The 72,089-nt window shown below is 42.6% G+C and overlaps 1 protein-coding gene and 1 long non-coding RNA gene across 2 annotated transcripts; one reads left to right on the top strand and one right to left on the bottom strand.

The window, feature by feature from the left end:
- Positions 1-813: 813 nt before the first annotated feature.
- Positions 814-12,533, bottom strand: AMIGO2 (adhesion molecule with Ig like domain 2). The gene is made up of 2 exons (XM_067564149.1): positions 12,108-12,533; positions 814-4,800 (listed from the first exon to the last, which is right to left on the bottom strand). The coding sequence occupies exon 2, from the start codon at positions 4,725-4,727 to the stop codon at positions 3,162-3,164; it is 1,566 nt and encodes a 521-aa protein (XP_067420250.1). The 5' UTR covers positions 4,728-4,800; positions 12,108-12,533; the 3' UTR covers positions 814-3,161.
- Positions 12,534-43,145: 30,612 nt separating this feature from the next.
- LOC137163650 (uncharacterized) lies at positions 43,146-44,047 on the top strand. Its single transcript, XR_010922760.1, has 2 exons — positions 43,146-43,663; positions 43,763-44,047. It is a non-coding gene; the product is annotated as an uncharacterized lncRNA (long non-coding RNA).
- The last annotated feature ends 28,042 nt before the right edge of the window (positions 44,048-72,089 follow it).

Here is a 72,089-nt window from a genome sequence, read left to right as displayed (position 1 = left end):
GATATAATTTGTTTGTGCAATGCCATATTCAATAAGTACAGCCTTTTTCTAGCAATACTCAGTTACCAAAAATTGCCCAAATACTTACAAATCAGATACTCTACCTTTACCTCTGGTTTTCCCCTTCTGTCTTATCATTTTGTATTCAATCCTCTGTTTCAGTCACTATGCTCCTCCTTGTATAGCACAGAGTATGTCCATGTACATATGGCATATTATGACTAAATCATGTGGCTTACTTCGATCTTCTTTCTAATAAAAAAATCCTCAAGCAACAGACAGCTTCTTAAAGGGTCACATCGTCCTCATTAAGGTCAATGACAAAACTACCATTAACTTCAATGGAAACAGGATTGGTCCCATAATTATTTACAACTAGATACTATATGTAGCGCTACTGATTTTGCTTTCAAGTACAGATAAAGTATTAAAAAAATACAGATATCAGATGTACAGAAAGGACACTACAAGCCTTATCTTAGACATGAGCAATTTTTAATGTTATGTAGTTCAAAGTAAAAACCTATAGATATTTCATATTTACAACCTCATTATTCAGTCTCTACAATAGAATTTAAATCTTCATGTATCTGTTTGCTTCTTTGAACATCTGAAACCAAAATCATTCACAGCTTTCCAATTCCTCCTCTTTTCCTCCTACAACACTGTTTCACATTTTTTATTTGTTTTATAGATAGGATGTATCTAATTGTTTGACAGCCACCTAATTTTTTTCCATTGCAAATCAGCTGTGTTATTTTTGGCTATCATTGATTTTTTTGGCCCATCTAGTGTAAACAGGTGCCACTCCAGTGAAGCCATAAAAGTAGTAAATTATTATTAAAATTAGAGCTAATGGAACAAAGTTCAACCACTTACATCATTTGACCCCTTGATTCTAATTTTGATCATTCTTTACCATTTAGTGTACTCTTTGAAGATGCAGTGGGCCAGCATCTGTCAAACTTACATAGTATAGTCCCATAACTCTGAAGAGAACTGTTGATTTCAATGAGACTCCTCAGAGTTAGGTACTACTCAGGATGAGGAAGGATGGCAAAGTCTAGCCCAATTAAAATGTAAGTAAACTAGAAAAGAATGAATGTTAAAACCCTGTGTACGTTTTATATTGTTATTTTAAGGACTACAGTACAGTGTACTACCTAGTAATTAACTCCAAATTGTTTTGGGAAACAAGCTGTATGAAAGACGAGAGGTTCAAAATAAGGGCCGTATCCTGTGAGCTAATGACTAAGGCTGTGTCTACACTGCTGTGCCAGAGTATGATTGCAGCTCATGTAGACATAACCAAGTTAGCTATGATCTAGCTAACTCAGGTACCAAGAGCTGTGAGCCTGGGTAATTACTCATGTGGTTAACCTGCACTGAAGCGCATGTGGAAAGGTAGCTCAGATATGTCTACACACGCAACAATCACACACCATGATGGCAGTGTAGATGTGCCCAATGAGTTGACGGCCCAAATGTAATAGATGATCTTTAAAAGCAAATTTCCTGATAATACACAGCAAAAAAAGCAACCCAAAATTAGACAAAGGGGAGGAAAAATCCCCTGCTAAACAGTGGGCCCAGTCTTGCTCTCAATGATGTCAATGGAAGTTTTGTCACTGATCTCAAAGGGAGTTGAACTGCTTGAGTAAACAATGCAGGCCAGGATCCCAAAAACACAATACATGACTAATCTGCTCACCTTACTTTCATGAGCAATCCCATGAATTTAATTATAAGAAAAGTGAACAGGATTCCCTCTCTTCCCCGATTTAGTTAAATGTAACAGGTAAATGGATTTTCAATGCCTGGCAATAAAAATTACTGCCCAAAATGATTAAGATACGATACAAACACTCTGGAATATTCTGGCTTGTGTAACTTCATTTATTCCTTTACATACTGAATGCTTAGAGGATGGAAAGAGGTTTGATAAGGGCTGTTTATAAGCTTTGGAGGCACGTTGACTGCAGTTCTGTTCCCTGACATTCAAATTTACACCCAGCTCTAGATATTTAAGACACTGATTCTTATAAGCACACATGGAAAAGACAGTATCATCTACCACAAACATGTTCCTCCACAGCTGATATCTAGAACACACACGGCATAGTGTTCCCCCGCCTTCACATTAACATTTTGGGTAGGTCTTCACTGCAAAGTTAACTTGGGTGATCTATGCCCAGGTCTGAGCCTAGCCCAGGAGTGGGCAGCCACACTCCAAAGCCATGCCCGAGTTACTGGGTACATCTACACCAAAAACAAAAAACAAACAAACAAACCCGAGGCAGTGAGTCTCAGAGTCCGGGTCCACTGAGTTGGGCTTGCGGGGGCTCAGGCTATGAGGCTAAAAGTAGCAATGTAGACATTCCACCAGGGGTGGAGCCTGGGTTCTGAGACCCAGCGAGAGGGGAAGAGTCTTGGAGCCTGGGCTCCCAGTTTGAGTGGGAGTGTCTACACTGTGCCCATTGTTCTTTTTAGCCCCATAACACAAGCCCGAATCAGCTGACCTGTGCTCAGACTCACTGCCGTGGGTTTTTTTTTTTTTGAAGTGTAGACGTACTCACTGTTTCCTCATTGGTGCTGCACTCACCTGTTCATGTCACTAGGACGGGTGTGGGAATATCCCATGGTTCTGTGTGCTGTAGTAAGATGAGCTGCTGCTCTGTGATTCTTCCCTAGTGAATTGCGAGAGAACTTGTCTGTCCTTCTGCACACACTTGTGGGGAGGCATTAGTGGACTGCCAGCACTCGAGTGGGGTTTAGCCTGAGTCCTCATTGCGAAGTGGGTGGGTTACTAGCCTCAGTGAAAGCACATTTTGTTTTTAGCCTGCAGCCCCAGATAAGCCACCTAGCCTGGGCTGATGGCACCACTACACTCAGGTGAGAGGTTCTTGTGTACACAGGAGGAGGGTTGGAGCAACAGCCAGGTAAGAGCCTGATTTAACTCTGCAGTGAAGATATACGCTTTGATGCTAACCTGCGTGCTGTTGCTGCATGTTCTCTCATTCACAGAAAGAGTAAGTTGACCTGTTCTTGAAAACTACTGATGCTGCATTTTTTGCCACGCTTTATTTATATTTTCCAGATGGATGCTACAGGCAAGGGTAGTGTTGAGAGTTGAACTGCACAATAGAAATACAGGCAGCAAACTAAGATGATGGCATGAAAGGCGTATCTGAGAACACCGAGTTGACAGAATCAGAGTCCGATTTTGTTCGGGTAGTTTTCAAGATGCTCTCTGCTATGATAGTCTCTTTGGGAAACAGTCTCACTTTCCCATTCTGCGCCTGTTTTGGCTCATTCACAGGCTCAAGGAACACCACTCTTTTACCACTGCTGGATTTCTTCTCATCAGCTGGAGGATCCTGAGTGGGAGTGGAGTTTAGGATGGATGAATGGGCACTGCTTTGGGGCAGCTTCCTTTTTCTTCTTCTTGTCTTACACTGACAAGGACATGGGGTCAGATAGAGATAAAGCAGTACTAAAATAATACTGGCTACACAGGCAGCAAGGGTGGTGAAAGCAGTGTTAAATGCTTCATGAGCATGGGATCTGTTCACTGTGAAATTGCTTACATTAATTCTAACCTCTATGGTTTCATTTAACAATCTTCTCTTATTTATTGCAATGCATGAATACAGCCCAGAATCCTCCAGCTGCGGATTTATTATCTCCAGACTTCCATTATGAAACACCTTAAAATTGTCAGTCCCCTTATCTGGCTCCAATAATCTATTGTATGGGCTAACCCAGATGAAATGTGTGCCCGCGTCACTAATTTTGCTGTCACAATGTACAATCAGCCTTTCTCCGACTTGAGCCTCATGAATAAACCCAAAGGCATGGAATGACACATTGATGGTGCTTTCAGAGCAATTCAGAAAGTTGTCATGCAATAAAGGCAGTTTATTGGAACCTTTTGGGTCAGATCGTAATACACAGGCATACTCATTTTTGAAATCCACCACCGAGTTGAAGTGTCTGTGATACCAAAATATTAGCATGGAGTATAGAGTACAGTCACAGTAAAACGGGTTGCCATGAACATAAATTCCACTGAGTTGTTTGGCCGGCACTAAACTTACACGTTGAATGGGTATTGACTGGATGTGGTTATAGGAAATGTCTAATAATACGAGTTCTGAAAGCTTGTGTTTTCCAACATACAAGTCCAATGGGAAGTGTGATAGTGAGTTACAGCATAAGTACAGCTTCTGCAATTTGTATAATCCTCCAAACGCAGCAGAATCTATCTGTGTTATCTGATTGTTGTACAGCAAGAGGACTTCCAGTACTCTCAGCTCTTGAAATAAAGGGCTTCCCAGCGTCTTCAGGTTGTTGGATGACAAATCTAGGTACTTTAAATTTGGAGTTGTGGAAAAACTTCCAGAGATAATACTGCTAATACTATTATGATTAATTATTAAAGTGTTCAGTTTGTCAAAAAGCACTGGGACCCATTCAGGTTCCAAAAATCCAATTCTGTTATAACTCAGATCCAGTCTTTTTATGAATCTGAAGAGAGTTCCTGGCACCCTAGAGAGGTTCTTATTGGTGCAGCTTACAATGTCACTAGCACAGATGCAGGCTGTAGGACACAGGCCAGAGGCACTACTGCATACATTTATTGTGAAGACCAAAAGGCATAGCAGTCCTTTGCAGTTCAGTTTAAGAATACCAAGTTGAGTAGAAATTGTCTGGCAGCTTAAAGACATTATGGCTCTCTCTTAGCCGTCTCCCAGTTCTCCTTGCCACAGGTTATACATGTAGTTAGCTTTGCACTAATCACTGTTAAAAGAGGAATACAGAATGTTAACATTTAAACAGAGGTTGTGAATCTTAGTTTCCTATGCAGACCTTCTGAACAAATGCAGTTTTTAGTGACTGAATCCTTCCCACTTTTAGATTTCATATCCATTTCTTCTTAGGCCAAGATTTGTCAATTTTTTTGCATCGCAGTTAGATTTTGAACTCACCTGCAAATTCTCATGTTACAAACCTATCATTTTTCCCTCTCCCTTCAAAAAATACAACCTGTCCTCAGTCCCTAGCTCAGGGCATGCAGTTTCTGACAGCTGAGAGAGAATATTGTCAGAAATGGCAAAGTGAGTATGCAATTTCTGAAGGATTTCAGTCATTCATGAGAAATTGCATCCCCTACCTGTTCTCAGTCCTGGTCCAGGGATGCAGCTTCTCATGCAAGAAAAAGAAATGGCTTGCTCCATACCAGCACTTTTTTCTTTTCTAGTGGGGAGTAATTTGACGGGTGTTTCTTCCCAATCAGAAAATGTCACCCATTTCCAAACAAAGGATTTTCTAATCCACTATTTAGCTTTAAATGGCTAGAGAATTCTATTGGTTGTTGTTTTAATAAGTTACTGCAGACGGTGCCAGGAGCAACACCTGTAGTTAAGATTGCCCAATACTTTCCATTATAAGAACCTGTTTTCACTTTGCCAAATTAACCGTTCAGGCTGAAATCTTCCATGTGAGATGTCTGCCTCAGGTTACTTAAAAAAAAAAAAAAAAAAAAAAAATGGTTCAGTTGTTTCTCAGAATTTTTTTTGGGGGAAAAAAATAAGATGTTTTGCTCATGTTAAAAAGAAGCCCTTGCTACTATTTTATAGAAAAGTTCTATAGCATCCATGCTTGGGAGCAGAAACATGAAATTGGGGAGGGGAAGTCACCCTACTGCCAAGGAGATGCCTTATGCCATCTCCATGAAAATGCACCCCAAGTTCGGCCAAACTGTAACCCCTTGAACATATGCAAATGGAGATTTTTTTTCAGTACAGATGTGCTAGAGTTTAGCAGCTAACTTATTCCAAGATTCTGTCTGCACTGAGTATGCTGCCTCCTCTCACAGCTGGCAACCAGACCAGTGCATGTACAGTATCCCCACATAGCAACTCCACCCCTTGCTGCAGGATCTGAGCAGGACTTCCTCAGCAACTGCTGCTGCAGGCCACAAGAACTGAGAGCAGGGAGGCTATCCTCAGTGTTCCCCTTCTGGCACCACCAGGCAGCATGGAGGCAAAGGAGCAAGCTGCCTGCCTTGAAGATGGAGGAGTAAGGAAGGGGGGAGATGAGGGGAAAAAGACACAGGGCAAGGAGAAAGAAACTCAGGGGGAAGAGGGATTAGGAACCTGATGGGGGTGGAGGGTTACAAACAGGAGTGGGGGTGGGGTGGGAGAAGATGGGGGTGGGGAATGAAGGGAAGGGAGAGAGGGGGAAAGAACAGGAGCCATGGTGGGAGCACAGGAAAGGTTAGGAGTGGGAGGAAATATGGGCAGGAGCAAAGAAGACCACAGAAAGGGGGAGAAGAGCAGGAGAGAGGAGAGCAGAAGAGAAGGGGGAAGAAGGGCAAGAGCCATGGAGGGGCAGCATAAGTGGGGGAGCTAAGCTGGAGCTAAGGAGCAGGGAGACAAGGGACAACAGCAGGAGTGAGAATGGGAGCGGGGCAGGAGCAAGGCAGGGGAGCTGGGCTTGCGCTGGGAGAGGTAGCAGCAGGGGAAAGGACAGGGATAGGAACTAGGCAGGGGGCAATTGGAGCAGAGGAGAGGGGCAGAAGAGTCTCTAAGCAACCTACAGAGCTTGGAATTTAACCCATTATTTCTGAGTCTCAATATTCCTTTGCTGTCTGGCAAATAGCTGTGAAATGCACTGACTCTGTCTCTGGCTGTCACCCCCCCACCTCCCTCTCCCCTGAGGCAGGTACACATAGAAAATAATAGCTTTCTACCACTACTGTTACTCCGTTAGCTCAAGTGGTAGACGTCTGCTCTGCGTATCTAAAGATCCCTGCCCTGCTGGTGAGCCATGCGGGGAGAGGCATCAATGGTTCCACAGGGTAAAATTTTTGTTTCTATTTTAAAAAATTTGAAACCTTATTAAAGTACATCCCAAAAAACTACCTTAAAAGAACGTTAAGGTTGTAAGGCAAGCACTTAAAAGCTAGGAAAAAGCAGAAGTAATGTTGCCTGTGCAATCTCAGTTTAGACACCTCATTCATATGCATGATGATAAGGTGTTTAGTTACATGATCACATACTCCCCCTCCCGCCCCCCCCCCCCCCCCCACACACACACAAGACCCCACCTCATTCATTACACAAAATGGAGTGAGTGAATCAGGACGGTGCTGTGACAGAGGCGGTTGCCTGCAGGAACCCTGCCTCATTTGTTGCAGAAGTTGGTATGTATGTAGTGAGTAATGCAATGGAGTGCAGGAAGAGAAAGGATGGCCTCGTGGTTAAGGCAGTTAAATGTTGTCCTGGAAAGTTAAGTTTCTATCCCTGCCTGTGCCACAGAGGACCTATGGGATGCCAGGCAAATTATGTAAACAAAATTTTGGTTTACAGGTGGCCACCGTGTGTTCCTCATTTTCTGGATACCCAGGTGGGGTCTGAGTTGCAGAAGTGCTGAGCGCTCAAAACTGCACTGAGGTCAGTGGGAGCTCTGCTCTGGATATATCAACTATTAGAGAATACTGAGTATCTGGAAAATTAAGCCCCAGGCTTCTCACATTGAACATCCAAAATCAATGGACACTTTTGGCTTTATTCCAGTTCCTATATGTAAAACGGAGATGATAATACAACCCTCAGGTCAGGGGGGTGTTATGAAGATAGTTCTTTACTAACACTAAGGAATTTAAGACACTATAACCAGAGCAGCATACAAAAGCCCATGAGGAAATAAATAAATAATTTTGTATTCGATACAGGGTGTGGAGTAAATAGCGCATGAAGCCACACATTGAATGATGAGGATAAAAAGGAATATTCAGTAGTTGCTCATTCAGTGAGCACCTTCCTGAACGTGCATCCTAGGAGTCAGGGATGCTGTAGAAAAATAGTACGTGATCCTGTAATTAAAGACTGTAAGGCTGCAATGGATTGCATTTCCTAACTTTTGAGTGGTTGGCTTTGCAGCCTTTGTAGTCTTAACACTCTTTTAACATAGTGGGCTTTTGTTTTGTTTTTTTAAGTGTAATACCGCTGGAGAATACTACTTTTACAAATTTCCATCTGGAATAAAACTGGAATCCCTGAAATATTTTAAGTTGGATGCAATTTATTCTGTTTGGGAAGGGTGAACAATAAGCCACATGGGCTTCTGTGATGCTTCTCACCCTATCCACTGCTGTCTCACAAGACAATTTTAATTTCAGTGCTAAGATATTTTATAAATGATATTGTATGTGGAAAATATCAGCTAATATTTGTCAGACAATAGACTATTTGTAACATAACTGTTTCGTGATAAACTTGGATACGTAGTTTAGTAGGAAAAAATTAACATTTTTTTATTTATGGTCAAAATGAAGAATGCATGTGGACTTGCATTTGAGGATAACCAATATGTGGTGTTAAAGTGTCTTGTGTTTATCTTTTGAGTTTGTTGATTTAAAATATAGTATTTATAGAGAAGGTGGCTGTGTTCTGATAAAATACACAATTCTGTGTACTTGATAGGAATTAGGGGCCATATTGTCAGCAGGCCTGGACAGCGCCTTTCATTTCAATAGAGCTATTTACAGCAGCTAAGGATCTGGTTCAGTCTTAGATTTTTGGTCTGGTTGTCACACTTAGCACAGTGGGGTTCCAATTATGATTGGAGCTTTTAGCACTACTGTAATTCTAAATTAATAATTACACACAAAAATTACAGGCAAGGAACATTATGATGGTTTCAGAGTTAAGCACCCAAAAGTTAGAAAATGCCAGCATTAAAGTTGCCTGTCCCAGTCTTTCCTTCCTCCGGCTCCCAGTCCTAGTCTCCTTGCCCTAGCCCACCCCATCCCACTTCCACCCCTCTCAGCTCCTCATACTATCAGTCTCTCTCTCTCTCTCTCCCACCCCACCACAGGCCTCCAGTCGTCATCTACCCCCACCCATGTTCCCTTTCTTTATTGGCTCCCAATCCCAACCTCCCTCCCCTGGCTCCTCGTCAGAGTTTGACTCCCAGCCTAATCCCATCTGTACCAATATTAAAGTACAATACTATCTGAAATGAAATGTTGATGGGAAGGCCATAGTACTAACATTAGGTTCTTCGTTGTATTTCTTTTTGAATTAAATTTAATTAGCCTTTTCTCACAACCAAGATAATGATTTGATTGTTGAAAATAGACATGTATTATTTTTAAATAAGCCTACTTGTATGAAGTACAAATATTATTTAAAAATCCTAACTTTATGGATCCTGCATGTGCATATGGCTAGAGCCGTCAATGAGGAATAGTCCCTTTAGAGTAGCAAAAATATTTAGAACCCAGTCTTTCCAAAGGTTCCACGTTGGTCCTCGTGAAGAATCAAGCCCCAAATGTTTTGACTAATCTTAGCAAATTGATCATTCTTTACATAGGGCTCCAGTCATGTGTAATGTCACATACACTTGCATTCACAGAGGATATTAGTAATGGGAAACTTCTGTGGTTTATGCCAGCCACCTCCTAGCTCCCCTTTCTCCAGGTCCATGCCTTTCGTAGAGCGCTGTAGGTAACTCTTTGTTTGTTTGTTTCCTTCAAACTAATGGCATTGATACGATTTTTTTTTTTTTTTTTTTTTAAAACAAGATCCTGTTTGAATGTGTTTAACCTTTTGGGGCAGGAAAGACACTCACTGATTCAGATCTCCAGTGAGCAGATGCAGTCAGCAGTTCTGGATTATCCAGGCATCATATGCACCAGGGCGAATGACATGATGGGGAGGTGAGAGGAGACTGTTACTGAACTACAGCAGGCTGGTGCCTACTGGGTTACATGCTTGAACTGGATCGGATCCAGTTGCTGGATCCATAAAGGTTGCAAAATCATCTTTGCATTAAGCTGATCCTGGAGTCAGCTTGGTGACCAGTTCAGCCTCCAATGCAGCCTCCAGCCTGCACCTAATTGCAAGACCTGGTGGCAGAGAGCCAGCTGTGGCCATAGTGATGCAAAGCAGAAGCTTTGTCTTCATTGCTTTAAAAAAAAAAAAAAAAAAAAAAGCTTGTGTAAATAACATGCATGAGCTATCCCGCTGTATGACAAGGGAGACTTTAGTTCTACTTCAAAGTAGCCAGCGAGGTCAGCACTAGGGTTGATCTCACCTAGTTTACCGCACAGCAAAACTAAAGTGCCTTGTCACCACTGTACAGAGGGACAGCTCGCATGCATTAGTTACTCCACGGCACAAATATGCCTTTTTAGCGAAGACAAGGCTTTAGTGTGGCTGAAGATCTGACCCATTAAGATCTTATTGGAGTTAGACGAGGGATGAATTTGGCCCAATATTCTTACCCAGAGTGCCACCCCATGCATGGAAACAGATCACAAGGGGACTGTAGGTAAAGCCATCTTTTCCTCATCTTTATGCATACTGCTTGGGGCGTTGCTTGAGTCTGAGAGTTTCCCCAAAGTTTTTTCTGCTAAAGATAGTTCATGTAAACCAAATGAGCTAACTGCCTGAGAGATGGGTAAACAGCAGGGTGGGGGTGCCAGAGAGCCTAGATTGGGTTAGGTACAGCAACATCAGCAATTTTATGTATAGGAAGTTATCTTTGCAGCTCTTCTCACTTTATGTGAGTGCAAAAAATGCTGAGACACAGCGTAAACCATGGAAAGTAGTTTTAGGAATCCTCTTTTACTCAAGGTTGCCTGTAATACAGACCTTGCTACTATAATTGCCAAGCAAATCATCAGATTAATGGATGCCTTTCCCTGTGGTAAACTGTGGCCCACTGGCAGTGGTGTCAGATTTCTGTCAATCTCTGAGCAGTGACATTTTCTGCAAAATATAGCCCAGTTTAGGATTCTCAGTGTCTCCACAGCCTTTTTTGATCATTTAAACGAAACTTCATGGAACATGTTCATTTTTTATTCAAACATGTTTTTAAGAAACCCCCCCCCTTCCTTTATTTTTTTTTTTTAATTGCAGTGGTCTTTTATGTGGTGTCTCCTTAACATTCTCCTACAGCTAAACTTTACTGTGTAACCAAGCTCTAAGGTTGCTCCAGGGAAGGGGATTGAGAGACTGGGAAGGGTGATTTGAACTGACAGGATCCTGCTCTGTGATAGGCTCTGTTTACAATATGAAAAATGCATAGATTAAGGATTATCAAAATAGCATTGTTTAAATTTCCTTGTTCATTGTCACTTCTGTTACTTAAAGGGCCAAAGCATAGTAATGTTTAATATAAAATCCCTCCTAAAATATTTACCGTAGAGGAGTTTGGGTAGAAAATGGTTACCCTCATGCACATTGAAGTTTTATCATTAATATACCTTATAAAGCTAACATATCCCTAGGAGCACATACACAGGTGGTGGCTTCAAACCTCATTGAAGAGTTAGGAGGGATCACCACAGTTTAGATTTAAGAAGGCCCCTAATGTTGACATTTTTTTCACTCCGCAGGGAATAACCCTCACTTTCTCCTCTCCTAGCTTTTGACCTTCCTTCTCCTTATTCATTTTTCTCACTTTGCAGTGATGCTTAAACCTACCACAATTTAAGGTGTCTCTCCCCTCCTTTCCTTCCATCTCTACCTTATTATATACCCTTTCTCTTCCTGATTAGAGACCCCAGAGGGGCAATGGGGAAACCAAACTGGGGCCTGTGTATGGTCCCCCTGAAGCCCTGCTGCCCACTTTGCCCCCCATGTCTGTGCTGCTTCTTCCCCGATATTTACTCCTCTTCTCCATCCCCCTCCCCTCATATTCGCGTCTCTGTGCCGTCCTCCGAGTCTTTTCTCCCTACCCCGCCCCACTGTTGCCCCTCTGTCCCCCCCCGTTCATACTCCTCGCTTTGCTCGGGGCGCGGACTCCGCCGGCAGGCGAGGACAGCGCCTCCTCGTTAGCGTGCAGGCTCACGGCTCCGGGGCGTGCTCCTGAACAGGGAGCGAACCCAGGCGCCGCTCCGGGGCCGCCTGCTAACTCCGGCGGAGCCCGCCAGGAGCAATGCACCCCGCTCAACGCCGCCTCTGCCCGGCCTCCCAGCTAGCTCCCCATGCCTAGCAAGGCACAGCCACGGGGGCCCGAAAGGTCCCGTTTACCCTGCAACAAAGCGGGGGTGGCATCGTTAAAGATCCGCCAGAGCACTTGATTCGGATTACCTGGGGTTCCAGGCAGCCGCCTGGGAAGGAGCAGCAGCCGCTCGTTCATTGCCGGGGGCAGGGCGGAGCAGGAGCCGTGGGAAGCGCTGTTGGCCCTCGCCCTGCGGCGTTGTCCAGCCCGGCATGCTCTGTGCCCCGAGCCTGCTGCAACTTTGAGGCCGGGGGGAGCCGGGCGCTCTGGCCGCCCCGTAGCGAGTCCCTCTTCGCTTCGCAGCGGGCGCCCGCGTTCATCTGCGCCGCAAGGACGAACGAATGCGGAGCCAGCCGCCTCCTCCGCCTCCCAGCAGCGGGATTGGTTAGAGCAGCTGCGGGGGAGGCAGGGGGGTGCTCCGCCGTGGTAGCCCCTGGCGGCTGGGCGGGAGGAGGCAGGGATGGGGGATGCCCGCGGGGGCCGCTGGCTGGAGCGGCGCGGCTTTGGCTGAAGTGGCAGCGAGCAGCTTGGCGGTGCTGTGCTGGGCTTTTTATTCTCGCTTCCCCTCCTCCCTCGTCTCGGACCAATCCGGATCCCGATCCCACTGAAGTCAAGAGCGACGCTCCGAATCCAGCACTTGGATTCCATGGGAGGCGCGGCGGGATCGGTTCGCGGGGGCGGAGGGAGCGGGGCTACAGCTGGGCGGGGGCCGTGATGGATCAGGCCGGGGGGCGGGGGCTGAACCGCAGTAGCGGGACGGGACAGGACAGGACGGAGCTCCGGGCGCTGGGATTTCACGCCGGTGACGTTTCCAGTCCGGAGCGAAGTTGCAGTGTGAACGGACGAAGGCGCGTTGTGTCCGTCTAGTGCACCGACCCCAGCGCCAGGCTGGGAGGTGGCGGAGCGGCGCTGGGGACCAGGAGTGCCGAGGCGAGCAGGGGAGGAACCAGGTTTATAGCGGGGGGTGCTGCTGAAGGAAACCAGGCCCGTGGTGTTTGTTACTTCAACCAGGGGGCGCGTGCGGCAGCAGCACCCCTACTTCCAGCTCCTCCCCCCCCCCCAAGGGTGTGTGGGGAAGGGAGTGACTGGGCCCGTTTAGACACGGACAGCGCCCGATCCTGCAGCCCAGAAACTAATCTGGGGGGGAGGAGGGGGAGACGTCGCGGGGCACCGCCTTGCGCGCACGCCAAGGAGGTCCTGGCAGCTCCCGTCCCTCCCTCCTGTCCTGCTGGCTCGCTGGGTACAGCTAGACCGTGACCCGTCTCCTCCTCGTTCCCTCGCTACACGACCGTCAGCCCAGCCGCTCACAATCCCCCGAGGCAGCCGACCGGCGACAGGCTGCGGCGCTGCTAGCTGGAGGCTGGGGAGCGGTGGTGGGGCTCGCTTCTCTGGCTCACTCTATCTCTGTCTGAGTCTGTCACAGAATAAAGAGCCAAAGGGGAAGCACCAGGAACGGCAGGTACCTGCGTTCATGCTGCATTCTGTTGGCCAGGGTTGATCTCCAAGCTCAGGCTGCACCATGTGCGCAGGCAGGGTTGTCCCCAGACTCTGGGGATAACTTCACTGAAGCCACAAGCAGCAGGACAAGGCAGCTAGGGTGACCAGCTAGTACAAGTGTGAAAAATCGGGACAGAGTGTTGTATATAGGATGCTATATATAGGGTGTTGGGGAGGAGTCAACATGGCTTTTGTAAAGGGAAATCATGCCTCGCCAATCTATTAGAATTCTTTGATGATGTCAACAAACAAGGGGACAGAGTGATCCAGTGGATATAATATAATCGGTCTCTCAGAAAGCCTTTGACAAGGCCCCTCACCAAAGACTCCTTAGCAAAGTAAATAGTCATGGATCAGTAACTGACTAAAAGATAGGAAATAAAAGGTAGGAATTAATGGTCATGTTTTCACACTGGAGAGAGGTAAATGGTGGGGTCCCCCAAGGATCTATACTGGTATCAGTTCTGTTCAACGTATTCATAAATGATCTAGAAAAAGGGGTAAACAGTGAGGTGGCAAAGTTTGCAGATGATACAAAATCACTCAAGACAGCTAAGTCCAAAGCAGACTGCTAAGAGTCATAAAGGATTCTCACAGAACTGGGTGACTGGAGGAGAAAATGGCAGATGAAATTCAATGTTGATAAATTCAAAGTAATGCACACTGGAAAACATAATCCCAGCTCTACATACAAATGATGGGGATCTAAATTAGCTGTCACCATTCAAAAAAAGAGATGGAGTCATCGTGGATATTTTCCTGAAAACAACTATTCAATGGACAGCAGCGGTCAATAAAGCTAACAGAATGTTAGGAACCAGGAAGAAAGGGATAGATGATAAAACAGAAAATATCACTATATAAATCCATGACACACCCACATCCGAAATACTGTGTGCAGTTCTGGTTGCCCCATCTCAAAAAAGATATGTTGAAATTGGAAAAAGTACAGAGAAGGGTAACAAAAATGACAAGGACTAGGAAATAGCTTCAGTATGAGGAGAGATTAAAAAGACTGGGACAGTTGAATTTAGAAAAAGGATGGCTAAGGGGTGAGTGTGACTGAATGCACTCCTGTATTCACAACCTACAAACTATTGTAATAATCTGTACAAAATATGCCTTGTAAATATTTCAAAACTAATAATGCATGGTCAATAATATCATGCTAAAACGTATGTAGCAACATTATATATGAAGTTATGAACATAAGCTGAAATCAACAAGTCTGGGGAATGATTAACCTGTTTCTCAAAGACAAAGTACAAGTTGATACCCCAGCCAGCTGTCATCAAAATTGATGGGCCATCACCTATCAAGTGGCCATTATTTGGCAATGAAGGAGGGGCAGGAACAAACACATCTGATCATAGCAAACAACAGCATGAAACCTCTCCCTCACCAGACTCCATGTGTCCTTGCTCTCAGCTGGAAATTTATCTAGGGGTCACTCAGGAAAATGCATTTTAAAGGGTGACTGAACTATACAAGTGAGGGGCAAAATCACTCCAAGGAATCTTTCCCTACCCCCTCTCTCTCTTTGCACCTAAGAAGACAAAAGAAACAGCTGTTGTACTTTGGGAGCAGATCCTGACCTGAGAGTTTGGTCAGCAATATACTGAAAACATGGTAAGGGACTTCACTTTGAACTAAGTCTAGTTTGTCAAACTTAGGAAGTGTTTTATCTTTTTCTTATAATCCTTCCTGACTTCATGCCTCATTACTTGTGCTCACTTAAAATCTCTCTCTTTGTAAGTAAATAAACTAGTTTTATTCTTTAATTAGAACTAATCCAATGTTGTGAATTGTTTGGGTAACTCCATTTATGGAAGCAGGTTAAGGTTGTATGCTGATCCCTTAAAGGGGCATTGGACCTAATATATCTGAAGTGTCCAGGAGAGGGCTGGACAGTGCAGGATAAACATCTTTGGGGGGAAATCCGGGACTGAGAGTATGTTGGGGTCATCCTGCAAGTGGTAACCAAAGCTGCTGGAAGCCAGAATATAGCTGATGTTTGATGACAGCTGCTGGGGTCAGAGTTGCTAAACCAGGGCTGTGGCTATACACAGACACTCAGGGTGTGACCTGCAGGCTGTTTGGCTGTTTGAGAGAAGTCCAGGTTGGGAGCTACAGCAGCAAAACATTGTGAGACACCGTAGGTTGCAGGGCAGGTGGTGACATGGCACCTTGCTGGTCTGGATTGTACGCTGGACTGTCATAGCAGGCATTGATAGAAATCTATCAAATCATGAATGGTGTGAAAAAAGTGAATAAAGGGTGTTATTTATCTCTTTACGTAACCCAAGAACCAGGGATCACCCAATGAAATTAGTAGGCAGCAGTTTTAAAACAAACAAAAGGAAGTACTTCTGCACAAAACACACAGTCAGCCTGTGGAACTCATTGTCAGGGGTTGTTGTGAAGGACAAACGTAACTGGGTTCAAAAAAAAATTAGGTAACTTCATGGAGAATAGATCCATCAATGGTTGCTAGCCAAGATGGCCAGGGATGCCATACTCTGGGTGTCCCTAAACCTCTGACTGCCAGAAGCTAGGAGTGGACAACAGGGGATGGATCACTCAATAAATTGCCCTCTTCTGGTCACGCCCTCTGAAGCATTTGGCACTGGCCTCTGTCAGAAGACAGGATATTGGGGTAGATGGACCATTGGTCTGACCCAATATGGCCATTCTTAAGTTCTTATGATTTGAATGAAATCTGATAAATGAATCTAGTGTCCACTTTGGTATGTGTGCAGGCCGGCTAATGCCCATTTGACATTCCTCACACCCTTCCCCCTTTATAAGTTACCACTAGGAGGCAGATTTTAGCAGGCCCCTCTCGGTGCTCTGCTGCTGCTGACAGTGCTTGCCCATAACTGTTGATGAGTCTGTAAAAGAAATGAGATAAAAATGTGCGCTGAGTTCTAAGGTGTCCTGTGTGTAGGGAGAGTATTTTAGCAGCTATAAACACTACATCAGGGGAAACTGCATTCCTGCCACACTCCTTGGCCCCTTAAAAAGGAGGCAGGAAATCCAAACTGTGGTCAGGATCTTGGGAGGAGAGATGGAGGGAAAGGGTACTAAAACACTTTGAACATCCTTTTGCTTGTTCCACAAAAAGATGGAGGCAATTTCATCTCTCCGGTAACTCCACTGGAGCCTTAAATTACACCAGGAATGAGTCTGGCTGACTGTGTGAAAATAATCCTTAGTTGTGAACATGCTTTTCTGATTCTTGGCTTTCATGAGGACCCACCACCATGGGTGTATGGACAGAGAGAGGCAAGGTTTTATTTAAATGCTGTAAATAACAAAAAAACGGACATATGTCAAAATGAAGAAATATGCCCCAGGATTGTGCCTTGGTAAAGACAGAACTGCAGGTTATTAACAATACAAATATAAAATAGATTTAAAAAGGCATTATGTGTGGATTTATTAAACAATTCTCCAGTTAATTAAATGATCAAAATCAAGAAGGGCTTCACAGTTAAAGAGGGCTTTATTAAGAACAAAAGAACCTAACAAACGATACAAGGGGTTATCTAAAATTTATTGCCATGTACTCAATATGCCTGGAGCAGGTGATTTGTGGGAAAAGTAGCTTAAAATAGGAAAGCACTATTGGGTAGAGTGGAGGCAAGTTCTCCAGCTATACTTTATACACTTTTGAAAATTCTTTCTACAGTTTCTAGCTTATTTTAAACATTGTTCAGTAATATTTATCACTGAATTTCCCTCATCATTTAAATAACTCTAAATTTAGAGACTGAAACTAGCAGTGGCTAGTTTAGCAAATAACAGAAATTGTGCGTTTATTGGCAACCTGGCCTACAGTTTATAAAATAATTCTCAGCTAGCAGGCTTGTGTATGAAAGCTATTGTAAATCAAGTTTTTCTTCCAAGGGCACTTAGCTGAACTGATTTTTTATGTAATGGTTTATGGCTAAATATGATGTTTCAAGGAACACTATCATCCTAAAATCCATATGTTACAAACAAACAAATGTCTTTACCTGTATGGTGGGTGATATATCTATTGACATCAATGAGCTTTGAATCAGGCCCAGATTAGTGAAGCGAATTATTATAAAAATGAAATTTCCTGGTCATCTTTCATAGTCTTTGTTTTCATTTTTGCATTTCTCTCGACTTGGGTAATGAATCAGTGAAATAATATTAATCTCCAGGTTTTCAGTTCTGCGGTGTTTGGATTACAAACATTGTAGGGGAAAGGTGGCTTATTTAAAGAGAACTGTCTTCACTGGAATTTTTTCTAAATTGGCTTAGATTTAATAAAAGTTTAGGCCAAATTTAATTTAAATATATCACTAATACAATTATAGGAAAATATTAACTTTCTTTAAATAAAATAATAATAATAATAATAATAATTAATAATAAAACCCCCACACAGTACAGAAGAGCTAAATTCCTCATAAAGGCAGAATGCCTGTTTGTGTCAATGAGAATTCTGGCAGTATATAAATTGCTGGACTGGCCCATCAGTAGTATTGACTGGTATCTTATGTAGCATTACATATTTGTGTGTATATTTTCTGCATTTCCTTAAAAACGATCAGATCAATCACAATTTTAATTAATGTTTGTACAGGGCTTTGAAAATACTATATAAATGCAAAGTGATATTATTATGTGTGGCTACTTCACTATTTATACCCCAAATTTGTAGTGTTGACATCAGGATAGCTACTTTTGGATCTGCAGGATTCAGGCCATAGCTGAGTCTAAAAATTAGGGAGATCTAAGTATTTTTCTCATTGTGCTAAAGAGCATTTGCTTTTTCAATTTGAAACATCAGGGCCCAAACCTGCAAGTTGATGAACACCTTCCAGAAATCAACTGGAGCTGTGCTGAGTTGCTAAACTCATAGAATTGGGCCATTTGACTCTAAGTAGAAATATGACGTGTCATGGAGAAATCATGATCCAGGGACGTGTCAAACTGTTTGAAACAATTTAGACACTAGTGAATTCTCTGTTGTTGGTTTCTTGTTTAATTTTGACAGGCTAGCCATGACATGATGCAGCCTAATGCATTGCGCTGTTGCACAACATGAAGCTTCATCTGACACTTCATGTCACATTAAATCAGAATAAGGTTTTTAACAAGAATACTTTTGTGTTTAAGCAGTGAAGTAGGGTAATTGTCTTTCTTTTATCAAATGTTACTGATGTGGTGAAAAACAGCCCTTTTCCTTACTGATTGCTGATCAGATATGAACACAAACAGTGTGAAGCTGACATTTCATTAATTAGGACATGAATATATTGTGTTGCAAATCCAGAAAAACACAGCTTACCCACATGACCAATAGAGATTTTTGTTGCAAGGAATTACTGATAGCTGTCTCTGTCTTCAAAAAACATCACGATCCTGCCTCTGCCATCTGCTTCTATACCGAACTACCCATTAGACTGAAAGCATTGATGGAACCGCTCTTCTTTTTGTGGTAGTGTACAATGCCAAGCACATTAACAATAATAATTTCCCTTATAAACTAAAAAATCCCTTCTAATGTGTTTTAATGCATACATTTTGGTAAAATAATGATTTTAAAATTGTCATACATTTTACCATTGAAGGACCTGATCCTACAAACATTTCTGAATATGAGTGTCTGAATATCACATGAATAGTCCCACTGAAGTCAATACAAATGCTCATGTGAGTAAAGTTACACACTTGGAAAAATTTTTTTGGATTGGGCTCTTATATTTTCCATTCAGATTGATACATGCAGACCTACTTTTACACATATAAATGAAAAACTTTAGGGCCAAATTTTTAAAGAGAGAATTCAACATCAAGACACATTAGCATGTCTATTTATCTCGATCGCACACTCACATCAGTTGAATGTGCACACAGATGGTTATCTTTGAGCAGCTAAATAATTATTTGCATGTACAAGCACCAAATCTGCAAGTGCAATTGCAGCAGGATGCACATATATAGGTGTGTGTAGTTTTGCACAAGATCTTGGGCCTCCCTATTTGAAAATACTGCACTTAGTGGCAAGTCCTTTGCAATATACCTGATTAACCCGGCTGGGTGCTGTGTAAATTAGACCACAACCCTCTCTTTAGTCAAATCCCTCTTCAAAATCCAAAATATCATTTAATAAATTTGTCAGATTTTTTTTGTCACTTACACTTGTCCTCTCTGATTTTCATGTAATATCAAAGAGTCTATACTAATAGAGAGGGAAAACAATAGCAGAGAAATCTTATATTTTTGCAATTAGTAATTAGGTTGTCACCCCCTTAAGAATCATTTGAATGTGTCCTGATGTCACCAACCTATATATAATTTATGGAGCACAGTCTATATTCTGGTTTGTTTCTGAATCATTTAAAGAACTTGAACCCAAGCCTAATATATATTTATTATGTAAGTGTCATTTTCTCAGTTAGCAAGATTGCCTCATCTCCAGAAAGAAAAGGAAATGAATATTCTGAACGTGAATGTTCCATTGGACTAAAAAATGGTCACTGAAACCTAAATGTTTGGAAAGGACAACAATATGTGAATATCAGAGGCTTGTGTGTTTCCTTCTGGATTTTCAGAGCTCATTTTAACAGTTTTCAAACTTTATGAATGCATACAGAGATATTAATAAGTAGCTCTGAAGTCTCTGGAGCACAGTAAGATGGAAGAGATTCATTCTTAAGCACTGGAGGATAATTTATTTCCATTTTCCATTACAGCTGCAGGAGGTGAAAAAATGTTACAAATTAACAAACAGTTACGGTGCACTGAATTTAGCCTCTAATAGTAAGAACTCTTGTGAAAATAATTTGTCATGGCCACAGGGATTCTTTTTAAAGTGGCATGACAGCTTTTTTTCTGATAACTGATAGGTAATCTGACCTTTAGAAGTCTGGCATATGCAAATAAACATTGTTGTTGGACTTAAATGGACATTTTTTAATGCAGTCACACACTTTTTTCTCAAGATCTTTCATGAATATATTGTAACAAAACTAAAAATGTATTAGCTCCTTAAATACGCAAGATTCATATTGCTGTATGATATGGTAAGATGAATTACAACAGTATGAATTGTACAAATCTTAGGAGGTGGTATACAAGTGTGTTTTAATAAAACATGAATATTACCTCATCGCAATTTGTAATATACTTTTGAGTAGTCTTTAGTATTAGCCACAGGGGAAGGAAGATAAGAAATCTATCCATCTTAGTTTTTGTCTTTCACAAACAGTAAAATCAAAAAAGTAATATCTTTGTAATGGGGGTTGTTACCTGAACATCTGGGATCTGATATTAGTGTATTCAGGAATTGACATGACACTTATTAGATAATGACAGAAAAGTTTTAATTATTACACTTATAAAATGAGCCCCCAAACCAAAAAGTCCAGTATATATTAGCTGCAAAAGCAATTTTTCTCACCAATGCAGGAAAGAGGAAGTGGTTTCAATTCTTGACAGCTTCTCCGAGAGCTTGGATCTGTAATCTCAGAAGAGAGCTGAGCAAAATGAGATTTCTGTGTCTGGAATGATTTCTCAGCCTTTAAGTGTCCTTGCTAGTGGGATTACTTCCCTCTTTATACTCTTAAGTTCAGTGTTTTCAAAGCATTTTTGTTAATTACATGAGAGAACAAAGGAAGTCCAACTCCAAACAAAAACAACAGGGGAAAGACATACATGTTTCTAAGGCCTGGTCTACACTGGCGATGGAGGTCAACATAACGTCACTTACATCAATCTCCGAAAGCCTGCGTCTACACTGGCACGGCAGTTCCATCAACTTAAACTGCGGCAAAAGTCGATGTAATAAAACCACCTCCGCAAGTGGCGTAGCACCTAATTTGATTTTATTGGGTCGATTTTGCATCAGTGTAGACAGAGCGTAACGTATTTCAACGTTAATGACCTCAAGGAAATATCCCACAATGCCCTGTTGTGACTTCTCTGGACATTCGCACTTTGCTGTGATGTGGTCACACTACCCGGAAATGGCCCCTCCTTTCATGTCGCCGGACTCTTCATGGCTACTGCAAAGCCCAAACGCGCTCCAGCATGGAGTTGACCAGAGGTCTCAGATCTCATCGGTCTGTGGGGTGAGGAGTCCGTTCTGGCTCAGCTCAGAGCCAGCAAAAGGAATTTGGACATTTATGGGAAGATATCCCAGGGCATGCTGGAGAAGGGACACAACAGGGACGCGCAGCAGTGCTGCGTGAAGATCAAGGAGCTGCGGCAGTCTTATCAGAAAGCCAGGGAAGCTAACAGCCGTTCTGGCTCCTCGCCAAAAACATGCTGCTTCTACGAGGAGCTGCATGCAATTCTCGGTGGCGACCCCACCACAGTGTCACCCCGCAGCATCGATACCTCCGCTGGATCACAGTCCATGGACAATGATGAGGACTCTGTAGATGAGGAGGAGGAGGCTGAGGAGAGCAGGGTGCAGGAGTGTGGGGTGTCTGTTCTCCCAGACAGTCAGGACCTATTCCTGACCCAGGGCAGTCCAGCAGCACACAGGACAGCAGTAATGATCCCAGGGAAGGCACATCTGGTGAGGTTTTTTTCTTCTTAGCAGTTCTGTCCTTTTAAACGGGAGAGGGGGGGAGAATGGGATTTTAGGCATTCAGCAGACTTTACTGGGGGGTTACCCCCGGAACAGATTATTTATGTGCAGAGATATGCTCCAAAAATCATCAGTTGATGTCTCAAGGAAACTTTCATGTAGGTAATCTTTATCTTTTGCACAAGGCTTCGGGGGAGGGCAACCTTGTTCCTTCCTCCCCGGTAGGATACTTTGCTGCGCCACGCTGTAATCAAGTGAGCCGGCATCATGGTGGAACACAGCATAGCAGCATAAGGGCCAGGCAGGTACCCCTCTGCATGCAGCAAATCTTCCCTTTCCTCGTGCGTTACCCTCAGGAGACTGATATTGCTCATGATCACATAGGGAAGACGGCGCATGTTTAAAATACCGGAGCTGTACAGCAGATACCCTGTACCTCTGTATTCCCCATTGTAGTGTCCTACCAAGTCACTTTAATTATTTTGATTTGATTTCAGAAGAGACTATTAACCCCCACCTCCGCACTGTCCTCAGATCCCCTGTGACTGCCTCGTGATAAAACGGTCACCCAAATTAAACCATGTTGCCCAGGCACCCCTCTAATACAGGGCATTTGAAATGAGCTTTTTAAAGATCATGAATCCCCTCGATAGCACAGTAAAGTGCCCCTGGTTTACCATCTCTGTAACGGCACAGCGAGCCAAGCTTCTGGGATGTTAGGAATGGAACGAGGGTCTGGGTTTGCCTTGTGCACTGCAAGGGGAGTATTTTATACATTGTTGCAGTTGTTTCGTTTTCTTAGGTCTGCTAACAATGGCAACCTTGTTCATTTCTTTTCGTTCTGTAGACATCTCGGCCTTGGCCCAACCCCCTAGAAATGGTGTGGAAAGACTATCGCAGATTAGAAAGAGGGGAAAAAAAATAAAGAGACAACATATTTGGCGAGCTCACGAACACTTCCACGGCTACAGAGACAGACCTCAGAGTGTGGCGGCTGATCTTGTCCCAGAATATGGACATGGACAGGGAGAGTCGCAGAGAAATGTAGGAATATGATCGCAGGAGATGCTGCGAACCATGCGTGACCAGGCAGACATGCTCCGGCAGCTTGTGGAGCTTCAGGAGGAGCAGAGACTGGACAGAGTCCTGCTGCAGCCCCTCCATAACGCTCCTCCGCCTATGGCTTTGCTGCCCTTCCTCTTCCCCACCCCAAGAGGTCTCAGAGGAGAATGGCCAGGCTGCAGTACGTGATGCACCTCACCCCAGTGGAGGGGAACAGAAAGCAGCGGCGGTCCCGCTGACAGCTGGCCTGCAAGCAATCACTCTACCCCTTGAGACTGTGAATTAACACTTCCCCCCCACCTCGTGACTTGAATGTTCATAAATAAAAGTTTGCATCATTTCAACACATGTTTCTTTATTAAATCATATCTTGTTTGGGAGGGATTTGGAGGTACTGATATTGATAGTGGGGGGATGTTGAGCAAAGGAAAATAACATACAGGAACAGAAATCAGTCCTGCATCTCATTGCAAAACCTGGTTTTCAAAGCTTCCCTAATGCAAAGCACTCCACGGTTAGCTCTCAGCGTAGTGCTGGCATCTGGCTGCTCATAATTGACGGCCAGTCTTTCTGCCTCCACAGCCCAGCCCTGGGGGAACCTCTGCCCCTTCGCTTCACACACATTATGAAGAACACAGCACGCAGATATCACTGACAGGAGGTTCTTTTCACTCATGTCCAGCCTAGTGAGGAGACTCCTCCATCTGGCCTTTAAACGCCCAAATGCACATTCAGCAACCATTCTGCAAGTGCTTAACCTGTTATTAAAACACTCCTTGTCACTGTTAAGGTACCCAGTGTACGGCTTCATTAGCCAAGGGAGGAAGGGGTAAGCAAGATCCCCCAGGATCACTATTGGCATTTCCACACCCCCAATGTGAATTTTTTGGTCAGGGAAGAAAGTGCCCGCCTGCATGTTAGAGAACAGCCCCGAATTCCGAAATACGCGCGCGTCATGCACCTTCCCAGACCACCCCACATAGATGTCTGTGAAACGACCCCTGTGATCCACAAGGCCCTGAAGGACCATGGAAAAGTATCCCTTGCGGTTTATGTACTCGGTTGCTAGGTGGGCAGGCGCTAAGATAGGGATGTGCATCCCATCAATGGCCCCACCGCAGCGTGGGAACACCATCGCGGCAAATACACCCACTATGTCCTGCACCTTTCCCAAAGTCACTATCCTTCGTAGCAGAAGTCTATTGATGGCCCTGCACACTTAAATCATGGCAGCGCCCACTGTAGGTTTACTGACTCCGAATTGATTCCCAGTCGACTGGTAACAGTCAGGGTTGGCAGCTTCCACAGAGAGATGGCGACTCTCTTCTCCACCATCAGATTGTCTCAAGTGAGTATTCACACGCTTCAGGGACGGGGCCAGCTCCGCGCAAAGTTTGAGGAAAGTGGCCTTTCGCATACCAAAGTTTTACAGCCACTGGTCATCATCCCACAGCTGCATAACAATGCGGTTCCACCAGTCTATGCTTGTTTCCTGGGACCAGAACCGGTGCTCCAAGGTGCAGATGATGCGTTACAGCCTGCAGCAATCGGGAATTGTTCTGCTCGATGGCTTGTAGCAGGGCAGCCTCGGTGGCATCGCAGTTGCCTGTGCTTCGGCTTCTTGCTTTACTTTGAAAATACTCAATGATAAGCCGCGATGTATTTGTGACGCTCACAATAATAGTGCAGAGTTGAGCTGGCTCCATGTCTCTGCAGCAATGGCAAGCGCGTGGCGTAAACAAATGGCGTGAAAATAGGTTTCCTGTTTGTTTGGGGGAAGAAGGGAGGGGGAAGGAGCGTTGCATCATGGGACAATGAAACTCATCCCAACAGCCACCGTGGCTAGTTGCACTGTGGGATAGCAACCCACAGTGCACTGCTTTGACTGCCAACACAAGCGTGGTGAGTGTGGACGCACGAGACCAGTGCAAACAGCATGGTGTGTACATGCTCCAGCGACTTCTAAAAATGGGTGGGTGAAAGTCAACTTTAAGTAAGTCGACTTCACTCTGCAGTGTAGACATAGCCTAAGAAGGTGTTAGCCACCTGGATTCTGTTTAATCAATAATTCAGCACTTTTTTGTCACAAAGTTCCACCTTTTCCTAACAAAAGGAAGCTGAAGTTTACTGAGATGAAAACTGAATAATACCTGAGGTGGTATCCATCAGAAGATAGGATCAAAAGGTATCCTTGAAAAATATGGAGCTACCGAGGTATAGATGAATTAATTACCGAAGATAATTTCATTAGGGAGACTGGTCAGTCAAGAGGGGCCATTAATCAAAGGAAAGGCAGCTACCCTGATGAAATACCAGACATGCTTAAAGAAGAAAATAGCATGTGTGATGCAATAAGAAACAATCATTTATTTTCCAAAAGGGATTCTAACCACTGCCATACTTTTGCAATATTCTTCTTATTAGTAATATTTGGTAGCTTAATTTTATAAGTAGGCCCAGCCTAGTTTGAATTTCATAATCTATAGGGTCTACACTAAGTAGTTGCGTGGTCCAAACCAATTGGACAATTGATGAACATGCTACACTAATGTAAACCATAAGATCAGAGTAAGCTGCATTGAATACCATGTCCATCGTAGGGGTTTGCTCCGATGTAGTTATATTGGTGTAGCTACATCAGTGTGAAAGCAATACACTGTAGACAAGACCAACCATATTTTTTCCCCAACAAATTCCCACAGGGAGAGGTTGCACAGTCTTCCGCTCTCCATGACATTGCATCTGCCTCAAGGCAGCTGAAAAGTACTGCAGGAAATGTTAGCAAAAGTTAAATTTGCCCCCATTGTAAAATGGTCCATAACACTTATTACAGAACATACAGAAATGTCTCTTTCAGCAAGCAATTGTCAAGCAGCACATTGAAAATGATGCACTACATTAAAGTGCACTAGGGAACCTTTAGTGTGCACCAAGAGGGTCTACATGGACTATTCAATGTGCAGCACATTCGTGTGCTTTAAAAATCACGCCTCTGTAGTGTGCATTACCCCACCATGTAAATAAGCCCTATCTGTGCATCAGTATAGTCTCAGTTGTGCCCAGTGCTGGCATTTCCTATCTTTTCAGTGCTTGACTTTGCAACCTTAACCGTTTCCTTTTAACAAAGCTTTTTTTGTGTGATAAAAACATGATGTCAGAAACAATGGGCATTTTTTTTCTGAACAAATGTATTTTGCACCAAGTGTCACAGATATTGGGCCCCAACCCTACGTGCAGGCAGAGTGCTGCACCAGGCTGGAAAATTATTGACTTCAGTGGAGTTCCATGTTGGCATGGTACTGGATTGGGCCTCTTTCTCTGTGTCCACAGCCCTCTGTTTTCTCATAACTATAAATATGCTCTCTAGTTTTTTGTTGTGTGTAATCTTAAGGGAGGAAGAATACTCATCTCCCCTATGGGAATTCAAGATTATACCCAGTGTTTACAGGTCCAGTTCAGTGTGCCACACAGTGTTGTCACTGAAATCCTGCTCTCTGTTACCCTCCCATGCGGACCTGGCATTTAACTTGGCAACACTCAAGGTTCTCGGCAAAATTAGTTCAACAGTGTATCATCACATCCACCCAAGCACATCACAGAAAGTGCAAAATGTCACAAATATTAAAAACACACACACGTAGCTGCAGCTTGAGCCATACCCATATTGTACAAAGTGATGTACAGTATTTGAAAATCTAAAGCAATATTTTGATTAGTAGTATTTTGTTGTTTTGAGATTGTATGACAAAGTCTGCTGTATGTGCCCTCTAGATAAACAAGAACCGCTATAACTGTCTTTCATCTGAAAATAATTAAAATGTACAAATGTGGACTGTACTTCTGTCAGCATTGCTTTTGATTATGGAGCTATACCATCTGGTGTGTGGGATTAGTAGCACTAAGTAATTTGTCATAGATTGCGCAAATTATCATCTTTATTTTTGTGTTTGTGATTTTTATGTTTACAAATACATCAACATGGAGTAGTGTCTGCATGGAACGAAAACAATAACAAACCATGATGAGATCCCCTCTGAAAAAATTAAAAGCTGTGAATATTGTTCACTGTGTGTGGGTTTAACAAAAACACATTTCCCCTTAACTCTTCATTTTTCACTTCAATGTAAAGGTCTAATCTGGCCCCTGTTCAGTACAATTAATAGTACAATTAATTAAAAGTTTCAGATACAGGACCCCCTTCTGCAATGAATTCTGAATTGGTGCCCTAAGGGGCTCTGTATGGATTCAGGGGCTCTCCTTCACAGCATTTATTGCCAGATTGGGAGCAAAGCTCTAGAAAACTCAAGCTCACTCATTCCACATTGTTTAGTTACATTGAATGGTTCCATGTAACATTTAATTCCACATGTAATTTTCAGAAGTAATTTCATAAACATTCATAGCCCAAAAAGCCTCTGTCTCCTCTGCCATTCTGTCTGCAAAGTCCTGACTGGCTGGACTTTTGTGAATAGTGAAATGATTGATCACGCTAGACTGCCTTCATTCAGTCTTAGATCCAAGCCCTCTGCCACCTGCGATAAAGAGCTGTAAACTTAATCTTCAGAAAGATCATCCAAATCCAGGACAGTCTCAACAGATGAGGAAACAAGATGAAGGAGAGAGAATCATCCCTCCTCTTTGACAGAGTTTGGCCCCATAATGAAAACAGAAATCCTAGAAATTCTAAGGGATAATGATCACTACATATGAAACAGCCCCAGTGCCTCCAAAGGCTGGGGGAAGCCAATACTGGAGCAAAAGGGTGAGAAGAAGAATCCAGCCCTTTCATTTTTATATGATTTATTTAGCTCAACATTTGTCCTTTCCAAAAGCTAGAAGAGATCCGGTGACCATCACAGTAATGCTGCCTAGCTCTTATATAGTGATTTTCATCCATAGATCTCAGAGTGCTTTACAAAGATGGGACAGTATCATTGTCCTCATTTTACAGAAGAGAAACAGAAGCACAGAGAAGTTAAATGTCTTGCCCATGGTCACACAGCAGGTCAGTGATAGAGCCGGGAATAGAAACTCAGTTTCCTGACTTCCAGTCCAGTACAGTCCTACTGTATTCAGAAGGCAACACTGCCTCTCTTTCACATTCCTCCCTTTCTGGGCCAATGAAATGATCTCAAGTAATTTAAAATTTGTTAAAAGATGGAAACCCCAGAAAATCATGCCCTGAATATCACTTGAGTAAGAATGACACCCCTTGTGACTTGGTTTGATTTGCAGTGGTGTCTCCCTTACACCCAGTGGAGTATGTAATGGGGACTTAGCTCAGTGTTTTAAAACAACCTGAGACAGAGCCTAACCAGTGGGGCTCCTCTTTTAATGCAAAGGAAATAGATTTTTGAGACACAGCTTACCTTTCCTTTTCAACATCCAGGAACTACATTTTAATTTGTCATTAGCATCCCAACTTTAAAACTAATATTTCCTATGTGTAAAGTTATCTCCCTATAGTAAACTTCCAAGAATATGGTTATGCACATAGGGCCTGATCAAATGCCCAAGGAAATAAATGAAAAACATCTTATTGACTTCAAGAGACTGAACAAGAGACAGGAGCAATTTTACAACATTCCCTTAACCACTTCTTCACTTCATAGATTTTAAGGCTTGAAGGGGCCATTAGATCATCTACTTTGGCCACCTATATAATACAAGCCATAGTGTATAACACAGTAACTTGTGTTTGACTATAGTATATGTTCCAGAAAGGCATCTAGTCTTGATCTGGAGACATTGAGAGATGGAGAATCCACCACTTCCGTTGGTAGTGTGTTCCAATGGTTAATCAGCCTTACTGTTAAAAATGTGCGCCTTATTTCTAATTTGAATATGTCTGGCTTTAACTTCCAGCTATTGGTCCTCGTTATATTTGTTGAATTAACCTGGGATATGGACCTTCCATAGCATGGAATATAGAGAAAGGATAAAGAACCCAAACAGGAGATCTGAACTTATTCTCAGCAGAAAGATCATTTTTTTCTAACAAAAACTATGAAAAAGTCATGCCTCTTCAGTTAGTTATTCCCATATTAGGTTGTTACTGGGCTATTTCTAGCTCGGAATTTAGCATCTAGCTTTTGTGTTATCAATTATAATGAACTCTTTTCTTGGAATATATAATAATAAGAAGGCTATTTCTCTCTTTTGTGATGGTTTAAAATATTTTATGTTCTCTCTGATCAGTTTTCCTTAAAAATATTAACTAAGGTACAGATTCTTTTTGAAAAAACCAAGTATCCAGGTGTGGAGAATACTTTTGATTCTGAAATGATGTATATTTATTCAGTATGTATAATATGCATGTAATTTGACTCAAGTTTAGTGCACACCAGATAACACAAGATTGCTTTCTTTCAGAAAGAAGTGTAATCCAGGGATTTTCTACTTGCATTATTTGTGTAATTAGAAAAAGGCTATGGCTGATGTCACTGTATTAATCTCCAACAAATTGGAGTGTTTGATCACCTTCTGACATTGAAGCCTAAAAGATTCTAGGGCACATTTTAGTTAATCCATGATTAAAGGCATGATTAATTTGCCTTTTTACAATATTGCTAGAAAACTGCAAATGGAATTCAACATACTGTTTCCAGACATTTCTATTGTCATTTTATATGTAAAATAAATGTTTTTATTGGCAAAAGGCAGTTTAATGGATTAAGTTTAGCATTTGTAAAAAAGAAGTCCAAATCCATACTCAGCTCATAAGAAAAGTGAGCTTCTTTGTCTCAGATAAGCCTTTCATCGCAGATAATGTCTGAATTTTCCACTTTTTTTAATCTGCATCATCTGATCAATTTAGATTTAATCATAATTTAAATCAGCAGTCAGAAAAAAATTGATTTAACTAATTAGTTTTAATCTTGTTTTTCAATTGGAATTCAATTAAAAATTCACAAAACCAGATTGTAAAAATTGTTTTTATTAGTGAAATAAAACTACCTTAGATGTGCTGGATACATAGGGAGGAAAAGTAAGTTTATCACAACATGTTTTGCATTTAAAACTAACTGATTTTTTAAAAAAAAAGGAAATATTATCTGCAGCTAGTGAATTTAAGTGGTTCTTTCTGCCACCATGTCCAAGGTTTTAGAACTAGTAGATCTCATCCTCTCCTACTAGCTTTTTATTCATAGATTGGAAGAGAAAAACAAGATTTCTTGCTTTTTCAACTCCCATTTGGTTTCTCAGCTTTGAATGAAATAGTCCAAATGAAGAAAATATTCTCTCTGCACCTGTGGAAAAGCCTACTGTCAAAAGCTGGTTTAGCACTTCAACAGACTCGGGCTCCAGGTGTTTGGCCAATGACTTCCACCAGCTCAGTGGTTTGTCCTTCTTTCAAACTTTAGCTGCAAACAAGTACTGCTTGAATGGTTTATCTCCAGTCCTAAAATTTATTATGGTTGGTATGATTAATGGATGCTTATTAGATGCCGATGTCATAGCTGCATCTCCCATTTCTGCAGTTTGACAGCTCCCATCTGTTGAGCATATTTACGAGAAAATGAGGCAGATTGAGCGCTTGATCCATCTGCTTCTTCACTACCTGCAGTTTAATTTTGTTGTTGGCCATTTCCTTCTGCAGTGTTTCTTAAAGTTCTTTCCAAATTTCAGTATCATTAGTAATACATCAGATATCTTTCAGCAATTTTTGGATTTGGAAATTGGTTTCAGTATCTTCAGTATATCTTCTAATTTCTCTTTAGTTTAGACTTATAGACTAAATCTACACTGACGGCGGCAAAGTCGCCGCCATCAGATCGACTTATCTGGATTGACTGAGCGGTCAGTGAAGACCTGCTCAGTCAATCCAGAAGTCAATGTACTAAGACCACCTTCTCAAGTGGCATAGCGCTGAGTCGATGGGATCACGGTTCCCATCAGCGCAGTGCAGTGAAGACAGCGTGCAGAAGACAAGCTCAGAAGTCGACAGGAGTTATGCAAGTTTTTTGCGTACTTTGCATAACTCCGGTCGACTGCTGCCGAATCGCCGAGGTAAGTGTAGACATAGCCATAGACTCTAAGGTCAGAAGGGACCAGTATGATCATCTAGTCTGACCTCCTGCACAACGCAGGCCACAGAACTTCACCCACCCACTTCTGTAATAAATCTCTAACCTATGAATGAGTTATTAAAATCCTCAAATCATGGTTTAAAGACTTTAAGGTACAGAAAATCCACCAGCAAATGATCCATGCCCCATGCTACAGAGGAAGGTGAAAAACCTCCAGAGCTTTTGCCATTCTGCCCTGGGGGGAAATTCCTTTCTGACCCCAAATATAGTGATCAGTTAAACCTGAGCATGTGGGAAGACTCACCAGCCAGACACCCAAGAAAGAATTATCTGTAAGAACTTAGAACCCACCCATGTAACATCCCTTCACAGGCCATTGGCATATCTTCCACCAATAATCAAAGATCAGTCAATTGCCAAACTAGGCTGTCCCATTATACCATCCCCTCCATAAATTATCAAGCTCAGGTTTGAAGCCTGCTAGGTTTTTTGTCCCCACTGTCCCCTTGGAAGGCTATTCCAGAACTTCACTCCTCTGATTGTTAGAAACCTGCATCTACTTTCAAGTCTAAAATTTCCTGATAGCCAGTTTATATCCATTAGTTCTTATGTCCACATTGGCGCTGAATTTAAATAATTTCTCTCCTTTCCTGGTATTTATCCCCCTGATGTATTTATAGAGAGTAATTATATCTCCCCTCAACCTTCTTTTGGTTAGGCTAAACAATGAGTCTCCTCTCATTAGGTAGGTTTTCCATTCCATGGATCATCCTAGTAGCCCTTCTCTGCACCTTTGCGAGTTTGAATTCATCTTTCTTAAACATGGGAGACCACAACTGCACACAGTATTCCAAGTGAGGTCTCACCAGTGCCTTGTGTAATGGTACTAATACGTACCTATCTCTAATGTAAATACCTCGCTTGATGCATCCTAGGACTGCATTAGCTTTTTTCACGGCCACGTCACACTGGCGGCTCATAGTCATTCTGTGATCAGCCAATATGCCCAGGTCCTTCTCTTCCTCTGTCATTTCCAATTGATGCGTCCCCCGCTTATAGCAAAAATTTTTGTTATTACTCCCTAAATGCATGACCTTGAACTTTCCATTATTAAATTTCATCCTATTTCTATTACTCCAGTTTACAAGGTCATCCAGATCTTCCAGTATGATCATCCACAAACTTTATTAGTACATTCCCACTTTTTGTCAGTAAGGTTAGTAATAAAAAGGTTAAAAGAGATCGGTCCCAAGACTGATCCCTGAAGAACTTCACTAGTAACCTCCCTCCAGCCTGACAGTTCACCTTTCAGTATGACCCGTTGTAGTCTCCCCTATAACCAGTTCGTTATCCAACTTTCAATTTTCATATTTATCCCCATCTTTTTCAATTTAACTAATAATTCCTCATGTGGAACCGTATCAAATGCCTTACTGAAATCTAGGTAAATTAGATCGACTGCATCCCCTTTGTCTATAAAATCTGTTATCTTCTCAAAAAAAGGAGATCAAGTGGGTCTGGCATGATTTACCTTTTGAAAAACCACGTTGTATTTTATCCCAATTACCGTTAACCTCAATGTCCTTAACTACTTTCTCTTTCAAATTTTTTTCCAAGACCTTGCATACTACTGAGGTCAAACTAACAGGCCTGTAGTTACCCAGATGTTACCTATGTTAGCAATCCTCTAATCATACGGTAACGCCCCCTGAGTTTACAGATTCATTAAACATCTTTGCTAATGGGCTTGCAATTTCATGTGCTAGTTCCTTTAATATTATTGGATGGAGATTATCCGGCTCCCCCCGATTTAGTCCCATTAAGTTGTTCGAGTTTGGCTTCTATCTCGGATGTGGTAATTTCTACCTCTATATCCTCATTCCCATTAGCCACCTGATCACTATCCCCAAGCTCATCATTAGCCTCATGAAAAACGGAGGCAAAGTATTTGTTTAGATATTGGGCCATGCCTAGATTATCAACCTGCACCCCATCCTCAGTGCTTAGTGTTCCCACTTCTTTTTTTTGTTTTCTTCCTATTTATATGGCTATCGAACCTTTTACTATTGGTTTTAATTCCTTTTGCAAGGTCCAACTCTACTTGGATTTTGGCCTTTCTCACTTTATCTCTACATGTTCTGACCTCCAAGAGGTAGCTTTCCTTGCTGATCCCTCCCATCTTCCACTCCTTGTAGGCTTTCTGCTGTCTCTTAATCACCTGTCTGAGATGCTTACTCATCCAACTTGGTCTACAACTATTGCCTATGAATTTTTTCTCCTTCCTTTGGATGCAGGTTTTAGATAGTTCCTGCAACTTTGACTTAAAGTATTTCCAAGTCTCTTCCACCTTTAGATCCATTAGTTATTCAGTCCAGTCCACTTCCCCAACCAATTCCCTTAATATTTTTAAGTTAGCCTTTTTGAAGCCAAAGACTCTAGTCACAGATCTATTTTTGTTTATCATTTCATTGAGTTTAAATTGAATGAGTTCATGGTCGCTCGACCCAAGATTATCCTCTACAACCAGTTCTTCTATGAGGTCCTCACTACTCACCAATACGAAATCTAAAATGGCATCCCCTCTTGTTGGTTCAGTAAATATTTGGTGAAGGAATCCATCAGCTATCACAGCCAAGAAAATCTGGCCCCTATTATTACTACTAGCACTTGTCCTCCAGTTTATATCTGGGAAGTTAAAGTCTTCCATAATCACACAGTTCCCAGTAGTATTTACTTCATTAAAAGCTTTAAAGAGGTCTCTATCATGTCCAAATCAGATCCTGGTAGTCTGTAGCACATCCCAAGCACCATCCCAGAGAAAACTCTAATAGTTTTCTTCCCCAGGGTGATTTTTACCCAGACAGACTCCGTCTTATCAATTCCATCACTTCTAATTTCTTTACAGTCTACCTCATCATTGATATACAATGCTACCCCACTGCCTTTGCCTTTATATCTGTCTTTCCTAAAGAGCACATACCCTTCAATACTTGTACACCAGTCGTGACTACTATTCCACCATGTTTCTGTTATGTCTATATCATCTGATTTCACTTCCTCTACCAGTAGCTCTAGTTCCTCCATTTTGTTACCCAGGCTCCTCGCATTGGTATACAAACATCTTCATTTTTGCTAAAATAATGAGAGTCCTGTAGCACCTTAAAGACTAACAAATTCCTGTGGGCATAAGCTTTCGTGGGCTGCAACCCACTTCGTCAGATGCAATTTTTGCTGTTTGGCTACCTCATTTGGCACAGTCATTCTACTACCAGTGTCACCTATAAGATTGGTATCTACACTACCCTCCCTTTTAATGTCCATTCTGTTCCCCACTGCTGTGTACTTTCTTACTTCATTTTCCTCCCTCTCAATGCTAAAATCAGGCATGGAGATTACCTGGGCATCTCCCAATCATCTCCCCCAACTCCTTAGTTTAAAGCTCTATTAATTATTTGTGCCAGCTTCTATCCTAGAAGTGCATTTCCCTCCCTACACAGGTGAAGTCCATCCCAAAAGAACAGTCCTGTGTCCATGAATGCCTCCCAGTGACCGTACATCCCAAAGCCCTGCTTATAGCACCACTGCCTGAGCTATCTATTGATCATCAGAATCTTGTCACACCTTTGTTTTCCTCCTCTAGGGATAGGCGGAATCCCACTGAAGATCACCTGAACCTTGATTTCCTTAAAAGTCTTCCTCAGCCTGGCATAGTCTCCTTTGATATATTCCAGCGAGAATCTAGCTATATCATTTGTACCCACATGAAGGACAATCAGTGGATTCTTACCCGTTCCCATTAGGATCCTCTTCAGCCTCAAGCCCACATCCCGTATCTTAGCACCCAGCAGACAGCACACCCTTCTGGTCTCCGGATCAGCTCTTGTGACAGGCTTGTCTTCTTCTCAGCAGGGAGTCTCCCATCACGTAGACATGCCTTTTCCTGGTAAAGGTGTGATTCTCTGACCTATCACCTGTTCTTTCTGGCTGCAAGTCATCTCATCTACTATTCTCCTTTGCAAACCTCTGCAACCATTCCTGTATCCTCCTGGGATTTTTATTTGGTGGTATCTCCATTGGCTCGTCCACTCTTTGTACAGGACTAGCTGCTCTTCTCTTCTTCCTTGCCCTCCCACCTTCAGTAACCACCTGCTGTGCCCCTTCTTCATTTTCCAACTCCGCAAACTTGTTTCTGAGCTCTATTTCTCCTTCACTAGCCCATCTTTTCCTTTGCCAGGTTCTCGCATTCACATGCTTCCGCTGGCCCCTTTTCTCATCCAACATTCTCCCTTCAGAGTTCATTGGTCCTGCTTCCATCTTCAGGTCTGGGTTTTACCCTTCAGCCTCCTCATTCTTTTGCTCCATCATCTGCTCGAACCCCCTTCTAAACTCAATCACAGTTTCCACCTGCATCTCTAATCCTCGAATCTTCTCTTCCATCAGCTCTACGAGGCAGCACTTCATATAAAAGAAGCTCTTTTGAGGTACTCCCTCCACAGTCAGTCATCTTTGTTGTCTCTTCCACTGCTTGAGTGACCACCATTATCGCCTCTGTATCTGTCATAGCCTTTCCACCTACTTCCTGTCAGTGAGAGACACAAAACCAGAAAGAACCCCCACAAAAAACCCCCAACGATCACTCCAACAATATCAGAACACCACACACTTGCTCCCCTTGCAAACTCCCACTCAAACTTCCCCATTTTCAGCTCTGTTTGCTGGCTTCTGTGCAGCTTCATCTGTGCCCCTGCCTCATTGAGTGGCTGCCTTTATAGACCCCCTAATTAGAGAAGCCACTCCTCCTAATTAGGGCCAGCTGATCTCAGTACAGCACCCAATACCAGCTCCTGCAAACTGAAGAAAAAAACAAAACAAAACCTCTGTGGCTGCAATAGTTCCATCTATATTTTGTAATGATTTTCCTCACAAAGTGTCATCAGGATAGTCCAGTTTTTAATAAGGAGCTGAAAACAGTCAACCACTAACTTCCATTGTACATTTTGGGGGAGAATTAGTTCTGATCTTCCTTTCTTCAGCGAAACAGAACCCAAGTAATTATCACTGGAGAATTTTACAATTTCAACAACATTTCCCCTTATTCTTGGAGTACCTAAGTCTTTGGCCAAAAGATACATCAATTGAGGATCTATATAGTATAAATTACAGTCTAATTTCTTTATCCTCTTCTAGATATCTTCCATCTTTGCTATATTTGTAGCAAACCACAGACAACACTGATTTTTTGTTTACAATTTCTAATAACTTTTACTGCTACTTCTTTTAGGTACTATCCTGGATGGGTATTACCTCATGTGGATGTTGTTTCTGTAAGATAGACAACCCCATTAACTGTTTTCACATAAGCATGTGTTTGGTGCTTCAAAAGGGCTAATTTCACCAAGCTGAAAACAATTATGAGCAAATCGACTGGGAGGAAGAATTCAATCAGGAAAATGTGAATGACAATTGGGAATTGTGTAAGAACACTTTATTAGATGCCCAAAAAGCCAAAATAGAGGAAGAAGGATCTATTGGTTAAAAAAAACCTGACCTGTTTTAGAGGAAAATGAAGGTAACTAAAAATATTTAGAAAAAAGGGGAAGTTGACGGTAATGAATATAAACCAGAAGCTAGATATTGTAGAAAATTGATAAGGGAAGCTGTAGGAAGGCGCTGTGGACTTCCTGGAGCCTGGGCCTGAGGAAGGGTCACAATGCCCCTACTAGGCAGAACCAGGCCCAAGAGGCCAAACTGCCTGGTAACGGGGGCGGAGCCAACACAGGAAGGTGAAGTACAAAAGACCGGCAGAGCAGCTCAGTAAGGGGAAGCTGCCACCGGAGGCAGACGTGCCTTCCCGCAGGCTGTGGCCTAGGCCTGACCCCGACCAAGCAGCCGATCGGAGCACCCGCCCCACGGAGCGGAGCCTCCAAAACCTGCCTGGCTTGCCAGACCCAGGTGACTGGATAGGGCCACCTGGCCCCAGTGACTGGAGTGGGGACGTCGAGCCATACCAGCTGGACTGAGCCCCCTGAGGTCCCTGGGTGGGAAATATACCCTGAGGCCGGTGATGACCTGGAAGAGCTGCCTGATACCAGGGAAACCCGGGAGCCCTGTGACCTGGAGGAGCTGCCCTCCGCTGAGGAGTTCCTGGACTTGCTGTCGATCGATGAGGAGGGACTGGTTGGCCTGCCACTTGCTGAGTACCCCAGCAACCCAGGGGAGATGGAGAGCATTCAGGTACCCGGGGACCAGGGGGAGGAAGTGGCCCAGGAACAGCCATAGCACGTGGATGAGTCAGGGGCGAAATCCCCATAAGCATGTTGTGGCAGGAGCCCCGCTGACTCAGTGACAAACACTTTTGTGACTGATAGGGCCCTGGGCTGGGACGCAGTGGAGGCGGGTGGGCCTGCGTCCCCCTCCCCCCTTCCCTAACCATGCCGGGAGGAAGTGCTATCCTCTGCTGGAACAGGCTGCTTCCCTGCCTCGCCCGGCCTGAGGGCCACCGGAGGCAATGGACTGCTTCCCTGCCTCGCCCGGCCTGAGGGCCGCCGGAGGCAATGGACTGCTTCCCTGCCTCGCCCGGCCTGAGGGCCGCCGGAGGCAATGGACTGCTTCCCTGCCTCCTAGAATCATAGAATCATGGAGTTGGAAGGGACCTCAGGAGGTCATCTAGTCCAACACCCTGCTCAAAGCAGGACTAACCTCAACTAAATAATCCCAGAGAGAGTTTTGTCAAGCCGCAGCTTAAAAACCTCTAAAGATGAAGATTCCACCACCTCCCTAGGTAACCCATTCCAGTGCTTCACCACCCTCCTAGCGAAAAACTTTTTCCTAATGTCCAATCTAAACCTCCCCCACTGCAACTTGAGACCATTGCTCCTTGTTCTGTCACCTGCCACCACTGAAAACAGCCTAGCCCCATCCTCCCTGGAACCCCCTTTCAGGTAGTTAAAGGCTGCTATCAAATCCCCCCTCATTCTTCTCTTCTGCAGACTAAAGAAGCCTAGTTCCCTCAGCCTCTCCTCATAAGTCTTGTGCTCCAGCCCCCTAATCATTTTTGTTGGCCTCCGCTAGTCTCTCTCCAACTTGTCCACATCCTTTTTGTGGTTGGGGGCCCAAAACTGGACACAATACTCCAAATGCAGCCTCACCAATGCCGAATAGAGGGGAATAATCACTTCCCGCGATCTGCTTGCAATGCTTCTACTAATGCAGCCCAATATGCTATTAGCCTTTTTGGCAATCAGGGCACACTGCTGACTCATATCCAGCTTCTTATCCACTGTTACCCCCAGGTCCTTTTCTGCAGAATTGCTGCCTAGCTCGTCGGTCCCCAGTCTGTAGCTGTGCATGGGATTCTTCTGTCCTAAATGCAGGACTCTGCACTTGTCCTTGTTGAACCTCATCAGATTTCTTTTGGCCCAATCCTCCAGTTTGTTTAGGTCCTTCTGTATCCTATTCCTACCTTCCAGGGTATCTCTCACTCCCCCTAGCTTAGTGTCATCTGCAAACTTGCTGAGGGTGCAATCTACCTCATTCTCCAGATCATTAATGAAGATGTTGAACAAAACCGGCCCCAGGACCGACCCCTGGGGCACTCTGCTTGTGATCGGCTGCCAGCTAGACATGGAGCCATTGATCACTACTTGTTGAGCCCTATGCTCTAGCCAGTTCTCTATCCATTTTATAGTCCATTCATTCAACCCATACTTCTTTAACTTGCTGATAGGAATACTATGAGAGACCGTATCAAAAGCTTTGCTAAAATCAAGATATATCACGTCCACTGCTTTCCCCACATCCACAGAGCCCGTCACCTCTTCATAGAAAGCAATCAGGTTGGTCAGGCATGACTTTCCCTTGGTGGATCCATGTTGACTGTTCCTGATCACCTTCCTGTCTTCCAAGTGCCTTAAATGGATTCCTTGAGGACCTGCTCCATGATTTTTCCAGGGATTGAGGTGAGGCTGACCGGTCTGTAGTTCCCTGGATCCTCTTTCCTCCCTTTCTTGAAGATGGGCACTATATTTGCTTTTTTCCAGTCATCAGGGACTTCCCCCAATTGCCACGAACTTTCAAAGATAATAACCAATGGCTCTGAAATCACCTCAGCCAACTCCTTCAGCACCCTCGGGTGCATTGCATCTGGTCCAATGGACTTGTGTATGTCCAATCTTTCTAAATAGTCTTGGACCTATTCCTTCAGCACTGTGGATGTTCACCTCCTTCCCATTCTGTGCTGCCCAGTGCAGTAGTCTGGGAGCTGACCTGGTCTGTGAAGACAGAGGCAAAAAAGGCATTGAGTACCTCAGCTTTCTCCACATTGTCTGTCACTAGGTTGCCTGAGGGCCAGGGCTAAAGACTCTGGAACAGGCACTGATTATTCCCCCTGTAGGAAGGCGCTGTGGCCTTCCTTGGAGCCTGGACCTGAAGAAGGGTTGCAACGCCTGGCCGGACCGTGCCACCAGCCTACAGAAGCAAAGAAATGAGAAATCTATGGTCAGCAGAGTTAAGGACAATAAGAAGGAGGTTTTAAAGTATATTAGGAATAAAAATATTCCTAATAATGGCACAGATCCATTATTAGATGGAAATGATAGAATTATCAGTAATAATGCAGAAAAGGGCAATAGGTGCTTACTCCATGAGTGCTCCGGGGCTTAAGCACCCACGGGAAAAAATAGAGGAATGCTCAGCACCCACCAGGCCCGCTTGCCTTGAATCAGCTGTTTGAGGCACCGTTGTGTGCCGCTGAACAACTTATTCACATGGCACCGAACAACTGATTTGTGCGGTATTGTATGCTGCTAAACAACTGATTCACAGGGCACCACATGAATCAGCTGTGCAAATCAGCTGTTTGGTGGTCAGCCCTCACATGCTCTGCCTCTTTCCCCAAGGTCTTCGCTGCCCACCGGTGCCCACCAGCAAAACCCATATTCGGTGCCTATGCTGACAGAAGTGTTCAATAAATATTGCTGTTTTATATTTGGAAAAAACAGATGATGTAGTCATATCACATGATAATACTCTTTCCATTCCACAAGTTTTTCAGGAGAATGTTAAACAGCACAGCTACTACAGTTAGACATTAATAAATTAGCATCCAAGAGTTTCAGAAGAACTGGCTGAGGAGTTTGCTGAACAGCTAATGTTGCTTTGTACTCAGTCTTGGAACATCAGAGAAGTTTCAGAAGGCTGGAGGAAAGTTCATGTGCCATATTTAAAAACAGTAAATGGGATAACCTGGATAATTATGGGCTTGTCAGCCTGACATCAATCCTGGACAAAATAATGGAATAGCTGGTATGGGACTTGTCTAATAAAGAATGAAAGGAGGGTAATATAATTATTGCCAGTCAGCATGGGTTTATGGATCCTGTAAGACTAACTTGATACCATTTTTTAAATGTAATTAGAAGTTTGGTTGCTGAAGGTAATAATGTTGATGTAGTATACTTAGACTTCTGTAAAGCATTTGACTTGGTACTGCATGACATTTTGATAAAAAACCAGAATGATATAAAATTAATATGGCACACATTAAATGGATTAAAACCTGGCAAATTGATAGGTCTGAAAATGTAATTGTAAATGGGTGTATTTCTATTGGGTCCCACAGAGATTGGTTCTTGTTCCTATACTATTTAACATGTTTATCAATGGTCTGGAAAAAAACAAAATCATCACTGATAGTTTTCAGATGACACAAAAATCGGGGGAGTGGTATATAATGAAGAGGACAGGTTACTGATACAGAGCAATCTGGATCACTTGGTAAGCTGGGCACAAGTAAACAATATGCATTTTAATATGGTTAAATGTAAATGTATACCTCTAGGAACAAAGAATGCAGGCCATACTTACAGCATGGTGGACTCTATCCTGGGAAGTGGTGACTCTGGAAAGATTTGGGGGTCATAGTGGATAATCAGCTGAACAGGAGCTCCCCGTGCAATGCTAGGTCAAAGGGACTAATGAAATCCTTGGATGCATGAACAGGAGAGCATTGAGTAGGAGTAGAGAGGGCAGTTCACCCCGGTATTTGGCACTGGTGCGACCGCTGCCGGAACACTGTGTCCAGTTCTGATGTTCCGCAGTTCGAGAAGGATGTTGCTAAATTGGAGAGGGTTCAGAAAAGAGCCATGAGAACAATGAAAGGATTCGAATGGATTATAGTGATGGACTCACATAGCTCAATCTGTTTAATGTAACAAAGAGAAGGCTAAGGGGTGACTTGAGTACAGTCTATAAGTACCTGCATGGGGAAGAGATATTTAATAATGGGCTGGTCAGTTTAGTGGAGAAAGGTATAACAGGATCCAATGGCTGGAAGTTGAAACTAGACAAATTTGTACTGGAAATAGGGCATAATTTTTTAACACTGGGACAATTTACCAATGGTGGTGGTGGATTATCCATCACTGACAATTTTTTAATCAAGATTGGATATTTTTCTAAAAGATGTGCTGTAGGAAGTTTGGGGAAGTTCTATGGCCTGTTTTATACAAGAGGTCAGACTAGTTGATGGTCCCTTCTGGCTTCGGAGTCTATGAATCTATGACTATTTACTGTATCATTGTGTATGTTACTCATGTTTTAAAATTCAGATTATTGCTTTCCCCTTCAAGGTATTTCGCACACTGTTCTGATACCTTCACATATACTTGAGAAATATATGAGAAGGAAATATGAATTTAACTTGAATGCTTTCACTTGTCGATGAAATGTTTGCTTTGAAGGAGCCGAAAGGGAGAGTTCATTACATATGTGAAATGAGCAATCTTCCTATCTATGAAGTGTTGCTGAAATTTGCTGAACTTGATTACAAAGTTATTCATATTCTTTTGGGATGATGAACATTTGTTTTTTGGATATAGGTAGTGTACTATCTGACATATGTTTGCATACTGTGCTGCTGCTGGTACTGACAGATGATGGAAATTTATAATTGCTTATGCCTAAACTAGACTGAAAAAAAATGGAAAAAAACAAGACAATCTTATATCCTCTCACCCAGTATTATACAGTGCACTACTTAAAAAAAAAAGAAAACAGTTAACTTTACCATTGTTAAAAATGATTGACGTAATTTATTCTAGAGGTCCAGCTTTATAGGGAAATAATTAATAAATCATCAGGCTTATTATTATTATTCTATTTAAACCCTTATCTTTATCAACACGCCAAACAGCAGAAAAAAACCCCAAACCCTCAAACTTTTAAATTTTAAAATTCTGAAACGACTGACAATACTTTACTTTACATCTAGGATTTGCTTTTGATTATACTGAAAAATAAAATATTGTTTTAGAAATCCAGAAGGAGAATTAAAAAGTATAATTAATGAATACTCCTGAATGTAACACACCAATCATATTTTAAACACTGAAGCTTTTTGAAATTCATAATCCTCCTCCAAAATACAAGTTTATGACAGGTAGTTAATTTCATGCCAATTATCTAAATTTTCATTTACTAGTATATTTCATAAAAGGACATAGTAGACCTTCCATAAAAATGCTTTAAAATAATAAATAAAATAAATGAACTCATTAGTTCATCCAGATTGTTGTGATATGTCCAGAGCATTTTCTAAGTCATTGCCCTCTTAGCGTATGTGCAACATGCCTCAGGTGGCACGTGACCAGGATTCATCACCAAATTTAGTACACTGATTGGATCATTAGCTTCCCCAGCTTGGGCCGAGATCAGCAGTTTTCATAATGTTGTTTTATTTTTACCTGGCTTTGCATCTCTTTTTTTCACAGTTTGCATTTGGCACTGATATGGAGTGTCTGCCCCCCACTGGTTGCTAAGAGGTTAATAGGACTCTAGAGAGGCTGCACAGGAGGTAGCCAATTAGAGATGGGCTGAGAGGAGTGGACAATCAGGGCCCAGCAGGCCTCTATAAGAAGAGCTGTAGAGCAGCAGAGGCATTCACTCCCTGGAGCTTGAGGAGAGAGGATTAGCTGTCTTGCAGGTTGAAGACATTTAGGAGCCAAGAGCCAGAGCCAGAGCTGCAGGTAGGAGCTGGGGGAGCTAAGAATAGTTCCTGGCTGGCTGCAGGGATTTGCAGGCTGAAGCCTTGAGGCAAGAGTGGAGAAGTTGCTGAAGACTGTGTGGAGATGGCCCAGGGAAATGGACTGAGAAGTTGGAGGAGACGCTGCAAGTGGCTGCCTTCTATAGGCTTCCTGGGCTGGAATCTGGAGTAGTGGGAGGGCCTGGTTCTCCTGCCCCTGCTACTGGGGGAGTGACCAAACAGTAAACTGCAGTTGCCACTGAGGGAAGTGGCAGGGTGAGGATTGCAGAGACAGCCCCCAGAAGGGGGGAGCACAGAGGGCCGTGTCATGAAGAGGACGCTGCAGTCCTGAGCGAGACGTGAGCACAGGATCAAACGAGAGGACTGGCAAAGCACCCTCAGAGGAGGGCCCACTGGCTAGCAGAGCTATCCCCAAAACAGGCAGCAGGAGACGCCACAGTGGTGAGTGAACTCTGTCTCAGATACCTATTCCTTTTTTACCCAAGATTCAGGAATTTTGTGGAAATATTCCTAAAGAAGGTCTTTTTCAATTACCTGCAGCCATGGCAGATCAGCACCAGAGAGACTGCTCTGAAGAATGCTAGATAACCGTAATGAATAGACAGCAAAAGTGAAACTAAAGTATTTATTTCTGCTAAACTGAAACAAAAAATAATTAAGGTAATAGCTTTTGTGCACAACAACAAACTGAAAGCGCTGCTATTTGAAAAATGTAAATATCAACATTCTCTCTACTGTAAAGATTGAAGATTATATAAACATTGATAATGCAGTATATAACATTGCACTATATCTATAAAGCTTGAGTTGAGCTCATACGATAAAGATGTTTTACCCCTTATTTTTAACATAATTAAAAAAAATCCAAACCTTTAACTCATAAAAATTTGAGTGGCTCATTGATGTAGCATTTATTTATTTAAATTATTTGCATAGATTATAGTACATTTAGGCCTCAGTCTAGGTTGTCAGAATTTTAAATTTAATTTGAAACAGGTTTATTGTTAAAAGGAAAAAATATATTTAATTTAAATGAAAAATCAGATTTAAATTTAAAAAATGATCTTTATACACCCTGTTTATAACAGAGGGTGGGAAACATTTAAAAATGTGCCTGAGTGACTTAGGAGCCTCATTCTCATTGTAAATCAATGTAATTTAGCTTCAAAGTCACTTGGGTGCTTGAAAAATTTACTTACAATCTTTTGATTGTAAGACTTTTGGGGGCAGGAAGATTGTTCTTTGTTTTATATTCAGCATATACCACTGTTAAGCACTGTGTACATTTCTGGAATTATAATAATCTATTTCTGCTTAACAAGGATTTCTATATGGGGAAGGTACACAGGGGTGGCGAAACCGTAGCTTGTGAGTTGTATGCATCTCTTTTACAGTTAAAGTGCAGCTTGCCGAGCCCCCTATGCCTCCCCCATTCTCTGCCTATCAGACTGGGGTGGGGAGCTCAGAGCTTCTGTCCTGCAGCAGTGTGGAGGGACTAAAAGATTCTGCCCAGCAGGGAGGGGGGTCTTGGGTTGTTAGTAAGTTTGGCCACCCATTACATAGAGTGAATGATGAACCTTGATTTTTTTTTTCCAGATCATGGGTGTATCATTCATATATCATGTGCACCCAAAATTAAATTGCACAGTGTGTGAGAAAGAGGGTGTATGGGCTTTTTAAAAACAGCTCCCTGTCCTGTACTACCTTGATCTGGGCAACAAGTCATGCTGGGAAGAGAGCCTGTCACATACCATAAACCTCTTTCTCAAAACAGGGAAAGGCCTTGGGAAGGGTAGTAGTTGCTGCTGCTGTGGATTTCCAGAACATATCTGGAAAATGACTAAAGGTATCAGAATGAGGGCTGAGAGACAGAAGGAGAGAAGATTACACCCCACAGAGTTTTGTTTGGAGTTGTCTTTCCTGGATGAAGGAAATGACCCAGGGAATTGAAGCAGAGCCTGCAGCAAGCATAGGTGAGCTTCCTTTCAGGACACAACAGATGGGGATCCAGGAGAGGAAGAGTAGAATCACCCATTCCTCACTACCAGTTGGATGAGGAAGTTTGTTATAGCAACCCATGTGGAAGAGCCTATGTTCAAATAACTGAGCATCTGGCCAGGGACTTCTTATTTTAGACCATTTTCTTCCCATATATGGTTCTATGATGATTGGCCCTCCCAAAAGTGCCTGGAAGAAAGAACCCAATGAGCAGGCAGTTTATTTCTTGTGGACATTTGCTTATTTGGAACTCTGGATGTCGTGGCAGAGTGGGTCTTAGACGAGAAGCACAGAGAGAAAAAACTGAGGCAAGAGGTTGAACTTGATGCTGAACCAGAACTTCAAGACTGTGTGCTTTGGTTACTCCTACTGGGTGTTCCTTGAGATTTCTTTTTTAAATTTGTAATGGCTTGAAAAATACAGACACTAAGGGAGCTGAGTGAGAGTTTATAACAGCATCTAGAGTGGCTTTAATGAGGGTCAAAATAGTGACCAGTTCAGCATTATCTATCAGGGAGGATTACTTACATTATATGCAAAATATCTTTGACCATGGAAGATGAAGTATTCTCACAATTTTAGTACTTATTTCTTTGAATTATGGATAGCTGAACTTTAGTATTTAGGACTTTAAAAAGTGGAAGTACTATCAGTAATTCATACTTGTTCTCTGTGTGAGCATGTCGCTTAGGAGAGCCATGGTGTGGAGTTGGCTCTGTGTAGCCTAGCACAGTACAATGCCACAGACTCGAGAGAGAGAGAGCGGTCAGATTTTGCAGATGGTCTAGGTCTTGCTTCTAATAACCACCTACTTCAGCTTTGTCTAAATCTCCTTCAGAAGAACCCATGAATATTACATGGTACCGGTGGGGGGGGGGGGGGGTGTGTGTGTGAAGAGGGCAAACTGAAATGGAGCAACTCTGGCGGGAGAGGGGAGAGTGTGGTCTCGGGGCATCGCAGGGGGCAGAACTGCTTCTTCACAGCCCACTCACTTCAAAACACACGCTACTTTCAGCTGCAGAAAACCTTCCTACAGCTGCTCACAGTTTACCATTTTCTCCCACTTCAGTTGCTATTGCCACCGATACAGCTTTCCAGAAGAACTGTCCCAAAAATACATTGGCAAATAGCTTAGGAAAGGCAGAAGCCAATTGTTAAATTAGATTTGTTCAGACTGAAAGATATATGCTCTCTCTCTTTGGTGCCTAGTAAAGGCATATCTCTTCCACTGCATAATTTTGGGGTTACTCAATTCCCCTATAGAACAACAAGTCTTCAAAATATCACTGTAGCCCTGCAAAGTAAAAACTATCAAACTGTGATAGCTGTAAAACCCTCCTACAATGTGTGGAACTAAGTAATTGAGAAAACAATACCTCAAGGCATCGCAGAGCACTGTGTATGTCAGACTGTTATGGGGATATCTCGCATACACAACCTTGTGTAAGCTGGGCCTTGTACATATATACACAGCCTTGTTTCTTTACATAGCCCTGTGTAGGGTCTTCTACATACATACACAGCCTTGTGTGGGGCTTTGTAATTATGTTATTGAAGAAAAGAAAAATAAAGAATGTCGTGTGGTTCAAGAGAAGTGGAGAAATTTGTATTTCTTTGCCGAAGTGAATGGAAAGCCGACATGTTTGATTTGTACGCAACATGTAGCTGTTGCCAAAGAGTACAATGTTCAGAGGCACTATGATACGAAGCATGCTGAGAAGTATGATAAATATATTGGGAAGTTGCGTGAGGACAAAGTTTCTGAATTGGAGAAGTTCTTGAAAAAGCAGTAATTGCTATTTACAAATGCCCATCAAGTAAGTGAAGCTGCAGTTAGGGCAAGCTACATGATTGCGCATGAACTAGCACGGTCATCAAAACCTTTTTCAGATGGGGAAATTATAAGGAAATATGTCCAGATAAACAGCAAGCGTTTGCAAATATAAGCCTCTCGAGAAATAGTTGCTGAGAGAATCGGTGATTTGTCAGAGAATCTTAACAATCAACTAAAGGACAGAGTCAAGTCCTTTATTGCATTTTTGATTGCAGTTGATGACAGTATGGATGTTACTGATGTGGCAATTTTCATTCGTAGTCTTGATAAAAACATGCGCATAACAGAAGAGTTTGTAGAATTGGTTCTGATGAAAGACACAATAACAGGTGACGAAATCTTCAATAATTTGGTGGAAACTTTGGACAAATTAGGTGTAGACTGGATGCAAGCTGTGAGTCTGGCTACAGACAGAGCATCACAAATGGTGGGTAGAAAAGCTGGAGTTGCTGCAAAGTTAAAGGAAAAATTGTTTGCTGCCAATCCTCAATATCAGTTTTGTAATTTACATTGTATTTTACACCAAGAAGCACTGTGTAGTAAAACACTGAAACTGGATAATGTTTTGGATGTGGTTATAAAAATGGTTAATTTTATATGAGCAAGAGGCCTTAACCATAGGCAGTTCAACTGCCTTCTGGAAGTAATTGAGAAACCCCATGGGTTACCATATCACACTGATGTTCATTGGCTAAGTCGGGGGGTTGAACTGAAACGCTTTTATAAATTGTGTGGTGAAATACAATCCTTTTTGAATCAGAAAGGAAAGGTTATGCCTGAAATGCAGGATAATGAATGGCTTCAAGATCTTGCTTTTATGGTGGGCATCAAGGAACACCTGAATTGTCTCAACACAAAAATGTAGGGGCTGAACAAATTGGTGACAGATGTTTTTGACAGCATTAGTGCTTTCGAGATTAAGCTTCAGCTTCGGGAAAAACAACTTTCAGATAATAATCCCCCACACTGTCCAACTTTAAAATCTTGACATAACACAGCTGAGTTTCATGGTGATGCTCTCATAAAGTACATCAGCAAAATTTCCAATTTAAGAAATGAATTCCAAGCAAGGTATTCTGACTTCAAATACCTTGAGACAGACTTGGCAATTTTCCGTAACCCATTTTCTGTCAATGTGCATGAGGTCTCAGAGGTGCTCCAGATGGAAATAATCGAACTGCAGTGTGATTCTGTTGAGGGATAAGTTTTCCAGTGTTGATGTTGGAACGTTTTATCAGTATGTAGGACCAAATTATCCCAGGCTGAAGTCTTTTTTGCTTCAAAAATTCTGTCTATGTTTGGGACAACATAGATCTGTGAACAGCTCTTTTCTGTAATGAACATCAAGAAGTCAGGATTTCGTTCTCAACTTACTGACGCACACCTGAATGCAATACTCAAGCTTGCCACAGCCCAGTCCCTTGCTCCAGACTTTGATGCAGTGGTCCAAAGCAAGAAGTGTCAGGCATCAGGAAGCAGCAGTAGCAGTAAATAAAGTATGATAATTCTTAATCATTGCTCGATTCTTTTAATTGTAAAATAGTAGTAGTTGTAGAAGTGAATTTACTGCAGTTTATATATCGCTGATATCTAGCAAATAAAATATAATCCTACATAAAAATGGAAGTGCCTAGTATTTTGATTTATGGTATGTATGGCCCACTTGAGGTACATTTAATTCAAATCTGGCCCACTATAGCAAATGAGTTTGTGGAAAATGGCGTAAAAATAATCAAAAGACTGCTTTAAAAAAGCAGGAGACTAACATGGGCCCTTACTTAGCATTGCTGTATAGGGCTGCCTCCTGAAATCATGGGTTGTCACCTGCAGAAATTTTGTTCAACAGAAGACTGAAAATGAGAGTGCCTAATTTTGTAGAAATTGATGTAACTGATAAATCTCTGTATAAGAAAACTGACAAGATAAACAAAGTTTATTATGACAGTGGGTCATGAGAACTTGAGCTTTTGCAGAAACATGATCATATGCATATATGCTGGAAATACACAGAAGGCAGTAGTCTGTCATGAAGTGGCTCCTAGGTCCTACAAGGTTGTCACAGATGTGCAGACAGAATAGGGGACCTCTCCAAATCCCCAGATGAAGGGAGGATAGCAAGGAAAGCAGAGTCTAAGTCTTCAGTGATGGAACCAGAAAGGGGCATGGAGGAATCCACAGAACAGACTGCACCAGTGAGCATGGGTGGCATTGACCATCACAAGGCAGAGATGGAAGGGATGACATGCAGGTTCACGAGATTGTGCAGGGCACCTCAAAGACTCATAGAAAACAGTTAGTGAGCAAGTAGGTTTCTTTCTTTGTGTATATACTGTTGTGTATTATGTTTGCTTATTTGGAAAGGGGTGATGTGAGGATACCTCTGTAAGTGAGCCGGCCTTAGCATGATCAGTCAGCTCTGCCTAGTCTGGCACAGCACAAGGAGGTTCATTGTGACACAGGGTATGTCTACACCGCAATTAAAAACCCTTGGCTAGCTTGTGCCAACTAACTCAGGGGCTGTTTAACTGCAGTATAGATTTCCAGGCACGGGCTACAGTCTGAGCTCTGGGAGTCTCCCACTTTGCAGGGACTAGGAGAAAGAGAGGTCAGAGTTTGCTGATGGTCTAGGTCAGGGGTAGTCAATTATTTTTTGTCAAGGTCCAAATTTCTAGGTCAAGGTATAGTCAAGATCCAGACTCCAGAGGAAAAAAAAAATTATACCAGGAATGATAAGTAAATAAAAAAAAGATTTCAAAAGTGTCCAACAGTCAAGATTTGGCCCATGGTCATACTATGACTATCCCTGGTCCAGGTCTTGCTTCTAATAAATAACCATCTCCCTCAGCTTTGTCTAAGTGCCCTTCATAAAAACCCATGAATGTTACTCTGCAGTTCTCAAAGCACGTGTGTAACACAACTGGTTTAGGAATGCTGCACTCCTAGCTGGACGGATGTGTGGAGAGCAAGGGAAGGAGAAATCCTCCCTGGGGGTTTGCATCTGCTCCACAGAAGCTGCTCAATCCCGATGCCCTGTCTGGTCCATACACACTCTACCCCTCATGCACACTGCTGTACAGTGAGCATAGTCTGAGAAAGGCTGTGTGCCATGGCAGTGGGGCACCTCCCCAACCTATCTCCCCTTTGCACACACACTCCACTGCCGAGGGGTGCACAGTAGCCGCAAAGGAGGCGGATGGATATTTTTGTTTACCCTAGGAGCTGTTTCTAGTTGGGAGCACACTTACGGAGCTCTGGGGGAAAGTAAAGCTATCCCAACTACTACACTGCTTCAAAACAAAACAATCCAGCAGCACAAAGGATGAAGACTGGAAATTCAAATCTTGTTTTATTACAGGGTGAAACCTATTTTTCCGGTTTTTTCTATATTAAAAGAGTGAGAGGAAAACTGATAAATGGGTGGCCGACACAATTATACTACAATATGCTTAAACTATATTGTCCAGTTAGGAGAAACTGGATTTTTTAAATACAGAATCAGGAGATGCCCTTTTACTGGTGGATGTATACTTTTGCTTTTAGTGGAACATGGAGAATGAACCTCTCAAAACAGTTCAGTGCCCTAAACTTCAGGAAGAAGACAGAGAATATTTAGAGAACCTATCTAATTACAGGAGGAGAAGCTAGTAATGTTGGAAAGAAAGGTAAAGTTAAAAGATAATGAAGGTCTATTCAACTGAAAATTATTAGTTTCCTTAGATAAAATACACTTCTTCACCAATGAGCTTGGTAGCTTAGTTAAATTTGTTACCTTTCCTAGGTAAATTACAATCAAGATTTGTGGGACCTGATACCTTTCTGTTTTTAATACTTAATATAGCTACAGTCAGGAATAGGAATGCTGTGATTTCTTCCCTGAAACTAAATCTTTTGAGCCCAAATCTCCTCTTAGTTATATACTGAGGCACTACCTTCATTGCCCTTAATTTCAATGGATGTGCACCAGTATAAATGAGAGAAGAATTTGGTCCGGTACTGCTAGTAGTACCATAAATATGTGGCTTAAGCTCTCAGATGGTAGTATTTTGTGAACAGAATTAATAGCGCTGGTTGAAATTTTTTAAATTCTGAAAATTTGACAAAGGACAATATTCATGATTTTTTTTTTTCTATTTTCTAAGCAGTTCTAAAAAATACCCCTGTGATTCTGTAAAGTGAGTCTAGATAGTTGCCTACCATGAAAAATATTACTGGAGAGGGTCAGAAAGAGCAAAACTTCACGAGTTACCCCTCACTGAGTTTTTCCAGAACATGCTTTCTGATCAGAAAGGTTTATGGAAGGTTTGGAGGTGCTACAGAGATTTGAAGCTGTGCCTCCACCAACCCTGTAGATCTCCATTAATTGGAGCAGGCTGTACCTTCTATATGGATAGAAGAAACATCCTTTAGGAACTGTATTTGTTCATCAGCATGGCTTCCATTGGAGCTGCACTTCCACTGGCCGGGGGCTTGTTTACATATGAAAGTTATTCCTTAAGGTGGCATATGAATTTAAAAAGGAACAGAGATTCCTGAATAACATGTGTGGATGCTGTTGCCCTGGAATAAATGTCCATATGTGGAGCTATTTGAGAATAACTCCAGGTGTAGACAAATCCTAGTTCTTGTTGTGGCTGCTCAGTGGCAGCCAGAGCGAAGACCCTGTTAGTTCACAGATGTAGAATCCTAGAAGATTAGGGATGGAAGGGACCTCAGGAGGACATCTAGTAGGTTGCTCAGCAGGACCAACCCCACTAAATCATCCCAGCCAAGGCTTTGTCAAGCCAGGCTTTAAAAAACCCTAAGGATGGAGATTCCACCACCTCCCTAGGTAACCCATTCCAGTGCTTCACCACCCTCCTGGTGACAAAGTTTTTCCTAACATCCAACCTAGACCTTCCTCACTGCAATGTGAGACTATTGCTCTTTGTTCTGTCATCTGCCACCACTGAGAACAGCCTAGCTCCATCCTCCCTGGAACCCCCCCTTCAGGTAGCTGAACACTGCTATCAACTCCCCTCTTACTCTTCTCTACTGCAGACTAACTAAACACGCCCAGTTCCCTCAGCCTCTCCTTGTAAGTCATGTACTCCAGCTCCCTAATCACTTTTGTTGCCCTCTGCTAGACTTTCTCCAATTTGTCCATATCTTTTCTGTAGTGGGGGGCCCAAAACTGGACACAATACTCCAAATGTGCCAAACAGAGGGGAATAATCATTTCCCTCGATCTGCTGGCAATGCTCCTCCTAATGCAGCCCAATGTTCCGTTAGCCTTCTTGGCAATAAGGGCACACTGACTCATATCCAGCTTCATGTCCACTGTAACCCCCAGGTCCTTTTCTTCAGAACTGCTGTCTAGCCAGTCAGTCCCCGTCTGTAGTAGGGCATGGGATTCTTTTATCCTAAGTACTAGAGTCTGCACTTGTCCTTGTTTAACCTCATCAGATTTCTTTTGGCCCAATCCTCCAATTTGTCTAAGTCACTCTGTATTCTATCCTTAGTTTCCAGTGTATCACTCCCCCAAGCTAAGTGTCATCTGCAAGCTTGCTGAAGGTGCAATCCACCCCATCCTCCAGATCATTAATGAATATGTTGAACTGGCCCCAAGACCAACCCCTCAGGCACTTCACTTGATACCAGCTGCCAACTAGACATCGAGCTGTTTATCATTGCCTGATGATCTAGTCAACTTTCTATCCACCTTATAGTCCATTCATCCAACCCATACTCCCTAACTTGCTGGCAAAAATACTGTGGAAGACTATATCAAAAGCTTTGCTAAAGTCAAGGTATATCACGTCCATTGCTTTCCCAACATCCACATAGCTAGTCATCTCATCATAAATGGTAATCAGATTGGTCAGGCATAACTTGCCCCTGGTGAATCCATGCTGACTGTTCCCAATCACCTTCCTCTCCTCCAAGTGCTTCAAAATGGATTCCTTGAAGATTTGCTCATGATGTTTCTGGGGAATGAGGTGAGGCTGACTGCTCTGTAGTTCCCTGGCTTCTCCTCCTTCCCTTTTTTAAAAGATGGGCACTATATTTGCCTTTTTCCAATCATCCGGGACCTCCCCCAATCACCATGAGTTTTCAAAGATAATGGTTAATGACTCTGCAATCACATCAGGCAACTCTCTCTCTGCACCCTTGGATGCATTGCGTCTGGCTCCCTGAACTTGTGCATGTCCAGCCTTTATAAATAGTCCTGAAACCTTTTTTTTCACCACTGAGGGCTGCTCACCTTTTCCCATATTTTGCTGCCCAGTGCAGTAGTCAGGGAGCTGACATTGTCTGTGAAGACAGAGGCAAAAAAACATTGAGTATTTCAGCCTTTTCCACATCATCTGTCACTAGGTAACTTCCCCCATTCAGTAAGGGGCCCATACTTTCCCTGACCACCACCTTGTTGCTAACATACCTGTAGAAATCCTTCTTGTTATCTTTTATGTCCCTTGCTAACTGCAGCTCCAATTGTGCTTTGGCCTTCCTGATTTCACTCCTGTGTTCTCGAACAGTATTTTTATACTGCTCCCTAGTCATCTGTCCAAGCTTCCACTTCTTGTAAGCTTCCTTTTTGTCTTTAAGAACACTGAAGATTTCTCTGTTAAGCCAAGCTGGTCGCCTGCCCCATTTGCTATTCTTTCTGCATATCAGGATGGTTTGTTCCTGTGCACTCAATAAGGTTTTTTTTAAAATACAGCCATCTCTCTTGGACTCTTTTCCATCTCATATTAGCCTCCAAGAGGATCCTCCCCATCAATTCCCTGAGGGAGTCATAATCTGCTTTTCCAAAGTCCAGGCTCCATATTCTGCTACTCTGCTTTCTTCCTTTTGTCAGGATCTTGAACTTGACTATCTCATGGTCACTGCTGCCCAGGTTGCCATCCACTTCTACTTCCCCTACCAATTCTTCCCTGTTTCTTCAAGAGGCGCATGGCCCCTAGTTGGTTCCTTCAGCACTTTCACCGGGAAGTTGTCCCCAACACTCTCCAAAAACTTCCTGGAGTGTTGGTGCACTGCTGTATTGCTCTCCCAGCAGATGACAGGGTGATTCAAGTCCCCCATGAGAACCAGGGCCTGTCATCTGGAAACTTCTGTTACTTGTCTGAAGAACACCTCATCTATCTCCACCTCCTGATCTGGTGGTCTATAACAGACTCCCACCATGACCTCACCCTTGTTGTTCTCGTCTGTAAACTTAACCTAGAGACTCTCAACAGGCTTTCCTCCAGTTTCATACTGAGCTCTGAGCAGTCATATTGCTCTTACATACAGTGCAACTTCTCCACCTTTTCTCCCCTGCCTGTCCTTCCTGAACAGTTTTATACCCATCCACGACAGTGCTCCAGTCATGTGAGTTACCTCACCAAGTTTCTGTTATTCCAATCACATTATAGTTCCTTGACTGTGCCAGGTCTTCCAATTCTTCCTGCTTGTTTCCCAGGCTCATTGTGTTTGTGTACAGGCACCAGTGATAACTAGCTGATTGCCTTACTTTCTCCTCATGAACCAGGAAGCCTCCTCCTTGTGCCTCCTCTTGGTATCCTGCTTCCCCACTTACCTCCAGGCTTAGGTCTCCAGCGAACCTCGTTTAAAGCTCTCCCATCCCAGGTACAGGGCTCTACAAGGGATGGTGCTATATACATAGATGGCACATCCTCTATCCCTCCTTAGTTTCAATGTTCCATCTTTGAGGAAGTATGATGAGAAGAGGTAAAACTATCCCAACTGTCACAAAGAAAGGTGGGAATTCAATGAGCAGGTGGGATTTTCTCTGCAATGTGGGAGAAGAGGCACTTGGTGGCTTCTGCAAATCCAAACATAGCTTCTGTGCAACTCATGTCCAGAAGATTTCTTCTGTACACGTTCCTGGTTACACTCTCCTTCTGGGTGATACCAAAATGTGGTGTTCTAGGATCTCAGAAATGAAACGGGGAGATTCTGAATGGCACTTTGTGCGTTAATTACAGCATACTTAATTCCCTATTGATCACCTTTTTTGTTTGTTTGTCCTGCACTAATGTCTAGTAGTCAATGCTCTATTGTGGTAGACACTCTACAAACATATGACAAAGAGGCAGTCCCTGCCTCAAAAGCTTGCAGTCTAAAGACTACAGTTGCATCCTGTCTCTTCCTAAGCTTTGTGCCAAGGGTGTTGGCACATATCAAGCCTGTGAATGAGTTGTCTTTTCTTTGGGGTCATAACTATTTCAAAGAAGAGGTTAGATGCTTCATGGGCATGTTATTTGTAGCCTTTTTGATGTGGCTACTATTCTAGGGGTTAAAATGGTTTGTGATTAAAACCAAACTAAGAAAGGTCCATCAAAAAGTGCATAGCCATTGCAGAGCAATAACGTAGATTGAAGAAAGTGATTATTGTACAGTTTTATAGATAAACTTGTTTTGTGAAGTGTCTAATGTACATTTGGGTGTTGCATACATCTAAAAAATAAACTTTTGACACTTAATATATTTTACAGTATTTTTGATCTGTCCAAGTCAAATGATCCTATCCAAAATGTATCATGCCATAAGTAACACTGATGGAAGGCCTCAGTTTCAACTGTCTTAAAATACTCAGAGGAACTGTTGAGAAGTGCAGCATATTAATCATGGGTGTTAGGAGAATGATCACTTTTTTATATGGTGCAATACATAATGTCTTTGTGCAATAGCAGTTAGCTCAACGTACATTTAAGTTTCTGAGATGACTTTATGACTAGTTTGAAGAAGATCTACAATTTAAATCTATATGTACTGCTGAAAGATGAAACGACAATGAAAGGATTTAGGCTCAAATTATGTAGATACAACCCCCTAACGTATAAGAAAAGAATTATCATAAAGCTTGATTTAGCAAATGCTCTGTCTGCAGAAGTCCCATTTACTTAAATGAGTTTCATGCATAGGGTACCTACAAGAGCCTGTATTTTTTCCATAGAAAGGAAATTCGTCATGCAGTTTAATAGCAGCCTAATTCTATTTCTATTGAAGTCAATGACAAAGCACTTAATGTGGTACTTTGCAAATCTATAGAAATGGATCAGGTTACAAAAATATGAAAATATAGCTTTGTATTTAATAGAAAATGTAATATTGGGCTTGTAGCAGGTGTGGGTCTGCTTGTTGATTAGTACCTTACTCAGGAAGCAATCCCATTGAAGTCTTATGAGAAGGGAATAGTATATCTAACATTGCAAAGGATATTCTGACTCTCTCCTTTAGTGCAAAAGCCTATGAAGGTCAGACAGCTGGGGCAGGAAATTAACAGGACACAATCCCAACATTGGCACATGCAATGATATCTTGCAGTTTTAGGTAAATGTGTAGTCCCCAATGCCATAGTGTCTGAGTGACTCACAACCAGAGTGATATAATGTAGTTATCCTCACAGTATCCCTTTGAAGTAGGGCAGTACTAATATCCCCATTTTACAGCTAAAATCATAGAAATGTAGGACTGGAAGGGACCTCAAGAAGTCATCATGTCCAGTCCTCTGTACTGAAGTATCACCAAGTAAACCTAGATGATCCCTGGCAGGTGTTTGTCCAGTCAGTTCTTAAAAACCTCCAATGATGGGAATTCTACAGCTTCCCTGGGAATCCTAGTCCAGAGCTAACTACCCTTATAGGTAGAAAGCGTTGCCTAATTTCAAAGCTAAAATCACCCTTGCTGCAGATTAATTAACATTACTTCTTGTTCTACCTTCAGTGGACACGAACAGTTGATCGCCATCATCTTTATAACATGGGGAACATAGGCACAGAGAGAATAAGAGATTTCTCCAAGATTTCTCAAGAAGCCTGCGGTGGAGGAGGGAATGGAACCCAGGTCTCTAAGGGGATAGCCTAGGACTCTAAGCAATGCCATATCCCTGTTAATGAGGAATCATGTGACTATATTTCACCCAGATACTTGGCAAGCAGTGTAACTTCCCAGGTCGAACTGACCCCAGATATAATCATTAGACCAAGAAACCACTGTCTGATAAAGAACAACTAAGACACAGTGCATCTGGTGGGGAAAGTGCAATTTTGCAGTTAATTGAAACTTGTGGTAGTAGCAAGCAAGTGGGAGGCAATGTATCCCAGTGAATAGGGCACCAGCTGGAGACTCAGGAGACCTTGGTTCAATTCTTAGATCCACTGCTGGGTGACCTTAGGTCAGTCACTTCACCTCCCTATGCATCAGTTTTCCCATCTGTAAAACAGGGATGATGATACTGACCATTGTAAAGTGCTTTAGGATGTACAGATGAAAAGTGCTACATGAGAGCTAGATATTATTATTATTATTATTCATGGTATACATTTTAATTTTTCTTTGGAAAGCAGATGATTTCCATGAACGTTTTGTTTCACCCAAAAAAGTTTTCGTGGAATAGTTATAACCAGTCCCACATTGATTTTAAAGTATAGGGATATTTTTCCAGAGTGAGGACACTCTGGAAAGACAGCAATAGCTAAACGTAGATCAACTGGCTGACTTGGTGTGGTCATCATGGAACAAAAGTCCAGTGGCATTGTGTGATCCAGCGTGGGATGAAACTAAGTCTGCAGAGGAGGGGTTACATTAAATCAGGAGATACTGATAGGGTCTGGATGAGCAGTAGGGTGGCTGTAAAGAAATCATTATGCAAATTAGGAGACTTCATAGACCCCAAACCATTGAATTGGATTGGTGGATGCCACTATCCGCAATTGAGGATATTCTGTGAGAACTTTTTTGAGCCAGAATCTTTATAGTGTGGTGTTGGGAATGAATTCTGATTTATAAAGCTGGATAAATTATTCATTAAACTGCTGATCTTCGCAAAGCCTTTGGACACTGCACATAGCTGCACAGTACAGCTGGTTGGAAAATGCCAATTATTTTTGTAGGAAAAATTTTTAAAAAATCTTTTTACAGATTTCAAATTTATTTGATTTCTCAGCAAAAAAACTAAAAGTTGAAAAATTTTCATTTTCCAAAAAACAGCTTTTGGAAACTAAAAATTTTTCATTTTAAAATATTTTTTTGTTTTTTTTGTTGAAAAACCATAATATTTTGACCAAAACAAAATAAAATTTAAAAAAATCCACAAAACAGTTAATTTTGGTTGAAAAGCCACTGTCAGCAGATGATTTGACCAGCCCCCCCCCCCCCCATCCTCCCAAAACAAACAAACACAAACAATGTGATCAGCTCTTCCTTTCAGACTAATGAACATAAAACCAGTGTGACAGGGCATATAAACCGCACACTAGAACTGAAGGGATTGCAAAGCAACTTGGCCCCGATGACCCTGCCCAGCATGCTCCAGAAAGGGGCTGACAAAGCAGGGAGAAGGACCTGCAGAAGCCTCCTCTTGAGGAAGAGGAGATGACCTGCTGGACCCAAACTGGTTGCAAATAGAGTGTGTGGTGTGAAGTGACCCAGGGAGGGCAGCCTTAAGGTGCTCTTGGGTGCTGGACCTTTGGTAACCCTTAAAGGGCTCTGGGCCAGAGACTGGTGGAGTGAGAGCCTGAGTTCCCCTACCAATTCCCCTCCACATTAAGGAAGGCCTAACCCAGTACTAGAGGTGTTTCAGAGAAGATTAATTCAGGCATTGTCTCACAAGTGCCTGCCACAAATGCCTAGTTCAGAATGTCACCACCACCCTTAACAGTTGCTGATCTCCTTCTGGCAGCACTGGAGAAGTCCACTGTATGTCAGCCGGCATCATTTGAATAGTTTGGAAAAATGGAACCAACCGGGAAAATAGTGAAGAAACCATTTTACTGGGTTGTACCCTCAAGAGTGGATCCTGTTTTTAACAATCCTGGCAGAAAACTGTCAAACATAACAAAGACATAACAAAACAAAGCATACTGCATTGCTGCAATTCCAGAGTCGTCGAGGGTAAGACAAAACCCTGCTGCCAATGAGAGACCAGCTGCAGCCAAAACTAGATACCAAGAGTGCCTGAGATCATAGAGAAGGAAAACAATCCTGACCTGACCTTCCAGTGGTGGAAGTCTTTTATGAGAGAGGGAGAGAGATGGGCCAGGAGGCAGTAATAGTGTGACACTGGCCTGGTTGCCTACTAAGGAAACCATGCTTCCTTTAGGGCTACTCAAGTCTACGATAAAGACATAACTGATGATGCGATGTACTAGTAACCTCTGCCCATCCAGTGGGTTGAGTTGGATGTGCACTGACTGTTTGGCATGCCTGTAAAATAGAAAAGATATAATATAAGGAGAACTGCAGAAGGAGGATCAGAATTCAAGAGGGCAATATTTAATGTGGGAGGGGCTCAGGTATATAGGCCCAGGATTTGCTTTGGGGCGGAGCATGGGGGGAAAAAAGAGCTGAGCCTGAACACAATACTGGTGATACTGTGGGCTTGAATCTCTTATTCATGTGAATGAGCTCATTCTAGTCTAACATGCTCAGGCTGAGTTGGGTCTCACCGTGCCCACAGACGAGTCAGGTTGGCAGAATCTGGCTTGGTACATTAAATAAAGCACCGTTTTGTACAACTCTGCCTGCTTGTTTGATCACTTACTAATAGTGAAGTATTCACATCAAGGAACAACTTTCCTCTCTGATTTGTTTTATTCAATTACCATAAACCAGCAGCAGCAAGAGCAAACAGCGGGATGAGGGATTCACTTGTCAGACTTGAGCTTCTCCAAACATTCTGTGAGCAACTGATTGTGCCCACATTCCCATCTGCATTTTTAAACATTCTTATGTCTTGTTCATTAGAACAGTGCTATTGTTTATTTTCCATGTGATGAACAGTTAGTAGTGGGTATAATTAAGGTGTGACAATCTTCCTGGTTCTTATCACAGTTCCAACCCTGCATCCAACGTTCTGCCTCAGTAGATTTTTGAAACTTCTGCAAATGACAGGCAAACAGTCTATACAGGATGCAGGTTGTTCATGCTAATGGGGAGGATTAATATTACTATACTTAGCACAGTATATTAATCCGTTTCCATACTGCTAGTGGCTGGCTGGCTGGCTTGAGAGGCTACATCCCTAATTTTTGCTGTTATTAAAAAATAAAGTTGAGGGACAAAATAAGAACTCCAGTAATAGATAGATAATGTTTCTTTCTTATTAGCTAACAGGGTCCCAACCATTTCTGATGGATCTTCTTTCTTTTAACAGGGACAAAATACCTCAGTGTGACTGTACTGGCTGACTCCTATCATGTACAAAGTAGCAATGCTTAGGGCACCTTCTTTTCCAATCCATATTAAAGCCTGCACTGCAGCTAAGGTATTGCATTAGATTACAAGTTACTCTGGACGGAGACTGTGTCTTCTTCTAATCATGTACAGCACCAATCACACTTTTGGCACTTAGCATATAGAATATAACAACTCAATTTCCTTTCATACTCATCTGAGAGGAGAATATTGTTGTTGACCTATAAATTGAATTGAATATTGTTGTTGACATATATAGAATTGTTTTGATACAATCACTGATACCATTTTTACCTGCATAATCTCATTTTCTTCTTTTAAACTAGAGCAGAAATGCTATTGATATTTTAGCAGGGCAGGTAATGTACCTCTGTCATATAGTAAACATCTGCCATGCTGAAAGTTCCCCTTAAAACCCATAGAAATATCTGACAATCCGCCTGATGCTGTATTCTGCACCTCATTGCCTTTCACTTTCATATATATATCATCATTCATGCTGATCAGCAGGCTCATTGTTTATTTCACTATAAGTACTTGCATCTTTCAACCTCTCTAATTTAAAAAAGTCACACTCAAAACACCTTCAGGGAGAAGTATCTTGATCTTCATGAATAAAAAGGCAGAGTGGAGAATGGTTTGGCAATGTTCACTATAAAAACTGCCATGTTAGAAAAAGGTTAGTCATTTATAATAAAACACTGAACTCTATCTTGGATTTTTTTCTGAGGAGTTTTGTAACCAACACCAATGAGAGTGGGATCAGGTTGCAGGCTGCTTAGTTTGATCATATAAGAGTTTTGGCACCAAATGCATTTTTCAGTTAAATGGGTGACAACGGGGACTATGTCCATTAAAGTAAAATTGTAAAATTTAATTAAAAAAGATTCATGCTGTTACATAATGTGGGCCCCCACTTTGTAGGAAATTGAGTAAAACAAGATGGATTTGGCTTAGTAGAATTGCTCTGGACTGACACTGTAACTGAGTACATAATTTGGTTCTGTTCCCTTTCAACTAAATGAGAAATCCACATTCATTCTGATGTGATACTCAAAATATTCATAGAAACTAAGGCCAGAAAGGACAGTTATCATTTAGTCTGGCCTACTATAAAGCACAGGCCATAAAACTCCCCAAAAAATAATTCCAAGAGCATATCTTTTAGAAAAAGTCCCCATCTTGGGTTAAAAAATATTGCTGAGCATTACACAGAAGCTTAGCATTACTGGGCCAAATTCTGCTGGCATTTCTCACACAGACAGTTCCATTGATTTCACTAGCTACAGTTTAATGGCTAGAACCAGATCCTGCCATAAGAAGCGCCATTGATTTCAGTGGGACAATTGCTGGAGTAAAGCACTGCTCACCATGAGTAAAGGCATCAACATCTGGCCTTAAGTGAAAAAGTGAGCATGGTTTGGCCAATTCTCTTGGAAAATGGTGGTAGCCCTGCTTTGACAGGTGTGAATCACTTTAATTATTTAAAAATACAGTGATTTTACAGACTACAACACAGATCTAACATTGGTGGTGGCACTTATAGCCACACAATAGCTTCAGCTGGACAGAGAAACCTAAGTGATGATGGCGGGGCACAGAGGTGGTGAAGAGAGAAATGGGCACTGGGAGCAGGAATAGAAGAGACAGCGTTGTGGACTAAGCTGGGTATTATGAGGATGGTGGTGGGGGGCATTTTGAGTCAATGCCAAAAGGGACAGGATGACTTAAAGGGCACTTCAGAGTTATCAGTTAATCCTGTCTGTGTGGTTAAAACACTTGAGCCCCTGGAGCCTTGTCTGAATAGGCAAAACTGGTGGGAATTTTTGCTTGTGAAAGACTCCAGTGTACACACAACCTAGGAGAACATGGGTAGCCAGGCAAATAGTCAACACAAGTATTTTAGACTAATTATATGTATTATGTGCACTTGGTAGCTGCACTATAGGAGCATGTGAGGTCACTGTTAGGGTTTTGTGTGAGAGGGCAAGTTTGGTGAAGTTGGCATTTGTATTGCATTTGGGTACATATTATTTTGGATCTCTGTTGGAGGTGAAAACCGTATGGAGCATCAAAAGCAATATGAAGCTGGAAAGGAATGCACAATCTTTCTTCTTAACTTCTTATTTCCACACTTTTAAGGTTGTGTGTATGTGTGTGTGAGAGGTTTGTCCTGCTGCAACCTCAACTGTCATTATATGTAGTTCTTACTTGCTAATATAAAGAATACTTTGAACTGCCACTCCACTCAGACCGGGAGGCTTTTTTAAGTTTTGTAGCTGAAATGAAGTATGGTGAGGTAAGAATGATGCCACTGCTTTATACAAAATGTGCAATTATATTTTTAATTTGCTTTCTAAGGATACAAGAATATCAAACATAAGAATTTAAGAGCTCTTAAATTCTTTCAGTGAGCAAAAATTAATTTATATGTCTCAGAATTCACAATGTTGAAAACATTGGAATAAACTAATTATATAAAATACCCCAAATACAATAGCGATTCATTCAGACAAGACCAGTTTTCATAGAGTCAGTTAAGGCCAAAAGGGGCCACTGTGATGTTCTAGTTTCCAGTGAGGGAGAATCCACCATAACCCTTGGGAAGTTGTTCCAATGGTTCACAATGCCTACCGAGGAGGGCCAGGCCCCCAGGTGCCAACCTGCGGGAGGGGGGCACCAGGCCGGCCTTTCACGATGCGCAGGGGGTGGGCTCTGAGCAGTGCAGAGCCTCCTGCACCCCCCGCCCTCCGTGAAGGGTTGTCCCAGAGCTCACTTACCTACCACTCCAGACCTGTGCCGGCTCAGATGGGGCAGCCTCACCCCCTGGCCTGGTGGGGGCAGGCTGGGCAGGACCTTCATGATGTGTAGGGGGGGCAGGAATGGAAGCGGGAGCAGCCACCTTTCAGCCTCCTGCACCCCCTCCCTCCGCCTGTCGTGAAGGGCCCAGGCTGGAGGGGTGGGGCTGTCCCGTCTGAGCCAGTGCCAGGCTAGGTTGCAGTGGCGGGTAAGTGCGAGGGGCGTGCCGGGCTGGGCCTTCGCGACGGGTGCAGGAGGCTGAGGGGCGGTTGCTCCTGCTTCCACTTCCGCTCTTGCACCCCCACCACGTGTCGTGAAGGGCCGTCCCAGCCCCCCTTCCCAGGCCAGGGGGTTAGGCTACCCCCATCTGAGCTGGCACTGGACTGTGGGGCTACAGCGGGAGAGGCAGGCCCACGCGGTGGGTAAGTGTTGGGGGGGAGGGGGGGGCTGATGGAGCCAAACCTGCATTTGAGCTCCCTGCACTTCACACACCCCCTGGTACAGACTCCCCTCCTTGGGGTAGGGGGGCGGTGCCGAGACCCATCCTGCCCTACATGAAGGGGGGGGGGGGCTCGCAAATGTAGGCTTGGCCCCCCAGGCACCAGAGACCCTCCGTACGTCACTGATGGTTCATTACCCTCATGGTTGAAAATGTGCACCTTATTTCAAGTCTGAATTTGTCCAACTTCAGTTTCCAGCTATTGGATTTTGTTATAGCTTTGTCTGCTAGACTGACGAGCCTTCTGCCACAGATCTGCTTGAATGCTCCCTGTCCTGAGTGCTAGCCAGACAGCTGTGAGGAAAAGAACTATGGGCTGCCATTTTCTTCAAGTGTCTGGAGTCTGAATTGAATATAGGCACTGCCCCTGGTCTGGGGTCCTACGCTACAAGGCCCACACTCAGGATGCAGATCCTCCATCTAATCACCCTCTCCTGAGAGCTGAGACATCACTGTCCAAAGGTCCCATCCCTGTTACCAGTACTGATCCCTCAAACACCTCCTGTAGCTTAAACACACCCTCTCCCAGAACTCCAGTTGTGTGGGTGTTCTGGGTCCACAGGTTAACTCTTCAAGGGTACATGGTAGTTGCAACGCATACAGACTTTGCACAGGATACTAAATCCCCATTGCTCTTATCACATGCAAAATACAAAGATGTATACAAAAATAATGAACTTTACATGCATTTCTCTGTCTCAGTTTCCTTACCACTCTACAGCATTCCTTTGGTCTGGGGTCAGAGTCCTCTACTGCAGTGCCTGGCTTGTCTTTTCAATCATGAAACCTCTCTCTCTCCAGGTCTGTTTGCTTTGGTTTTGACTGGTCCTGCAACTAAGCCAAACTCCTCTGCTATGAAAGCGTGCCCATCTCTTCCCCTTTCCTGGGAGTCTCTTGAATTCCACCACCAACAGCTGGTTCCTTTGGCCTGCTGCTGGTAATCTTCCACTACCCAAACCTTAGCCTCCAACAGGCAAACTGGAGGAAGTGGCTTCTCCCAGCAGCTATTGAGTGGTCAGATTATAGTCACTGACTACTCTCCACTGAACCTACTCTGGGAGAAACATGTGTACAGCCTTCTCAGCAATGGTGCAGACACATAGAAATAGAGGCATTCTGTGGTACAACAATTTTCATAAGAACAACTTCACAATGTCAACCAGAATTCATAAGTTGTACTTACGCATTTGTTCCCTAAGTAGGGAATTTATATTTTTGTAAGTTTGATACTTTTTATTTAATTTAAACATCTGACCCCCCTGTGTTACCTGCGTAATTTCTAAACTGTTTTGGTATGGTCACATATGTACAATCTGTACTAGTTATAAATATCTGGTTCATTTGTTGCCTTCAAACAGAAGCCCAGCCAGATGTTAGAAATTTACTTCTTTTTGTTGTTGAATAAGTCCCTTTAAATATTGCTCTTTCTCCTATTAAAATAAACATGAAATTAATGCAGTTAAGTACACAGCTGAGAAAACAATTTTGAATGAAAGAAGGTAAATCTCACTAATTTTCTTGCATCAAAAGCAAATATTTGAGTGCTACAGTTCAGTATTTCTCAGGTTATTTGAGATTTTTAATTAGAGTAGTCTCTCTGAGGCCAGAAAGTTTCATTAGATTTGTTTGAATTTCCTGGGTAATACAATTTCATTTCATGTCAAATTTAATAACACATGTTCCTAAAATAATTACGATAAGGTTATAAGAAAAATTGCATTGTGCTTTCAGGCAGTCTGAAACATAATAAACAAATAGTATGTTGCTCAGCTGACTTTTAGAGGATATTTCTAAGACTATTTTGATATGCAAGTAGAATAATAGAATCATAGAAGATTAGGGTTGGAAGGAATCTCAGGAGGTCATCTAGGCCAACCCCCTGCTCAAAGCAGGTGCAATCCCAGCTAAATCATCCCAGCCAGGGCTTTGTCAAATCACACCTTAAAAACCTCTAAGGACGGAGATTCCACCACCTCCCTAGGTAACCCATTCCAGTGCTTCACCATCATCCTGGATAAATTTTTTTTTCCTGATATCCAACCTAGACCTCCCCCACTGCAACATGAGACCATTGCTCCTAGTTCTGTCATCTGCCACCTCTGAGAACAGCCTAGTTCCATCCTCCCTGGAATCCCCTTTCAGATAGTTAAAGGCTGCTATCAAATCCCCCTCATTCTTCTCTTTTGCAGACTAAACACACACAGTTCCCTCAGCCTCTCCTCAGAAGTCATGTGCTCCAGCCCCCTAATCATTTTTATTCCCCTCCACTGGACTCTCTCCAATTTGACCACATCCTTTCTGTAGTGGGGGGTCCAAAACTGGACACAATACTCCAAATGTGGCCTCACCAGTGCCGAATAGAAGGGAATAATCACTTCCCTCGATCTACTGGCAATGCTCCTACAAGTGCAGCTCAATATGCCGTTAGTGTTCTTGGCAATAAGGGCACACTGTTAACTCATGTCCATCTTCTTGTCCACTGTAACACACAGGCTCTTTTCTGCAGAACTGTTGCCTAGCCAGTTGTTCCCCAGGCTGTAGCAGTCCACGGGATTCATCTGTCCTAAGTGCAGGATTCTGCACTTGTCCTTGTTGAACCTCATCAGATTATTTTTGGCCCAATCCTCAAATTTTTCTAAGTCACTCTGTATCCAATCCCTACCCTCCACGGTATCTACCACTCCCCCCAGCTTACTGTCATCTGCAAACATGCTGAGGATGCAATCCACCCCATCCTCCAAATCATTAATGAAGATGTTGAGCAAAATGGGCCTGAGCACTGACCCCTGGGGCACTCCGTTGCCAACCAGACATGGAGACATTTATCACTATCCGTTGAGCCCGATCATCTAGCCAGATTTCTATCCATCTTATCATCCAACCATACTTCATTAACTTGCTGATAAGAATACTGTGGGAGACCATACCAAAAGCTTTGCTAACATCCACTGCTTTCCCCATATCCACAGAGTCAATCATCTCATCTTAGAAGGCAATCAGGTTGGTCAGACCTGACTTGGCCTTGCTGAATCCATGCTGACTGTTCCTGATCACCTTCCTCTCTTCCAAGTGCCTCAAAATGGATTCCTTGAGGATCTACTCCATGATTTTTCCAGGGACTGAGGTGAGACTGACTGGTCTGTAATTCCCTGGATCCTCCTTTTTCCCTTTTTTGAAGATGGGCACTATATTTGCCTTTATCCAATCATCCAGGACCTCCCCCAGTCGCCATGAGTTTTCAGAGATAATGGCCCATGGCTCTGCAGTCACATCAGCCAACTCCCTCTGCACCCTTGGATGCATTGCATCCGGCCCTATGGACTTGTGCATGTCCAGCCTTTCTAAATAGTCCTGAACTTGTTCTTTCAGCACTGAGGGCTGCTCATCTCCTCCCCATATAGTAGTCTTAGAGTGCATTCCATATCTGTAACTGCTTGCACTTTTGGAGTGGATTTACTGAGATTGGAAGGCCATGTAGGCTATAGGTATAGGTATTTGCTAGGTAAGGCATAGGTATAGATTAAATTAGTAATGCAATGAGCCTATAAGCATCAATGCCTGTAAGATAATAGCTTAACTAAGTTAGTTAAGGCATAATGCTCCAAAAGTTTTAGCATAAGTAACTAACCAAGAGAAACCCTAGTTCATATACCTCAGGAGAGAATGCTGTAATGACTAAATGATAGGTAGCCACAAAATGCTAGTTTATACTGGCTTGCAGTATTTTAGTTTAGGGACATCAGTGGAAGTCTGACCACAAGAATGCCATGGTAACTAATTGAGATATTTGCTTGAGGTATGCTTGAGGTAAAAGGATTAATAAGATATGGGAGAAAGATATCCCAACATTAGTAGGATGAGGAACTACAAATAAGGTAAAGAGGCTGAAACCCCTACTGAATGTGCATTAGGCATAGTGGTTGTATCCTGGACTTTGGGCCTTAGAAGATGCCAGGAATATGACTACTGGTAGTGGTGATGAAGAAGAAGGAGGTGATGATGAGGAAGACAATGACTAACATTTTAGTTTTGCAAAGGACGGTGTGAGTATATGGATGTCCAGATGTACGTTCTGTATTGTCTCTCTCTATCTTGCTGGGTTAGAGAGTTTGTGACTTTGCTAAGTGTATTAAAACAAGTATTATAAATATAGTGTCATTTCCTAAATGTGAGAGTTGCAATCAGGGTTCCCAACTGAACAGTAATTTTAATAGTACTGGGTCTCATCTTGGGACAAGAACCTCTCAAACCTCAAAGTATTAACTGGGAATTCTTAAGCAATCAGTATAATTAATATATAATCAATAGATTAGGCAACAGCCAGGTGTCACAAGTGCTTCATAGGTCCCTTCCATGGACTCAGTCTGACATATGCTGAACCCTCTGGCCCCTGATCTAGAAAAGCACCTAAGATCACATTTAACTTTAAGCATGCTAGTAATGAAAATCATGATTGGTTTTCAATAGGAATTGAGAGTTGCTTTGAACACCCTAGCATTAGGATAACTGGTTCAGTAGTAATGGCCAAACAGTGCTTCATTTCACCAGTGGCAATTGCATCTAACCAATCACGCCTTTCAATGTGAATTAGGCACTGAACTCCCCTAGATACCTTTGAACATCCTGGCCTTTGGATTTGGATTTGGATTTGGATCTGGATCAGGGCCATGACCTTTGCTCTTGTGTAAAGTCCAGTTAACTTTCATGCTTCAGTCCTGTATCAGGACCCACTTTACATGCGTGCCAGGGCATATTCTGATGTAGTATTGAATAGCAGATTCTGATGTAGCAGATTCTGATGTAGTATTGAAATTTTAGATTATCAAACTGAATGAATTTGAGGGTTGCTAAGCAATTTTCCACTGGCTCAGATTGGCAGAGACTCTGGTGGTTTTTTGCCTTCCTCTGCAGCATGGGGCCCGGGTCACTTGCAGGTTTAAACTAGTGTAAATTATGGATTCTCTATAGCTTGAAGGCTTTAAATCATGATTTGAGGACTTCAGCAACTTAGCCAGAGGTTAGGGGTCTATTACAGGAGTGGGTGGGTGAGGTTCTGGGGCCTGCAATGTGCAGGTGGTCAGCCTAGATGATCATGATAGTTCCTTCTATTCTTAAAGTCTTTGAATGTTTAAGAAGCCTCCTGCTTACTTTTTAACCATGAACATGTAGAAGTGTAGATAAGAGTGACTAAAATATTAATTTTCTCTTATTGATTTAACAGGAAGTTTTCCATACAGAAGGAAAGAACGATTTTGACCCCAAAATATTTAATGCTCAAAATCTGTTACCCATTTAGTTGCAGAGAACAGATCTCTCTTAATGAAACAGCCTTTTTCAGATTTTCTGCTGCTGCTCTCAGCTCTTCATCCTCCATGATGCAGAGTGCCTTGATTGCTTAATTACAAATTGTCACAGTCGTTGAAATTACGGTTGGGCAAAAATGATTTTCTGAGTTAGAAAGAAATATGAACAAAACATACCCATTTCAGAAATTAAGGACAGTTATTAAGAGACAGTTGCTACAGCAACATTAATTGTTCACAAAAAGAAAATGGATAAATAAAAAATACAGCACTCTGCATTGTTTTTGGAGGCATCTCAGCTCTGCTACCACCCATTTCGTCCATTTAGACTGCTTACTGAGGGGTCCCCCACAGTGGGGGAGTCCTCTGCTGTAGAGCTAATTCTACTACCTTTATGCTGCACAACTCCTTGCACTTCCCACACCCTTCTTCCCCAGCACATGGAGCCACATCAATGCTAGCTTGTGAGAAGCAGGTGCATGTCAATTACCTTTCACTCAATTCATTTATGCACCACTAAATGATCAATCTCTTCTCATTCTTTAGGTAAACTACTTCCATATTGCTTGTACTGCTTTATAAATAAAAAAAGATTGGAAAACAATGTAAAGGAAATTGTATCCACTGGGATGTTTCTAAAGGTAATTCTCAACAATGTGTCGATATTATTAGCACTGAAAGACATATCTTACATTTTGGAGTCTAAGTTATAGTCTGAGAAACATCAGTATGTATATGTACTTTTGTATAGCATAGGTATTTCATTTTAAGATGCCACAATGACTTTGCAGGTTTATGGATCCCCAAATCAATATAGATTGTCCCACTTTGCATCTGTTCTTGAAGGCTGAAACCCTATTAAAATTATAAAATAATTATTGCGCAGAATGTGAATTCACTGTACAGCACACATGATGGTGTGGTATCAAATTATAAAAACATTTGGTAGAGAGGATTCACATAACACACTTGTGGGCAATGCAACCATCCCAAACTCATGCCAATACATCCTTTATATGAGTGGCTCCGGAACTGTGGTCCATAGGCCACCACTGATCTGCAAGGCTTTTCCTAGTGGCTTGTGGCGACGGGGTGGACACATGGGGCTGACTCTCCTCATTTTCATCTGCTAAGTCTCATAAAAATAAGTTTTAGATACAGTCAGTACTTTCTTAGCATTAGTTCTGCAATTAAGCAATTGCTGTAGTTGCCACAGGTATGTTATTCAATCACTATTAGCAGGGTAGGTGGGCATTGCAGTTATGAACAGACCTATTTTTTCTATTAAGATATGGTCCACACTATGAAAAAGCTTGTGAACCTCTGCTTATCCCACAACGCACCATGAAATTGCGTACACTTACAGTGTGACATCTAGGCCCCATTGAAGTCAATGGAGCCAGGATTTCACCCTTAGTGGCTTTACATCCGAGTTGGCTGCTGTAAATCAGCAATTCCACACAAAGCAACAAAGCATAACTCATTTTTTAAATGAGTCTATGACTGATCACCGCTCCATTTTTAAATGTAAATTTAGTGAAATTGAATTTCATAGACTCATAGAAGATTAGAGTTGGAGGGGAGCTCAGGAAGTCATCTAGTCCAACCCCCTGCTCAAAGCAGGACCAACCCCAACTAAATCATCCCAGCTAGGGCTGTGTCCAGCCGGGCCTTAAAAACCCTCTCAGGATGGAGATTCCACCACCTTCCTAGGTAACCCATTCCAGTGCTTCACCACCCTCCTAGTGAAAACATTTTTCCTACTATCCAAATTAGACCTCCCCCACTGCAACTTGAGACCATTGCTCCTAGTTCTGTCATCTGCCCCCACTGAGAATAGCCTAGTTCCATCCTCCCTGGAACCCCCCTTCAGGTAGTTGAAGGCCATTATCAAATCTCCCCTCTCTCTTCTCTTCTGCAGACTAAACAAACCCAGTTCCCTCAGCCTCTCCTAATAAGTCATGTGCTCCAGTCCCCTAATCATTTTTGTTGCCCTCCGCTGGACTCTCTCCAATTTGTCCACATCCTTTCTGAAGGGGGCCCAAAACTGGACACAATACTCCAAATGTGGCCTCATTAGTGCTGAATAGAGGGGAATAATCACTGCCCTCGATCTGCTGGCAATGCTCCTACTAATGCATCCCAATATGCTATTAGCCTTCTTGGCAATAAGGGCACACTATTGATTCATATCCAGCTTCTTGTCCACTGTAACCCCCAGGTCCTTTTCTGCAGAACTGCTGTCTAGTCAGTCAGTCCCTGTCTGTAGGAGTCCAGACATCTCAATTTATTTATTAAATACAGTAAAGAACTGAGCAAGCAGATCTACACTTGGGTCTTTTCCTGGTTGAAAACTAATCCCACAGAACTCTAGAGCCAGTAAATTAATCAATCTTTTTGTTGAAGAAACTGGCCGTAAGTATTAAATCCTGGGTACCATCATTTTCACAGCGGTAAGCCTTCCATGAATGGAGTAAGATACCGATTTCCATCTGTCCAAATCATGTTTAATCACATGTAATCATGGAGAGTAAGTGAGCTTTGTCTAACTCCACATTGCATGTAATTTTTAAATATCAATATAAAAACCTGTCTTCTAGCTAAATTGATGAGATCTTGTCATTTTGCCTGGCATATTTTGATGCAACAGAAAATCTTTTTATCCCATTAATAGTGTAGCTTGACACATAAGTACATCTGTTTAAAAGTTCCATCCAATTACTCTCAAATATTTTTGTCTTTGTACTTTTTAATAAGACATTATGTACCACTCCAAATATGATGCCTTGAATTCCACAATGTTAAGTGACTTACCAGAAGGTTGACAGGCAATGAAAATAAAGAGATGTTATGGTCTAGAGAGCTTCTGTGTTGCCCTGGTAATATCGATCCATATTCTGTCCCCTGCTCTTCCGGCACAAAACAGAAGGAAAGCTGGTTTAACAGGATACGTGGGTACTTCTCTTGTGCAAGGAAATGCCTGAGTGGCGTACAGCCAATGCAGCAACTCTATGCGAGCTGTACTCTTGGCTTCCAGCACAGGGACCGTTCCTGGGGGATGTGACTTTGTGTCTCTGCAGTTTAGTTATCTCCAGCTGCCAGAACGCCTCTTGGGGGTCATACCATATGGATGTAAGTTGAGCAACTTTTGAGCTGCTCTAACATATGGCAGGGACCAGACTAGTGCCTGGTTAGCTCTAGTATCTGGGGCTACAAAAGGTGATTTAAAGGTAACTTAATTGTGATTATGTC

Source organism: Emydura macquarii, unplaced genomic scaffold (genome assembly GCF_026122565.2).
Source record: "Emydura macquarii macquarii isolate MOO-44397 ecotype Brisbane River unplaced genomic scaffold, CSIRO-AGI_Emac_v2 contig_2636, whole genome shotgun sequence".
In the NCBI taxonomy this organism is placed as follows: Eukaryota; Metazoa; Chordata; order Testudines; family Chelidae; genus Emydura; species Emydura macquarii.
This window is presented reverse-complemented; position numbering and strand designations above follow the sequence as displayed.

Coding starts and splice junctions, on each gene's coding strand:
- AMIGO2 (XM_067564149.1), bottom strand. CDS start 4,727: ATGTCTTTAAGCTGCCAGACAATTTCTACTCAACTTGGTATTCTTAAA.